The sequence below is a fragment of the Neomonachus schauinslandi genome, chromosome 14 (genome assembly GCF_002201575.2).
Source record: "Neomonachus schauinslandi chromosome 14, ASM220157v2, whole genome shotgun sequence".
Classification (NCBI taxonomy): domain Eukaryota; kingdom Metazoa; phylum Chordata; class Mammalia; order Carnivora; family Phocidae; genus Neomonachus; species Neomonachus schauinslandi.
In genome coordinates, this window is record NC_058416.1 from 69,498,185 (window position 1) to 69,559,132 (window position 60,948).

Below are 60,948 nucleotides of genomic sequence, written 5' to 3' on the forward strand. Positions count from 1 at the left end.
TATTGTGGACATTGCTATAAACATTGAAGTACTGCATAGGATTCTTGGGAGAATCACATGGTCATCACAGAAAAAGAGGAGCTGCCTGGCAGTAAAAAGGTAGCATTTACTAATCATATACAGTGGACAGCAGTTATCCTTCTGCAGGATGAGGAGGCTCAGAGGGGTGAGTGGCTTCCACAGTGATGGAGTGAATGAGCTCACAGCTAACTTGCCTGAGGTTTCAGGCTTTACCCGGCAGGCCATGAATGGGGGCCAAGTGGGGGAAGGGGGGAAGGAGGAGGCCAGAACCAGGTTCCGCTGGGATTGCCAGGGGGCCCCTGAACCTGGGGCCCCAGTGTCTCCCACTGTGAAGGGGATCCCAAGAAGGGCCCAGGCTCTGGAAAAGGGCTCCCTCACTCACCTCTGCAACCCCTGGCGTCAGAAGCCTGACTCAATTCAAAGGACCAGCTCATCCGGTGGGAAGCCTCCTCAGTGGACTTCCCAGAGACAAAGGGAAGACAAAGATATCCCACCAGAAGGCTTGAAGCCATCCACCCACCCAACCTCTACACACCTCTAACCTTCTGACCTGGTATCTGCTCACTGATGCTGAAAGTTGAGAGAAAATGAAGCTATTTGTCCCAAGGCAAGAAAAGAACATGTTTACACCATGATGTCAGTGACCAAGGTAGAGACCAAGTGAGCAGGGAACTGGGTGGCAGTGCCCAGATGTCATAGGGATGCAGGTGTGGGTCGACCCTGGTGGGGAGATGCAGGGAGGTGCAGGACTGGAGAGGGGCCTAGAAGGGGGCTCAGAGCATTGAAGGGAGCCGGAAGGAGCAGTAGGAGCCTGGGCACAGGGCAAGGGGAGCCTGGGAAAGGAACCCAGCTGCTGTGGGATGAGGGCAGCAGAGAAAGGCCCACCATCAGAGAGACTCACCCTGTAGCTACAGACTCTCCCAGAGCATGAGCCACAACCTGAGCCCCCATCCTGTCTCACCAGCAACCCTGCCCAGTCCCTAGGCCCCTGTTAAGTCCCCATCCAGGTGCAGGGGGTCTCTCTGGGGAGGGGGCTAGCCGCCAGGTCTGCACCCAAGCTTCAAGGGCCATGGCCAGGGTCTCGGCTGGTTTGTGGCTTGGGTCAGGGCTGAGCCGACAGCGACCTAGGCCTGCTTCTGCCCCATGCTTCATATCCCAAACCCCACTCCCCATCTCTCTACCCCTCTGAGTTGTTAGCAGCCAAAAAAGGGCCTGGCCCAGAATCAAGGAGGAATGCCCCCTTCAGTGCTCCCAGGGACAGCCTCCTGGGTCGCTCCCTTTTCTCCACGGTTCCTGAGTCTCCTCCTGGGAGTCCCCCGTTGATACTCCTATGGGGATTGTCTTCATCTTGGGCACCTTCAGGCTTCGGTGGTATCCCTTCCAGAGGTGTCGGTGCTTTAGGAGGCTTGCAGAGAGGTCAATGCCCAAAGGAGACTGGCAGCACCAAGGGTGGGATCCCAGGCATCTGCAGGGGAGCGTTGGTGGGTGAGGAGTACCTGACATACTGTGAGCCATGCGTGGCCGGAGAAGTCAGCCCCTACCTGAGGGCCCCCGGGGCCTGCTCCCCACCACCACACCCCTGCTCATCCCCAAAAGAAAAGGAGAAGAGAACTCAACTTCTTGAGGATTTATTGGGCCGGGGGCTGTCCTGCCTTCCAGCCAGGCCGGAGCAGGTCTGGCACCAGGGCTGGGCTAGCTGGACAATCAGTCCTCAGGGTGCCCGCAACTACACTCCTGCATTTCTCCGAGTGTCTGCTGCTTCTCGGCCCAGCCACACTGCCATGGCGCCAAGCCACTGGGGCTCCTGGGGCTCCTGGGGCTCCAGTTTGTGAAGTAATCTTGGCTATATTCCTTGCCCTATCTGGGCTTCTATATTCTCCATGGGAGGATGTTACTTTCTTGTCAAAAGACAGGTCCACTCCCCCTCAGTATCACGGATTCCATGGAAGCAGATGGGGTTCAGGTCTCCCTTTCTGTGAGTCACAGCAGCTGCCACTCTTGGAGGCCTTTGTCTCTCAATTTCCATCTGGCTCAAACATACTCAGATGCCAGGGCCTCAGACAGCAGGGAGCCAGGCATCCACATCCCCTGGCAGGAGGAAGAAGTTGGACCAGAGCAGGGAGTGGGCCAAACCACAGGCCAAGTACCAGGGTAGGGTCAGGAGGAGCTGGGCTTCTCCACTGAGGGGTAGAGCTTGCGCAGGCTGGAGTCCAGGAGGAAGTCCACTGACCTGGGGGTGGTGGACAGTGATGAGCAAGTGACCCCTGGGAGGAAGGGAAAGGGGGGTAGGAGATCAGGGCTAGGAAAGGGACTCCTAGATGCAGGACACAAGTGCCATCCAGGTGGCAGACATCACCCTTTTCTTTATTCAGTTGGGGAAACTGAGGCACAAGGAGGGTAAAAGCCTCACTTTGGGCCTTTGGGTCAGCTGTGTTCCCTTGGGAAAGGACTGCTCCTCCCACTCTCTGTTGGTTTGATTGAGTTGGCCCCATTCTCTGGGTCTAAAAGCAGGCACATGACCCAAGTGTGGCCAATCAGAAAAGAGAAATTGGCTCAGGGGTAGGCACTCAGTCCAGAATTGACCAATGACAACCTTCCTTGGGATTTTTTTGGTCAACTATGAGAAGCTTCCTATGGGGCTTGCTAAGCTGGTGGGAAGGAAGCTAGGAGCTGCTGGAGGCCATCTCAGCTCCTAGGTGGGGAAAGTGAGTGAAGCCAACATGGGGTGGTGTGGGAAAAAGGGCACCAGGATAGGGAGACCAAGACCCCTAATGACACCATTTGGGTGCCTCAATCCAGCCATGCCTGAAAGCAGCAGAACTCTGGACTTTTCAGTTTCATGAAACAATTCATTCTTATTTTACTTAACCCAGTCTCCGTCAGGCTTTTGTCACCAAAATCTCCCCAAATCCAACCCCTCCAATGTACACCTGTTCCTGCCTGCCTCAGGTTGTTCTGTAACACTAGGTTTTCTTTCTAGAATTTATTGGTCCTGTGTCCCATACCCTCAAGGCACCACCCATACCTTTACTGCCAAAGTACTTGCCAGAACACAGGCACAGACTGTCCTTTCTGTCTCAGAGCCCTGACTACCAGCCCTGCCCCCGCTGCTATTGTTCTATGCCAAGTGGGGACACCCCACGTCTCTCGGAGCTTCTCACCACCTACAGAGTGGATGATCCCTGAGGCTGGAAGGGGCACCCACCTGTCAATGGGGTGGACGATGACAGGGATGACCAGAAGCCCCAGTGCAGTGGTGGTCCACTTGCGGATGGACAAAGGCCAGCGTGTGGCCGTGCCCAGGATGTAGAGAGAGGCAGCACACACACGGTTGATAGTGAAGCCTGGGATAGCCACAGAAGCCAGAGCCTGCCACACGAAAGTGTCCACCACAGCCACGGTCACCCTGGTGCTGCGGCCTGCTTCGGAGCTCGGTATCTGGTAGGGACAAGAGATAATTAACCCAGCAGGGGCAGAGGTGGGAAACCCTGTGGACAAGGGGCATGAGGCTGGAGCAGGGGAGGGAAGTGGCCAGTGGGGGGTGGGGGTGGGGGTGGGGACAGAACCACACTACTGTCAGGTTTTGGACTGTACCAGTTCAGGGCTGAGGGTGGACTCATTCACATCCAGAACTGTAGGGTACAGGCTAGGTCACATGCAGGGCTGGGGGCAGGGGGCGCTACCCTACAAACAGGACTGCAACAGGCAAGGTTGTTGGGATTGGACTGTCGCACCAGGGATTTTACCACACGCAGGCTGCGGCTGGAATCACAAAGGGAGTGGACTAGGGTAGGGGGTTAAGGGACAAGCCAACACTCACAGCTCCCGCCTTCTTGCCCTTGTCAATGGCATCGGCCAGCACGTAGGAGCTGGACACACCATAGCTCAGCCACACCACGGCTGCTGGCACCAGGGAGCGGAATGCCTCTCCCACCTCATTGGCATAGCCTGTTGGGGAGGAGACATTTAATTTCGATGGTGGGGGGCAGCTGAGTTGCTCAGTCCATTAAGCATCTGACTCTTGATTTTGGCTTAGGTCATGATCTCAGGGTTATGAGATCGAGCTCCGAGATGGGCTCTGTGCTGTGCGTGGAGCCTGCTTAAGATTCTCTCCTTCTCCCTCAGCCCCTTCTCTCTGTCTCTCTAAAAAAAGAAAAAGAATAATAATAATAATTCCAGTGCTGGGGACGGTTTGCTCCACAAGGGGGCACTAGTCCTAATCCCAGCCTGCTAAATAGTAGCTGGGTGACTTTAGATAAGTGATTTTATTTCTCTGAGCTTCCGTTTCCCAGTCTATAAAAAGGCAAACATGATTTCCACCTCGACTCTAGGGCGACTGTGGGAGAGCCGAGTATCGTCACAATTATTCCCTTGCCTTCCCAGTCTAGGTTCTAGAAGCATGGGCACTAATGCAGAGACTAAGAGCCGGTCGGCTGATGAGGCAGGCACTCACCATGTGCCAGGTCTTTCCTATGCCTTATCTCATTCTACCCTTCCAACTACCACCCCATGAGAGAGACAGTGTTCATCTCTATATGCCAAACAGAAAACCGAGTGTCAAACAGAGCCAGTATGAGGGTCCAGATACCGACTCCATAGCCAGGGCCCAGACATACCCGAGAGGGCAGCCCCGCTCACCCCGTTTCTCCCAGCCCGGTTGGAGCCTACACCTGGGAGACTGACCAGCACAGACCCCGAGGGCAGGGCTGAGCCGACCTGAGCTGTGTGACCTTGGGCAAGTCCCGAGCCCTCGCTGAGCCGTCTCTGGCCCATGCAGAATGAGAACTATGATCCTTCCACCTTCTCCAGGGCCCTGACCGGCGTCTGGCGACCCCTGCCTCTCCAGCCACATGGTGGGGGAGTCGCCGTGCCCCTCGCCCCCCACTCACCTAGGTACCGCACCCACGTGTCCCGGAAAAGGTCGCGCTCCGCATCCCGTGGGGGTGGCTCGGACATGGCGCTTCCGCCTCGGCAGGAGCCACTGCAGCGGGTCCTGCTGCCGTTACCACCTCAGCTTCCACTACCGCTCAAATCGGCCGCGGCGGGACCGGCTGAAAGTCCCGGGCTGAAGGACAGGTCGTGTGGTCCCCGCCAGCAGGGAGCGTCTGCAAATTACCCCGCGCACCGAAGCCCCTCTCCCAGGCTTGGGTTTTACAGATTAATATTCTTCACGTTTTCTCCGGGGTTGAGTGGTTGGAGCAATCCTTTCCCACGACTGACTGTAGTTTTGGAGCCAAAGAGACTGGGGTTCAAATGCGGCATGCTACACTTCCTAGTTACACTTTATAGCTGTGTGACCTCAGGCAAGAGACTGTACTCTGAGCCTCATTTTATTAATCTATTAAATGGGGAACACAGTGTTCATTCCTGGGACAGTTGCAAAGATTAATTATAAGAAATCATTTATTAAGTTTACTGCTGGCCAGACCATTGGCTAAAGACTCTATAGACAGATTACTTCCTTAAAGCCTCCCACCAACCTGGGACCCCTATTTTACAGATGAGAAAATAGAGGCACGCACACACACAAAAAGTCACTTTCCCAGGTCATCCAGCGAAGTGGTGAAGCTGGCATTTGAATCCAGGTCGCGGCTCCAGGTCCCGCGCTCTTAAATTGAGCTGAGTTAATGAGGCTGGGGGGTGAACAGTGAGCACCCTGGTGAGGTGGATATTTGGACTCGAGTGCCTTCCTGCCAGATGCCCTGTTCGTATATATATCAAGCTCTGAGGTCTAACTGGATCGGCATAACCCCTAGACCAAGATTCTTTGGGGGCAGGACCTAGAATGGATGAATGAATGAATGAATGAACGAATGAACGAACGAATGAACGAGGCAAGGGAAACAAGACGTCAGGAAAGTTAGAAAAGAATGAGTGGTCTTGGGTGGTAGTGATTACTAAGAAACTCTTCCCCAGCTGGACCTCAGTTTACTCACGTAAGCTATGAGTGCACTTCGCTAAAGCTGAGAATCCTTTGGATTTTGGAGGTATCGGGCTGCGAAGAGGCAGCCATTAAAGACAGGTGGTTCTGGGTTCAAATCCCAAGTTGTGCCACCTATTAGCTACGTCTGTAAAACCTACTAGTAGCCCATATTTACTGAGCGCTCCCTTGTTAAAGCTCTAAGTGCTTTGCACGTATTATTTCTTTGAACCTCTGCAACAACCCAGGGCCGTAAGCACAGGGTTGTTGCGTGGTACCCAGTAGGCGCTCTTTATTTATTTATTTATTTATTTATTTATTTATTTAGGCGCTCATTTTAAAGAATTAGCTTTTTTATTATCATCAAATAAAGATGGAGGAAATAAAGGCCGTTGGTTCAATATTAAGGACTCCATTTTCAGCCCTGGGCGTCTCTGTCATTCTATGGTCGTGTAGGGCAGCCGGGTCAGCGGTGACCTTTCGGGAAGCTGGGCTCGGGACCAAAAGCGCTCTCCAGCTCCGGAAACACCAGTAGTGCTGGCGCAGAATTAAGAGACGGTCCCTAGCACCACGTGAGCGTCGCTCGTCCGCTTCCCTCCCACTCTGTGCCCACCGCAGGCGTTGCACGTTCTCCCCGGACGCGCACATATCAGCACGCTAGAACCTTCCGGCACGTATCCAGAAACCGAGTGGGGCGGGGCCTCCGCCCAGACCTTGAAGGCGGCCCGGAGGCCCCTTGGTGCCCTTAACAAAGATGGCGGAAGACAGCCCATCGGTTGAGCCAATCGGGAAGCAAGCTGGCCGTTGGGCCCCACGGGAAAGCGCGCTAGAGGGGAGCAGCGGGTGGCTTCTGCGCACGCGCCCCACCTATTGGCGACTAGGTGGTGTTCCTGAGACGTAAATTTTGTCATTCTGAGTGAGGGGCAGCGAGGAGCGAGGCGGTGGGCATTGACTTCCACTCCCTGTGCACTGAACGTTGCTTTATTCATTGGTTAATTTTCCTAACAGAGCGCTGTAAACCAAGGTTGGGATGATCCCTCCTAAGCGGTGTGGCTGGTGCCGGCGCAGCCTCAGGCTGCTCTCGTCAGCGCCAGCCTTGCCCCTTCTCCTTCCTCAGACTCCCCAGACCCTCTCCCCACGCTGGGCCAGGGGGCCTGGCTCTCGGAGGGAAATGAGTTCCTGCGAGGGCCCGGGGGAGGGGCGGGGGGCGCTTTCCAGTGTTCGTTTGCGGGGCGTGGCGTTGGGTTACGGGCCGTGGTTGCCCGCAGGGTCCGTGCCCTGCAGTCCGTGGTCGCTGAGCGCCCCCTTGGCCATCCCTGCTTGTCTCTGTGGACGGCGAGGCTGGGGGCCTGCGAGGCTATTCGTGGCTGCCCCCAGATGCAGGCCCGGCCTTTGGCCTCCTGCCCGGGCAGCCTCCCCGCCAGACACCAGGAACCCAATGCACCAGCCATACGCCTCCCACAGAGATGGGACTGCCAAAGCCTTGCTGAGGTCAGTCAGGAAGCGGGCTGGCCGGCACCGTGGGAGACTCAGACTGGGAAGGCCTTCACTGAGATCTACTGTCTTGATCCCCCACTTGTCATTTTTGTGTGGGGTTCTCAAATGGAGAGTTACTTGATGAGAGGCTGACAGCACTGAAAAGGGGGAGGGGGGGTTGGAAGCCTCAGGATTCACTCCCACCCTTAGCGTCCCGGGCCCATCCTGGAGCTGGGATCCCTGGAGGTAATTTCTCTGTGCTTTGCGTTGGAGGACAGTGGCTGGGTACCAAATCTCTGTCCTAAGAAGCTCTGAGTCACTGACAATCAGTAATTAAAGAGACAGCCAGTGGGTCCCAAGAGTTGCGGAAGTCTTGAGGTGGCCTCCCTGTCTACCCCTGAGTGGGAAGAGCTATACTGACTCAGGCCATCCCTGAAACCTGGTGGGAAAAGCCAAAAGGTCCCAGCCTTGGAGATAGAAAGTTTAGAAGAGACCCTGACCCCCACCATAACTCTAGCAACCTGCTACCTTGCTACTCCTCATAATGATCTAGACTTAACATTTTCATTTGGGAGCAAGTTCCCTACAGCTGGCTTCCCTGAAGTGTTAGGTCTCAATCTCTCCCCGCTTTTCTAATTTCTGCCCTGCTGCCACCTGCATCTTCCCTCCCCGCCCCCATCCCTTCCTATCTCAGCTCTCACTGGACAGGTGAAGTTGGCACAGCTTATAGGATGGTAGATCCTATCATGGTGCCCAGCCCCTGGGGACTCCTGAGTAATTTGAGAGGCAAGGAGACCCTCTCCTGCTGCTCCCCCTCTTCCTAATTCTGAAATGAAAGTTCCCCAAATCCAGCCCAAGTTCTTTCTTGTAGCCCAGCTTTTTTGGGCATCTGGGTACTGGGAAAACGACTGTTACAAGGGACAGAAACCGACAGGGAGACACTGAGGGAGCCACGCCTGCTGTGGGAAGAGGCATTACTTTGGGGTGACTGCCCCCAGCTGTTTCATCTTCTCTTCTGAGGCTTTGTCTGGAAGCAGGACCTCCACGGTGAAACTGACCTTCTTGGCATGAATGAAGCTGTAGGTGTTGTCAAACCGCAGGACATCTGAGGGGAGGCAGAAAAACAGACATTCAGGCAATTCTAACAAAGGACAGCGATTTTTGTTGTCTGAACAAGGCAGTGTGGTAGGTAATGAGGACAAAGGTGGCATAAGGAGTGGTCCCTCACCTTCTGAAACTTAAGCTGGGCTGACACAATATTCACAGAGAGAAAGAAACATAAGACAGAACATGCCGAGTGCCCGATGAGTGAGACAACCACATCTGTCACAGCTTACAAGGAGAGGGTCCTATAGACTGACGTCATGTAAAAGGCTTTTGAGAGGAGTTAGAGCTTGAACTGGCGGGGCAGAATCAGTAGGAGCAGTTGTCACAGTAATAATAGTAATGGTAACAATGGCTACCTAGGTGTCTCAGCCCTGGGTTGGTAATCTATATATACTATTATATTATTGCTCAAAATAACTCTATGAGTTCAGCATTAGTCCTGCTTTATAGCGTATAAAAAGGAGGTCACTGTGTCACATGGTGAGGAAGTGATGGAGCTGGAATTTCCCTCTGACCTGCATTGCTGCCTGACTTGGGCCCTGGGAAGACAAGCCCCGTTCAGTTTCTGGCGAAGGCAAAATATACAGAGTTGTTGAACCAGGAAAGTATCCCATAGAAAGATAAATGGACAAAGATGCGCACTGCACCCCTGTTTGTAATCATAAAAGATTAGGAAAACTCAAAATGGGCATGGAGTTGGCAGAGACGGCTTTGAAGCCTTGGCCAAGGAACAGACTGCTTTTAATCTAACCCCTTTCTTTTTGAGAAGTTGTTCCCTTTCAGTCGAACAGCCCTTCAAGAGAACAGAGTGTGAGAACAAAAACACTGGCTCTGCCCTTTCTCTATCCTGGTCTTCTCTCACTTTTCCCAGGGAGGAAAAAAAAAAAAATTAAAACAAGCCAAAAAAAAAAAACCAAACAAACAAAACAGTGTATTTATTCCTGAGATTTCACCTCTCCCCTTTCCTGCCCCTAGATAAAATGCATAGTTTAGACATTGGGTAGACCCACCACCCACACTTTCTTCAGGGTGGGAAGTACTACTCATCAATTTTCTCTGTACCAGAGGTCATTCAGAACCAATAGTCCCTCTGGAAAGAGGGACACTTCCTCACTGCCCTGCACGACAGAGCCCCAGCAACCAGAATCGGTCATGCTGGAGGAGAGGTCTGAGCTCCTTGGATCAAGCACCACCACCGAGATGGCTCTGCTTTGCATAGTCTGCCCTCAGAAACAAGGAAGGGGCTGTTCAGAGGTCCAGGCCCAAAGGAAGTGGAGTTCATGAATTGCATGGTTCATTTTGACACTAATCATGTACTGACAGACCTGTAGAGCCCCCCTCCCCCCCCCCCCATCCAGAGATCCTCCAGACTAGGGCTCCTCCACTTTTGTTGGGAACTGACTCCCTTGACAATCTGATGAACGCACACAACTTCAGATCTTCTGGAGCCCATCACGGACCCTTGGCGGCACATGGGTGTGATCGTCCCCTCTCATTGATATATGGAAACAAATACATATTCTAAATTAGCTTCCGTCTATTTCTCCTGATGGGAGATTAAGTGCTTTTTAAATTATGTGTTTAGGTGGGTTATATTACCCATGAATTTCATTTCAGAATTGTAAAGGGGATATTAGACACTGTATGTTTTAAAAGAGAGGTGTTTGGTCTTTAAGATTTAGTCACTGCTCTGGGGAGTCCACAAACCCCAGATTAAGCCCTCCTGCTCAAGAAGTGCCTGGCTGGCTCAGTCGGTAGAGCGTGTGACTCTTAATCTCAGGGTTGTGAGTTCAAGCCCCACATTGGGCATGGAGCCTACTTAAATAAGTACATAAAAAGACCTCCTGCTGTAGCCCATTCTCCTCATTTTAAGGAGAAGGAAATCAAAAGGTAGTTATTTAGAGACACTTGCTCAAAATACTTGGGAGAGTTGGTGGCACAGCTGGACTCAGAAACCAGGCCTCCTGGAGCCTGGCTGGGCTCCCGAGCACTGCTTGGCAGTAGTGTGGAGCCTTCATCCAGTGTTTTGGGTCTTCTAGACCACCATATGCACTCCTGGTGGACAAAGTCCAGATCTTTTCTGCTGAATCTTCTTTCCTAATAGAGTATTCTACACTCAGGCCCTCCAGAAATATTAATCGAGAGAAAATGAGTGAAACTAACTCAGACTTTGTCTCTCCTTCTCCCTACTTAAGCACACTTGGGCAAGGACCAGAATGGCCTGGGGAGGATTCATGTGCTCTCGCCATTGGAGGCTGGGATGGAGTTTTAATTTCTCCACTGGGAGATTACGTTCCACTTTGCAGGGAGTCGCGTGGTTCTTCAAGGGCACTGCCCTCCCACAGGTGAGCTTGTAACCTAACACTGGGTTCTCTCTGGGCTCAGGTCTAACCTGAGCCATGGCTCCAGGCAATAGCTGATCCCACCTCATTGTTTTTACCCCTGGGAAGGGGACGTGGGTGCTGTGACCTGCCTCTAATCCTCCTTGGAATGGACAAGAAGCAGCTCCCAAAGCTCCGCAGGCAGATAAGTGTTCCATCTGGGAATGTAACCAAGAAGGGCTAAAATAAATTTGGGGTTTGCAAACCTAAGTCTGGTTATGTTGTAAGGTTCCCAGTCCTTTCTCAGGCTGCGTCCTTCAGATACCGTAGATGGGCAATGCTGGAAAATGGGTTTGGGCACTGCTGCTGGCTACATGATCTCAGGTAAATTACTTCCCTGGTCTCGGACTCCACTCTCGCCTCTGTCACATCGGGGACAGACCTGCTCATCTCTAGGATAGGCAATGGCCTAGAGATCTGGACCAGGACTCTAGGATTCCCTCACGTCTTCTGTCTTTTGGTGTGTACACAAGCTACTTTGTGGGAAAGATACCGTCCCTTCTCCATACCTCAGCTTCCCTGTCCATTAAAAAAAAAAAAAAAAAAATCAAGCTTAGGGGCATCTGGGTGGCTCAGTCAATTAAGCATCTGCCTTCAGCTCAGGTCATGATCCTGGGATCCTGGGATTGAGCCCCGTGTCAGGCTCCCAGCTCGGCGGGGAATTTACTTGTCCCTCTCCCTCTGCCTCTCCCCACACCAACCCCTGCTTGTGCTTTCGCTCCCCGCCCCCTCTCAAATAAATAAAATCTTCAAAAAAAATTCAAGCTTCTATACAAAATATGCTCTGTGGATAATAGTATCTGGGCTGGTGTGCTAGGCCTTGTTCTTACTGAAGCATACATTAATATGCCTTCTCCTCCAAGGACCTGGCTGCTTGCTCACTAACAAGAATACTCCTCCCCAGGGAGCCATATCACAGAGCATCTATGAGGAAGGGGCGGTCGAGACCGAAGGTTGCCTGGCAGGTGGGGAAGTACACAGCACTGGAGGTTGGGGTGATGGTGTAAGACATCTGGGGGCTAGCTCCGATATCTCCTGGTGATGCTGCCCTAGAAATGGGGCACAGGGCTTCTCCCATCTCCAGCACCATCTCCAGGATGGTCCTTCTCCTCGCACAGGTCTTGCCCTAATGACAATGGTGTCTACAGTGTGTTGAGTGCTTGTTGTACACCAGGCATTATGCTAAGTGCTGCCCATTTAATCATCATGTATCCCCATGAGGTAGAGAATTTGATCCCCATTGTAGCAATCAGGAAACTGAAGTGCAGAGAGGCTAAGTCACTCGCCTAAGGACTAGTCAGTAGGCAAATCCAAGTCAGCTCGATGATAAAGCCCTTGCTCTCATTCATTTTCCATGTCTGGCACATTGGCTCTGATAGAAAGGAAACTGGAGATTTGAAGGGCTTTTTGTGTGTGTGTATGTGGTTTTTCTGCTTACAAATGTAGTACATGGTCATTGTAAAATAACCTAGTTGCAGAACTAGTGTAAAAAAATAAAGCCCTCTAGAAGCTTCCTACCATCCCAGAGATAACCACCATCACAGTTAGCATACATTCCTCAGAATTCTTTTCAACGTATATACTTTAAAAAAACAAAAACAAAAACAAAGAGAGAGTATACTGTATGCTATGTTTCATTCTTTGTTTTTTTAACATGTATTAGACACTTTACATGTCAGTTTTTCTCTCGAATGGGTATAATGTATTCCATGTACACATGGACCATAATTCATTTACATAATTCATTAACAAGACCTTTTTAAGGCCATTTGCTTTATCGCCAGTTGCCCAGGCTGCTAGGAACATCCTTGTACCTATATCTTTGTGTCTTTGTGTAAACATTTCTGTAGGATAAATTTCCAGAAGTAGAATTGCTGAAAGGGAATTTTAATCGATACCGCCAAGTTGAGGAATGTAAAACACTTTCAGATGCCTGTTTGCCATTCTTATTCCTGCTGGCTAAACTTCCTGTTCATGTCCTGTACTTGGGTTTTGATCAAGGTGGAGATAAGTGAAGCTCAGAGGGGTCAGGACTGGGCTTTTCAGCATTCTGCTCACCCTGGGATCCCTGCACCCACCCAGGTAGTTCTGCCTCTAGGAGCATTCCCCAGAAATGTCTGGTCATAGTCACAGATCCAGTTAAACTTGGACCAGAGAGCAGGTGTTCTGAACCCTTGTGATCACCTAGCACCATGATTCACCTCAACCTGGAAGTATCAGGTCAGAGTCCCGCCCTGCTGCTAACCAGCTGGGCCCCGTGGTCATTTCACCTCTCCAAGCCTAGGTTCGTTCCCTCATCTGTATAAGGAGAGGGTTGAACACATGGAGGCCCATGTCTAATTCTCGTAGTCTGAGAAAGAGGGACCTCACAGGCAGACAGCCAGGGCAGAGGCGTTAAGCCAGGACAGAGGTACTTACAGATGCCAGGATCAGTGCAGGTGAGGGTCCCATCCTCAGGAACCAGGTGGGCATTGTACCTCTGGTTGGAAAGCACCTCTGTCATCTCCCCTGCCCGCTGCCGCTCCCCCATCTTGGTCTTCAGGAAAATCCCAAAACCGATGTCGGAACCATCTGACATGAACTGCCACCTGCAGGGGACATCCGCCCGTTCAGACCTGATTGTGTCTGTTTGCGTACTCTCTGGGGGTCCTGCCACCAGGGCTTCTCCCACCCCAGCCCGACCACTGGCACCTGTGGCTGAAAGGCAGAGGTGGCCTATCAGGGTCCAGAACACTACCTGAGGACACAGCCAGGGAAGAGGATCTCATACTCCACTTGGTGGGAGGAGCCTCGAGAAATCTGCACACTGTGCTCATACTGCTGTTTCACCTGATCTCGCACATAATACTTCCTGGGAATGTCACCCCCATAGTTGATCTGGAAGCAAAGCACAGAGTGAACTGGAATGTGCATTTGAGCCAGGCTTCCCTGGTGCAATCCCTTGCCCCTCCGGGCCCTGCAGGGGACTACACGGCCCATACCTTGGATTTGCACTTGGGGTTTCCATCAGGATCAGTCATGGTGCCCCCATACTCCACAGGCAGCTGGTCAGGGCTGATATATTTCAGTAAAACCTCCTTCCAGTTTGCTGGCAGCAGAGGGAAGGAAGGAGAAAAAAAAAGATCACCACTAGGCAGGATTGCTTCACTGCCCTGGTGGTCCACACAAAAGGGGCAGGAAAAACCCGTCTGCCCCACAGCCCAGAAAACTCTAGGAGCACATGATGTGCACGCAGCTCGGCAGGGGGTTCAGGAGGAAGCATCACCCAGAGGACTGCCCTTTCGCTGGACTAAGAATTGGAACACCTAGAGTCCTGTGTCCATTGCCTCTGGCCAGTTGAGCAACCTTAAGTAAAGTCACTTCATTTTGAGCCTGGTTCCTCCTGCCCCACACGGCTCCGGTGGGAGTGAGGTCACCTAACTGCTTGAGGGGGTGCTGTAAACTGTTAACTCCGTACACGTATGAGAGTATATGATCACTCCCAGGCAAGTGGTACAAATATCTGGTGTGCAATCAGAGGGAACAGAGAAAAGAGGGAAGGGCATCCCACGCGGAGGGAACAGCATGTGAGGCAAGCAAGAGGGCCTGAGTCAACCTGATCTGTCCTGGTTCAACTGAATTCCAGGAGGGTCCGACCACGTGTCTCATCCCCTGCTTTCACCTACACATAATCGTGCTCAATCGTGACTTACCGACTGCACCACAGTCAAGCAGCCCCTTAAACAGGGCTCCCTTGGCTTTGCCCCAGCCACGACTTCACTTCTGCTCTGTTTTTCAGGCTGTCTAGCTGCTGGTGACTCGGCTCTTTTTTTTTTTCTTTTTTTTTTAAACAACCAAGCCCTTTCCTGACTAGGAGAGTTTGACTCTGGTGCAACCAATGCTGAGAACCACGTCACCACTCCGAATTCCTAAACTAGTATCAGCCAAGCACAATATTTTGATACTGGAAACCTTGCCGTGCCAACTCTATAGCTGAAAATAGGCAGCATCTCCAAGTCATGGGGTACGACCTGGGGTCGTCTGCTGCTGAGGCTGGCTGGAAGCCCACAGGGGCCGTCCAGGGTCTCCCAGCCCTCCGATTTCTAGGGTCCTGAGACCATACAACTCCTGGAACACAGTGTCTGTGCTCTTGGGCGGGGGTATAATCTGTGCTTCCTAAACTCCCCTGACCTGCGCAGAGTGAACGTCTTCCCTCCTCTGTTGAAGACCCGGTAGCTTCTGAGCCTGAGGCGGGTTTGGTTGAAAGGGTTGCAGGTGTGGGCGGGGAGAACAGCCTGCACCTCCTCCATAGTTCTGCTGCCAGGAAACCCAACCGGCTCATGCTCACGGTGGGCGGTAGCAGCAGCAAAGCCAAAAATCATCAGAGCCTTTTGCTCAGATTTTTTATTTCTTCCCCCAGCTCAGCTGGAGGGTTGGAACAAGGCCAGAGGGGCCCTTCCCATCTTACAGAGAGAGTAACTGAGGCAACAGGAAGCCAAACTTGTTGCTGCCAGAGTCAGGACCAGAACCCAGAAGTTCTGAACTTTCCAGAATGCTTCAAGCCACTCCCAGGGCTCACCACTGCACATCGGGAAGATCTCCACTTTCCCTGTGTCGCCTAATGGTGAACATTCAGAAACCTTCAGAATCCCTATTACCTACCCCCAAGCTCAACTCCATAGGTGGCACCAGGCCTGACATGAGGCGGTCCCAGTCTACCTTTCTGGCCTTTTCTTCCCACCGACTCCACTTAATGATCCAGCAAAACTCAGCTCCTCTCTGTCCCTGGTTGGCTTGATTCCTGCGAATCTTCCTTGCTGGCTTCTCCTTGTGCCTTGATGTCCTCCCAGCTCCCCTGCATAACCAATCCCTGTCGAGTGTGGCCCAGCCAAGCTCAACACTTCTTGCTCCGCCTGCCCTTGAACTCAGATAGTCAACCCCAGGGTTTGGCCTCTGCTCTTCCATGGGCAGTGTTTACTCTCAAGATTTTAGCTGCTGCCTATAATTGAGAATTCCCAAATTTCCAAACCGGAGTCCTCTCCTCAGCTTCAGGCCCATGTACCCTTAACATCTGTACATCTCACAGACTCCCCAAACTCAACGTCAAGGTTATGTCCCCCAGCTGAACTAATCGCCTCAGATTCATTGCAATACTCCGTTACTCATGCTAGACACCAGAAAGTCATTCTGGATTTCTCTTCCTCCCTTCCTACGCCCAGTGGATGGCGTTCTGCTGTTTTACTTCCTAAGTAAGTCCCAAATCCCTCCTTTCCTCTCTATCTCTACCGCCATGGCCCCGGCTCGGGCTTGCAACAGCTCTTGCATGGACTGCGGCCACAGTGTACAGACTGGTACCTGTCCTTCGCAAGCTTGCCAGTCAAACGTGTCTCCGTTTAAAGTCTGAGCCGGGTCCTCCCCCCGCTCAGAACTCTTCTTGGGTTCCCAACAGCCCATGGAGCTGTGTCCCAGCTTCTCAGCACAGTGCCCTGGATTCTCCATGCCCTGGCTCCCAGCTGCATCTCCAGCCGCACCTCACCTCTCACCACACCCTGGCCCTGCCGCGCTCTCTCCGACTGCCTGAGCCGCGGTGCCTAAGGCTTCGCTCAGTGCTATTCTTTCTGCCCAGCAGCTTCCTGCCTGGCTTCATCTGGCTGCCTCTTACTCATGCTACAGCACTTGGCTGAGGCGAGCATCCGCTCCCGCATGGGTCGGGAGGGCTGAGTGCCCCCGCTCTGTGTTCCCACCCATTTCTTGATTTCCTTCTTTTACATTTAACATATGGGGCTGCTGCACATCTGTTTGCAGCTCCCCTTCCCCAAGAGGGCCAGGAGCTCCTCAGGGGACTCTGTCTGATGCATCTTTGTCACCTAGTCCAGGGTTGGCCCACGGTAGGTGTGCATCAAAGGAATCCCCTCCTAGTTGCTCCTAACTAGAAGCAACCTCACCACTCCTGTGGCCTCCGTGGTGCTTTGCCTCTGCTCTTTCCCATACCTTTTCTAGCCTGTATCCGTTGCTTTCTCTCTAAAGACCTCTCTCCTATTACACTGTTAGCTCCCTGAGGACAAGACTGGTGTTTCGTTCATCTTTGCATCTACAGTGCTGAGCTCAGTACTTTCTTCTAGAGTGTCTGAGAGGAAGAGTCCTTGTGAAAACAGAGAGGAAGACCTTAGCCCGGCCCCCACTTGCTCTGGGATCCCACTGCTACCAAACCAGCAGAGGAAGCCTTCGCCCTAGACACTTCTAAAGCTATCCCCAATTTGGGCCACAGACCAACCGGTGGTGCTGAGAAGAGTCTGGGCTACTCACCCCCCAGGACCATGATCTTCTTGCGCGTGTCCTCACTCAGGAAGGGTTTGATGAGGTTATAGGCCACAGGAAACAGCTTGGGGGCTGGAACAGAGACCAGGCGATGTGAGACCGGGAGCAAGGCCCACTATGTCCCTGACAGTGTCCTCCCCAGCCCCGTGTCAGGTCACAGGTTCCCCAGTGCTGTGGAGCCCACACAGGCAGCCCAGGGTATGAGGCTTGACATGGGTACCTGTCTGACTTCCAGCTTCCCTGTCTGGACAGCGAGCGAGTCTAGCCTTCCTATGTCACCGGTCTGAGTGGTGCCAAGGAGGCAATAAACCCTAAAAGGTTTGTAAATTGCAAATCGGTCTGCCTATGTCAGAGGTCCTTGGATCCCCTCCTCTGGCTCACCCCGTTCTACTCCCCCGAGTCTGTCCCAGGAACATCGTTGGCCCCTCTTTCCCATCTGACTTCATCGAAGATAGTTCCCAACTTACCTTTAACAATGAAAAGACGCTTCAGCGTTTCAGGGTAGTTTTCCTCAAACATGCAGAGAAACTGTGGAAACAAAATTACTGAGTCCAGTGGGCTCAGACCTCTGTACCAGGGAGGCAGGCCCTGCCTCCTCCAGGCCAGACTCGGCCTCCACTGCCTCACCCACAGGGCCTCCTAGCAGAGGGGCCCACTCCCACTTTCTCTCCTCTTCCCACTCCCCTCCCAGCCCTGCCCCTCACCTCCCCATAGGCCTCCACTGCAGGCTTCCAGAGATGCTTGAGGCCAAGCCCCTCGCAGTCATAAATCAGGGTGACGGTCTCCACCTTCTTCCCCACCTGCAGGGGACAGAGGAGCAGAAAGTCACAGTAGGCTGCCACACCAGAAGCCTACCCCAGTCCAGGGCAAGAAGCTGATGTGCTCATGTGCCCATATGGCGAACAGGTCTGGGCAGGGCCATATCTAGGGTTTTCCAAATTGAGATAAGCACCCCAGGCCAGAATTATGGCCTAGGCTAGTCACTCTTCCTGCCTAGGTGTCCCTGTTCTCATCCAGTAAACAACTGGGTAGATCTAGATTATATCTAAGGTCCCTTCTGTTCTGTAGTCTGACCTCGTGGCCTCCCGATTCCTCTGTGCGCAGTGCCTGGTAGCGTTCCGTCCGTGGGGCCTCGTGGGGCCACTGATCTGGTACATGGGCCCAGAGCCTCCCCGTCCACCCTAAGCCCTGAAGGGTGCCCATCTAATGCTTCTCGGCATCCGCGGCCTATAGGGTCTCTGCACATACTAGGCCCTCAGTGCATGTTCGTGAATAACAGTGTTAAAATGTCCCCAAATTTATGACATCATTTCGCTGGATCCTTACACAGGCTAAAGAGGAAGGCAGGAGAGAAGAGCAGGGTGGCTCCAGCACTCTCCTTAGCCTTTTTCTCAGAGAGGGAATCACCTGTCCTACTCTTTTTTTTTGAATACAGAGCTAGTGAAGCACAGACTCTCAGCTCATCCACACCAGTGGTACCCAAATACTTGCTCAAGGAGAGGCTGGTCCACGACAAAGATCTTACCAGTGCCCAGATGAACGAGAAAAGCAATGATACTGTAGTATGTTACTTACGAAACTAAATTCCGAGACTATGCCGTTCCTATAGTTTTGGGAGTTAATTACGGAATTGTAGCCAGTAAATTTTCTTTTTAAGTCCTTACTCGGAGAAAAATAAAAATCTGTCAACACGGGTCAGTCCCTAAAACTTGGAAATTTCACTCGTCCGTGAAATCCAAACGCCTGGGCCTCAGTCAGCCCTGAAGCTGTGCTTAAATCCCTGTGTGATACGCCTGCTTCTGCTGGAACGCGTCCACGGCGGTGAACTCATTCTCAACCGTGCTAAGCCCACTCGCCTTTTCGGTCTGGCGGGCACACTCCTGCAGGAGCCGCTCACAGTCCCGCATCTTGGTCTTGAGCAAGTCCTGTTTGGTGGCTGAGAGGAGCAGCCCCTTGGCATCCAGAGGTCCAATGACATCGTACCAGATGGGGCAGCCGTCCAGGTCATAGCCACACATGCCCCCTGACAGATACTGCTGGACCACCTGGGCAAAGACACAGAGGGGGCGCCTGGTCAGCAGGCCCGGGGGCGGCCAAGCCTTCCCTGTATCCCGGGGCCTTTCTATGGGTTCATCAGGCTCTCCCTCCACAGCCTTTCCCCCTGGGTGCCAATGGATACCCACTCTGGGAACCATTAGAACTCACTTGGCATCGTCAGACCTTTCCTCTTGAGGGTCCCAGTCTGACAGACTCAGGACACAGACTGTGGGTGCAACAGACCTAACTAACACAGGGGTGGGGCAAGATCATTTGTCCTCACCTCTGGAGGCTGCCAGCTCGTGATGTTGTCGATGTCCTTTTGCTTTCGGAACTCCACATGCTGCAAACATACAGTCAGGGCTTTTAAAAAAAAAGCGGGGGTGGCAGAACCCCTCATAGGCATCTAGCAATAGGCGACACCGTGTCTCAGGTACATCATGAGAAGGCAATTGGCAGGACTGGAAAAGAGGCACTGCCTGTTTTAGAGATCCGGGCAGAACGGACTGTAATTCTTATCTGGCCCAGAACTAAGAAAACTTTGTCTTTCCAGGGAAGGGGATGCACTTTGTCCCAAAGGGATAAGGCATCAACAGTGGCCAGCTAATACTCAGATATGCCACATGAGCCAGAGGCTGTGATTGGGTGGGCAGGGTGGGCAAAGGAAATCCAAGCCCAGTGTGATTCTGATGGGTGGGAACCGAGGCAACAGTGGGATATGGAGCCAAATGGAGCTCACCTTCCGGAGCATGGCCTCAGACTTCTGCAGGTCGAAGTTTCTTGCTGTAACAGGGAAATGTGGTCAGGGTTAGACCAGCGGGCTGGGCGTCCAGGGACAGGGAGATTTCCCTATTCTCATGCTGGGGCTGATTCTTCTCCATCTTCACCCCAGCTGACTCCCAGATCACCCCACATGCAGAAGCTTAACAGGAGGACTTTCTCTGGGGACTTCTGGAACACCATAGCCCCTGAAGAGCAGGTCAAGGACCAGGGCAGGTGGGTGCAGCCTTGTAATATCGCGGTCAAAAGAATTTTACCCTAGTGGATGCAAGAGGTGAAAGATCTTAATCTCCTCTCAGGGAAAGTGAACCCTGGACCCCCTTATCATTCAGCCTTCCCCCTTTACACAAAGTTAATCTCCTTCACGGTCTAACATCCAGTTCTGAGAACTTGACCTACAGTTCAATGATGAACACAGCTGCCCTGTCATCTGCAGTGGATCTGGCAGGAATCCCAGTAGGATAGAGGGGTTGATGAGCCTCCTCCAGTCAACCTTGCCATATTTTCAAAGGACCCACGCATACCCTAATGGGACACAGAGGGACCTCCTCCTGGGGTTCCTGGAAAGCTTCAGAATTAAAGTCCACCTGGGCCACCTCTTCATTTCATGCTCCAACCCCAAGTCATCCTGCTCAAGCTTGAACACAAAGACCTCACTGCCCCCCAAAAGCCACCTGCTTCCAGGTAATCCGAGCAGTCATTTGCACTCAGCACTCATTGCTATGCCGAGCAGAGATCCACTGCCAAGACACTCAGAGAGTACGGTCCCTTCCTCAGCCATGTGACAAGCTTTCCAATACGGGTGAATTCCATGCTGCCACCTGCGTCCCCTCGGCTGTCATGTTGCCCATCCATGGATCCTTCCTCTGACCATTCCTCATGGCCTGGTTTCAAGTCCATCCACAGAACTTCCCTTTGGATGTTTTCCAGTCTGCAAGTGCCCTACTTAAAAAGTGAGCCCTCCAGAACTGAGCACAGCACCAGGTGTTGCCTACTCTTCTCCAATAAAGCCTGAGAACTTTCTTGGCCACAGTCACACCCTTAACTCAGATGGAGCTTACAGTCAACTGAACCTCCCAAATCCTTTTCAGCTGTGCTGCTGCTAAGCCTCCTTTCCATATGTTGTGAGGTGGTTTTCTGGATCCATCCCTATCAGATTTCATCTTGTTACAGTCAGCTCGCCCCATTTCATCCTTTAAAGAGTTTCTGAGATCCAGACTCTGACCAGTTTTGCCAACTGACCTATGAACTGTCCCTCCCAGCCGTATGTCCTCTGTGGATCTGATTGACATTGAGATCTGCTGACGGCCCTGGGACCTGTGCCAGACAGGCTGCCCTCTGGACTGTCACAGGTCCCTTAATCACTGATCTCTGAGAGTGGCCAAGCACATTCCCTGACTCTGCTATCACGAAATCCACTCCACTGTCCTGCACCCAAAGGGTGCATCAAGAGATTTGACCAACGCCGGGCCCATCATTGGTACTGGACACACATTCGTAGAACCGAACGGCCTTTACTCTTAGGAAGTTTCTTCTGATGGAGACCTTTCACACGCCATCATGGCAGCAAGGGGCAGCTTTTAGAGGAACACAATCTGGGTTTGCATCTCAGCCCTTCCCCTTTCTCCCAGTCTGACCTTGGACGAGATATTGCACATCTCCAACTGAATCACCTAATGATCTAGAAACGCATGAAAGATGCAAAGCAACATGCTCTCACGATGGGGGATCCCAGTTGGTCTGTGAAAGTGGGAAAGCTCCATAGGAACAGGAGTGGTGGTGAAGTGTGAGCCCCCTTCTCTCCGAACGGCTCTCCAGCTCACCCGTATCTGCCAGGGTCCAACACCCAGGGTCTTCTTTGAGGGCCCTCCCTGAGTTGCCACTTGGCCCTGGCAGTACCCGGCCTGGTGCCTCCCCATGCCTGCTGAGTCAGGCCCCTCCAGGGCTCCTATGCCCTGGTCAGGGGCAGATCAAAGCTTGGCTTAGGGCACTGCCAGAGAAGATGACCTAGGAGCAGCTGTCCTGGGTTCTGATTTGATCACTTCCGAGTCCTGGAGAAGGAGGAGACTTAAACCTGCTTTGCCCCCTACCTACCCGACATGCACACAGGTTCTACCACCTCCTGTTTTCATCTGGCCATCAGACCCTCCTTGCTGGGAAGCCCAGAGCTCAGCCCCAGGCAGGCGGAAGCAGTAGAGATTTCTGTGCCTGCTCTCAGGGCTGGGGGTCGGGGGCAGCAGAAAACTGAACCCATGTGAGGGGAAGGGCCAAGAGTGTGAGCCCAAGAGAAAGACATTTTGCTAGCACGCACTTTGAAAATGTTTACTTTAGAATCAAAGGTAGAGAGGGAAAAGGTTTCCTTAAAAAAAAAAAAGAAAGAAAAAAGGGCAACAAAAACCCTAATTGAAATTCACAGTAGAGTCTGACCAGGCCTGAGCTCCTGCCCAGGAAATGTGAAGCACAAGTAAAGTACTGAGGGGACACTTCCTCTGTCTGAAGAGGCCGAGCTTGGCTGGGGGCGGGGGGGGGGGGGGGCAGCTGTGGCTTACTGGAGAGAATGTCGGCCTGGGAGTCTGAGGCCCTAGGTTTCCGCCCCGATTCGGCTTCTCATCAGCTGTGTGCCCTCATGTACGTGCCCTCCCCTCTCTGAGCCTCCGCTGTTTCGTCTGGCAAATGAGGATGACGATAACGCTTTGAAATTCTTGCAAAGAGAGGGGTTATCCCAGGACTGGGGTGTCGGGAATGTCTGGGAAACCAACTGCCAGGAGCCTGGGGAGCCTCCTCTCCGATAAAAGAGCTGTGTAATTGTTCGGCTCTCTGAAACCACAGGTCTTTAACTACCAGCAGCTTGGTGGTGTGTTTGATCATCTTGCAGCCGGCTCTTTAAGGCAGCACAGCCTTCCCACGCGGCCTACCCACCCGCTTCTGGCTACAGCCCTTCACCAAATGCTGGACCAAAATATCCTCCAGCCCTGGACTGACTCCACTGCGCCCCCGTACCACCCCTCCACCCAATCTGAGTGGGCGGGTGGGGCGGAGTGTCACAACATTTGGGGGGAAAGGGGCAAGGGACACCTCCAGAGGCGCACAGGGCCCCACGTGGCTTTCCCGGCTGCACCTGCCCTGGGGTGCCTACTAGCAGTCCCTCAGAGTGTGCCAACTCCATTTCTGGGCAGAAGAGAAAAATACATCCCTTCACCTGTCCCAGGACCCCTAGGGGATGTATGTGTGTGTCTGTGTCTATAAATAACCGGACATGATACGTATTTTAATATGTTGGGCTATGATTCTACAACATAACTGAATCTCTGTTAACCTAACGCAGTGGAATTTTCTCTATTATTTCAGTGTCTGGTAATAAAGTTTCTATAAAGAAAAAAAAAGTGTGTCACAGCAACCAGAGAGGGTGGCACATGACTCGAACCACAGGAGAGGAGAAGAGAAAAAAGAAAGGAGAGATTTCAGGAGTCAGGGTATGGGGTTGAGCTGGACTCTGATGCTAGTGGAAAGCCGTACCCCTCATTAGCGCATGCAGAGTTCTGTCATGTTACATCTCGCGATAAGCAGGGCACCCTATCTGGTCCTGTTCTACCGGAGGGGAGCCTAAAGCAGATGTGCACCCGTGGCCCACGTGCCACAGCCAGGCCAGGGCAAGCTGGAACTAGAACGTGGGGCTCTGGAGCCGGGTGGTGGCTTGAGGGCAGTCTTGTCAACTGAGGCCAGGCTGAGTGCCCCCCATGCCCTTTGCCCCTCCTGCAAGCTGCCTAAACTGCTGGTCTGTCACCCCAAAAGGCCACAGAGGGGACCAGCCCCTCCCAGGGGCCTGCACTCTGGTTCTCTTTTTTTTAAAGATTTTTTTAAATTTATTTTTCAACAGAGAGAGAGATAGTGAGAGAGGGAACACAAGCAGGGGGAGTGGGAGAGGGAGAAGCAGGCTTCCCGGCGAGCAGGGAGCCTGATGTGGAGCTCGATCCCAGAACGCTGGGATCATGACCTGAGCAGAAGGCAGACACTTAACAACTGAGCCACCCAGGTGCCCCTGCACTCTGGTTCTAAACTTGGCTCTGCGCTGACTTCCCACGTGGCTGGGTCTTCCTGGGCTTTTCCTCAACCCACTTCCCCAAGCCCATCAGCAGAGTGGATTTATCGAATGGAGGGAAAGTGCACTGGGCTGGGAGTCAGCCCACCAGCTCCAGTCTTCTCTCTGCCTGTGGCTCAGGCGCTGTGTGACCTGGAGCAAGTTACTTCACCTCTCTGAGCCTCAGTGTTGTTATTCCACCCAACAGGAGGGTCAAGGCTATGTAATTGCCCAGGGTCCTTTTGGTTCTAAAGGTTGAATTCTCCAGATTCTCAGATTGCCAGGGGCAGGGTTTCCAAAGGGTGCCATTCTGCTACCCAGAACTAGCCCCTGCCCCAGCCTCCCGCAGCCCCTCTTCCCTCACCTCGGAGCCAGCGCAGGAGAAAATAGTCATCTGGATTCGGCAGGGTGGGCAGCACATCCTGGACATTCTCCCGAAACTGTAGGGAGAGGTAGGAGGGTGAGTGGCAGGTCCCCCCCTGACCACCCCCTGCCTGGGGCTCTCCACAGGGACTCTGCTGGACCCCTCTTCAACATGGGTCAACTCTGTAGACACTGGCTGAGCACGTGGGCTGCGTAGTGCACTCTGTCGCCTCAGTGGACAGCAAGGAGGAGGCAGGAAGGGAGTAACACTTGCACACTCCAGTGTGGCGGGCGGCCATAGGAGATCCCAGCTAACTGTGATAGTGGATACTCGGGGAGCGTGCCACAGCCAAACCTGTCCATTCGCCAAGCACTCTCTGTGTGCCCAGCACTGAACTTGGCACTTATCTTATTCATGCCTCACTCAAGAGTCCCTAGAGGTATTACTCTCCCCATTTCACAGATGAAGAAATTAGAGCTCAGAGAGACTAAGTAACATGCCCAAGGTTGAACAGCTAGTAACCAGTAGGGCTGGGATGCAAACCCCCGTCTGTCCGAGGCCAGAGCAGGCACGCTTTCCACTGGAGTCTTCTGCCCCTTAGTAATGGACGGGTGAGCAATGCGCTGAGGGAGCAGAGGGAAGGAAGAGTTTGATTGTCACAGGCCCAGGAAGACGGTGGTCTCATACGACTTCAAAAAAAACATTTGTGGTGGGCTTGAAGGACTTCAAAGGTAGCAGGAGGAGGGAGGAGGGCAAACCAGGTGGAGGGAACAGTTCCAACAGGAAGCCACAAAGGGGGAAAGTGCAGGGAGTGCGAAACAAGAGATATGGACAGTGACCCCAAGGGGTGGCCACGTCCACCTCCAACTGCTCACTACCCTTTAGGTGCGCACACCCCCACGTGCTCTCCCCATGCCTCCTGCTCCCAGGCCCTCACCTTTCTCTAGTCACTGACCTACAGGGCAGCCACAGAGGGGACCAATGAGGACCTGCCACCTTTGCCCCTTGCCGAGGTCAGCAGGGGACTCAGACGATCCCAGCCCATCCCCCAAACAGCTCCCAGACTCCCAGGGAAACTGCTCCACCAGGGCCCAGGCATGAAGCCACCCCTCACCCAGGACCCTACCCAGCCCCTGGTTTCCAGTTTAATCACCACCTAATCCCTCCTCTGCCTGACTTCCCCTGCAGGTCAGCAGTAAAACCTGAAACCTCCCTATCCAGCCTCCTTGGGATGCGGGAGGCCCAGCCTGGGGCAAAGCCTTCATGGGGCTGGTGTCTCAGCTCCACTGCCATGGCAGGAGACATCTGTCCCCCCAGCAATGGGGACCTGCTTGGCTGTGGAGCCTCCAGACCTTGAGACCAGACCCCATCAATTCTGGGTCAGAGTACAGCCAACCTCCCCTCTCCTAAAGAGTAGATTCAGTTGGTGGACAAGGGGGTCCAGCCTTCAAATTGTTGCCACCTCCTCTGCTCAGGTGCCAAGGCAAAGCCAGGCTTACCTCCTAGCCTTCTGAAGAGCATCTGCCCTAACCGCCAGCCAGGGAGGGATCTGGATTGCAGGATGGGGGGGGGGGGTGTTGGTCTGAGCTCAAACTAACCTCAACCCAGTGAGTCACCCATAGGATCCCAGGCTTCACACACGAGGTGCTCCCTTCAACATCGTGGGGTCCAACCCCTCATTTCATTTCATCGAGAAGCACACTGAGAAGGATGGGTTTGCCCAAGGTCGCAGAGAGACTTGATGCCCCAGCAGGGGCTCTCCAAGTATCCTAAGGACTGTCAGGGCCCAGTTCATGATGCCAGTGCCCCTGCAAGAGGAAAACCTCCCGGAAATGGAAGGAAACCCGGGGCCCTACCCCTGCCCCCAGGGCCCGGCTGCCAGTCTTGAGAATGAATATTGCCTTTGTGCCCTGGGCTGCCTCCGAGAGCTTCCAAGCAACCACTTCTTCCCAGGTGGCCCCGCCAAGGGCTCGCTCGGGGCTGAGGCTGGGGTAGCCAAACTTCCCCCGGGCCTCCCCCTCGGCCCGCCCAGGGAGGGCCGGACGGGCCGCGGGGGCGAGGGGCGCGAGGCGCCAGGTGCAGCCGGCCGCAGCTCCCTCCTCCGCTCGCCGGTCCCGCACCGTCGCCCGCTTCCCCCTCACCGCGCCAGGCCCCTTCCCGGCTCGCTGCCGCGGGAGGGCGAGGCCCCGGCCCCGGAGCGGGGGCCGAGCCAGGGTGACGGCTCACCTTGGCCAGTGCCTCCTTCTGCTTGGGGCTCAGATCGCCGACTCTGCCGCTCATCGTGGTTCCGGCTCGGGGCGCGGCGGTTGCGGCAGCTGATGGAGCACGGACTCGTTCTCTGCCGCCGGAGTAAAGTCCCGGCCTTTTGCCCGGGCCGCGGGGCTGGCGGGCAAGCCCCGCCTCTTAAAGGATCCCGAGGGGTGGAGTGGGGAGGGATGCGCTGGGCGCGGAAGCCTCCGGCGCGTCCCTCTCTGTCCTCCTGAAGGCGGAGACCCTGGCAGGAGGCGAGCAGGAGTGTCCACCCGGGCCGAGGCCAGCGGACATTAGAAAGTCAGGAAATCTGGGTTCTAGTCTCAAATTTATCCTTAACTCGCCTTGTGACCTTGGACGAGACACCTGCGCTCCTGGGGCCTCAGTTGCCCCATCTAGATGCTATCTAATGAGCTCTCCGGAGATGGAGTCCCCTAGTGCAGAACCTCACTCCCCCAGACGGGAGGGAGCTTGCCCCGTGCCACTGTGGGGGGCCAAGTCCTGAAGCCTAGCATCGCCCTGCGATGGACTGCACGCGGTAATGGCCATTTCTCTCTGCGGTCTTTGCCCTTTTCCTGTTTGCCACGGGTTTTTGTCCACTGCTGCCAACCCAGCCTGGGGCCTCTCGGTGTTGACACGCTTTCTCCTCCACCTGTGAGGCAGGCAGGCCTAGGGGACAAGGAAGCACAGACCCCGTCTCCCGGCCTAGGGCCCTGACCTCTGCTTCTGACCTTCCCAGCTCACACCCTCAGTGGGCAGGGAGGAGTGCTTCCAGAGGGAGTCAGAAGACCTGGGTCTGAATCCTACATCCTCCACTTCGCTGTCAGACTTCAGCAGTCGACCTCACCTCTGTGAACCCAAGCTGCTCCGCTCACTACACGGAGGTGATGATCTGATCTCGTCAGCCTGAGAGGATCAAGTGAGCTACGGTACCTAAGTCGCTCAGCGCAGTGGGTACCTAGCCAAGGGTTCGCCTCTGTGACCCCTCCCTAGTCTGCCCTGCACAAGCCTCCCTTTGCCACCTGCCTGGCCAGGCTTTGGCCTCTGGGTGGGGATGTAGGGTGGACATGGAGGAAGCCACAGTAAAGCTACCACAGTGAAAGCAGGCCTGCTAGCAGCTTATCTGCTTCCCCTGCTCCTGCCCAGGGGCCACAGCTGCCAGTTCCTATAACTGCAAGTCTGACTTGTGTGATGGATGCTTCAGTGCCCTCTGACTGTCCTGCCATGCCTCACAGCCCCTTCCTCATCCAGTGAAGCCATTTCCTCCTTTCTGAGTTCGATAGCCTTCCCCCTCTGCCTGGGCCCCCCTACCCCCACCACATACTCTATTCCTACCTCCATGGTAGCAGCTATTCACATGCCCTGGACCATTCTTTCCTCCTACTGTGTGCCAGGTCCTAGGCACTGTTCTGGGGACCCTGAAATGAATCAGACACCATCTTGCCCTCCCAGAGATAAGATACAGGCACCATCATCCAGAACACAAGACCAAGTTAAATGTGCCAAAGAGAGTAAGTACCTGGGAGGTTAAAGGAGGAGAATTTGCTTTGGGTTATAAGAATCTCAGAAGGCTATGTGGAGGGAGTGGCATTGGAGCTGGGCCCTAAAATATGGGGCAGGAAGGAAAGGGAAAGAAAATCCATTCATTCCATGCTGGCACGATGGCATGAGCCAAGTTTGGGTGGTTGATGGGAAGCATGGCCAGAGAGGAGGGGAGAGCAAGAATAGGCAGGGAGGACCCTCAGAGAACCACAGTGTGGCCCTGCTTAGCAACGTCGGCCCTGCTAGACTATGAGGTCTTTGGGCATGGGGACCTGAATCCCCATAAGCCCCCGACCCCCAGCAGAGCAGCCTACACACAGGGGCTGTTCAATAAACTTATGCTGAATGAATGAATGCAAGAAATGCTCCAATAGGCACAGAGCCAGGTGCTGAGGGAGCCCTGGGAAGGAGACACAAGCACAGATCATTCAGGCATCAGGCAGCTCACCTCACCTCACTCACAGCCATGGAAAACGGACCCAGAGAGGGCATGGCCCAAAATCGTTAGTGGTGTGACAGATGTGGAGAGCTTTGCCCGGTGCCGGGCACATGAAAGACCTCCACTTACAGCCTGGAATTCACACAGAGCCCAAGGAATTCATCCCAGGAGCCCAAGGGTATCCCACCTCTCACAGCGGGGCCCCTGCCAACTCTACACTCAGGTCTCCAGGGGAGTAGAAAGCAGGAGGATCCCAGACTCTCTGGGTCTGAAGGCAGAGGCAGACTACAGCAGGCCTGCCAGAGACGCCTGGGAGACTCTGCACCTGACATGGTCTCCACCATGAAGGTCTGCTGCAGGGTGCAGAGAGTTGAGGGTCTCAATTCAGCCCTGTTGCTGAGAGGCCCCCCAACCCCCACCCCTGCGAGGAGTTTTTAGCTATCCCAGCAGTTCCACACTAGTTAAAGAATCATGGGCTTCTGGCTTAGGGCAGAAGGCATGGCTGCCTTCCTTGTTGGACACGTGGCTGAAATCTTTATATAAGATCCTTCCAGGGGCAAGATGTAGGGCCTATTCAAAGGAAAATAGAAAAATAGCCCCTTTACAGCACTTTACAGTTTGCAAGGCACTTTCAGATCTAGCTTTTCATTTAAGCCTGTGGTAACCCTCTAAGTCAGGTGATTTATTGAGGAACCTAGGGAAAGAGGCAGCCCCGTAAGAGTACATGCAGATTTAGGGCTTGCACCCAAGCCTCTGGCTTCTGGGCCAAATGCTTCCAGGAACCCACAGGCTGCAGTGTGGACTAGCCTGGGAGTTGCCTACACAGGCTCCCCAGGAAAGCACAAAGAAAACATTCACCCAGCAGGAAATCATCCTCAGCCCCAAAACAAGCCCCCAGGAATCTGGAGTCACCCACCATAAAGGTCTAAGTGAAGTACCCTTCTTCCAGTCTGCCCTTCCCAGGTCCTGTAGCTGCCTGCTTCTCCTTCCTCTACTGAAACTTACCTTACCTCTGGCCCACTATGGAACAGCTAGTTAATCTGATAATATAAATCCTAGAATAATAATCTGGTCACCTCCTCTGAGCTGGTTACTAAGAGAGAGCCCCTCCTCCACATTCCCACCTTTCCTCTCTCACCCCCTACCCCTGTCCAGTAAGTCTCCCTCCCTGCTAGGTATGTTGTTCCCCTGCTCAAGAATCTGCTGTGACTCCCTAGTTCCTTCAGGAGTCAGCCCAATCTCACTGACTTGCATTTGAGGCCAAGGCCCATCTCGTCCCAGCATCCTCAATGGCCTCAATGGCCACTCTTGCCCTCCACGCACTTTCATTTTATTTTATTGTTTTTTTAAAGATTTTATTTCTTTATTTGAGAGAGAGAGAGAGAAAGAGCAGGAGCAGGGGGAGGGGCAGAGGGAGAGGGAGAAGCAGACTCCCCGCTGAGCAGGGAGCCCGACAGGACCCCGAGATCATGACCAGGGCTGAAGGCAGACGCTTAACCCACTGTCCCCAAAACACTCTTTCATTTTAGTCAGAGAAGCTCCCTGCTGCCCCTCAGACAGAGCTCGGCCCTCCTACCTCTGTCAGAGTTGTTTCCATCTCCTGTTTCCTCCTGCCAGATCCTCCCTGACCTTCAAAGTCCTGATCAAATGCTGTTTCCAGGAACTTCTGCCGGATCTAACTAATCCAACATGAGCCCTCCCAGACAGTAACCCCTCTCTCCTGACCTTGACACTGACTACTCTGTGTTGCCATGGTTGACTATCAGGCAACACCTGGCCCAACGGGAAGAGCCCAGCCTCCTCGGTCAGGCAGGCTGGAGATGAGACCCAAGCCCTGCCACCTGTCAGCTCTGTAACGAGCATGCCGTGCTGAGTATATCTTGCCAGGCAAGGTAGTGTTAACAGCTGAAAGAAGGCTGCAAGGCCTAGGAGATCTAGGAGGAGCGGGGGATAACTAATGGCTCTAGTCTCGCCGGTTAGTGCCCTGGGGCTGAGATTCCTCTGGGAGGTGGCTGTGGGCAGAGGCAGGAGCACTGGACTGGGAGTCCAGAGCCGGGGATTTCACCATGTTCTTGAGTGAATGTGCTCTAGTGATTATTTAGCAATGAGCCCTGGGGAGGGAGGGGGTGCTCCTTTGGGATATCTGCTTTTTCCTCTGGGCCTTGGATGACTCTTCTCTAAAACAAGGGCACTGACCTCCAGATCAAAGGCCCCGGGTGCCTTATCCTGATTCTCTGGTGCCAGTGGGGAAAGGGGTGGTGCTGAGATTGGCACCATGGTTTGAGAGTCGGAGAAAACAGTCTTTTAAGCCCTTCAACAAATATTTGTGGAACACTCTACTTCCATGGGGCCAGGACGGCAGAACTCTCTGGAAAGCCCTTGTGCTTGCAGGCGACCACACAGAAGGACACTGACTCCAGCCTCCTTGCCTCCTCTCCTTATCCCAGCCCTGCCACACGGGGTTTCAGATGCCTTAAGTTTCTTTCCAACAAAGTGGGGAAGGAATGAAGAAATCCACACTCCCTGGGATGACATGGCCCTGACCGCAGAGGTGATAGCAGCAGACTGAGGAAGTGACAGTGATGGATTCACTCCTGTACCTGCCCGCGCTCTCCTCCAGGTGGTCTACGCTTCAGCTCCTGACTGGAGCTGGGAGCCAGAGCACCCCCTTCATTCCTTGGCTCCATGAGTATTTAGGCAGCAGGTATGGTGCCAGGCACAGGGACCCTTGGGAGATCGCGGCTGACCAGGCCTTGCCCTCAGGAGTTCTCGGTCCACAGGGAGATGGCTAAGGCAGCAGGTCATTCCAGCACAGTGCAGCTAGCCATACTGGTGCAGTCAGGAAGCTCCCCACCCAGTCAGGGGGTAGGGCATCTCGGGTTCCCCAGAGACCTGCTGATGACTAAGCAGAGTCGGCCACATTGGAGGGGGCAGGAGGCCTGGAAAACATTCACTCCTTTTGTTCCCTCACATATTTCACTGAGCACTGTGGAAATCCTCGAGTAGGAAAACTGCCCTCAGGGAACTTACAGTATTGGGGTTGGGGGCCTGCCCAGGCTGAGCTTGGTCTGTGGATATGTGAGAGGGGAAGTGGGGGTCAGATAAAGAATCAGAGCTTAGGGGTACATGCCTTGTCCTGATTCTCTGGTGCCAGTGGGGAAAGGGGTGGTGCTGAGATTGGCACCGTGGTTTGAGAGTCGGAGAAAACAGTCTTTTAAACCCTTGCTGCGCGCCCCCCCCCCCCCCAGCCCCCAGTGAGGAGGGCAGGGGTCTTCAGGGACTGCAGTCTAGGAGGTGGCAGCCAGGGCTCCGAATGACTTCCTCGGCAGATCCTTGGCAAGGCCTCTCCCCCTGCAGTAATGCAGCAAGAGCCAAGAAAGCAGTCCTGACCAGGAGCCAGGGGGCCTGGAACAAAACCCCAGCTCCTCAGGGGGCAAAGTCACCTGCCTTCTCCAGGTGCCTGTTACCTGGGGAGAAAAATAATCCCTTGCCTCTCTCCCGGGGCTGCGGTGAGAATTCCAGGTGAAATAATGGCTGGAAGAGTGATGGTGCACAAAGAGGAGGATTACCAGTACTATTGTGTGTTATTTCTGAAGGCACAACAGAACAGGAGAAACCGAGCTCGCCCAGCTCCTCCCAAGGAGCCCACTTCCCCTTCACTTCCGCAGTCCACCCTGGCTTTGTGAAGACACAAATCCCCTCCCCGCCCCACTTTCCACACCCAAACCCCCCTAATTAAGTCCCTTACCTTCCCAGCTATCATTGTCTAATCCCTAAGCCCTTTCTCACCAGTCTCCAGTTGTCTCAGGGAGTCAAATCCCTTTAGAATGAGGTGGCCCAGTTAACTGTGAACCCAGAGGCTGGGGGCAGGGAGCGGCAGGCAGAGGGAGAGGGAGAAGCAGACTCCCCACGGAGCAGGAGCCCGATGCGGGGCACGATCTCAGGACCCTGGGATCATGAGCCAAGCCGAAGGCAGACGCTTAACCGACTGAGCCACCCAGGCACCCCTAGAATCCAGATTCTACCATCCACCTTGTTCAGTGCAGGTCAGTGCCTTTGAGAAACAGAATGATATGGGATGAGCCCCCTTGACTTCAGAGTCAGACTACCTGGGTTCAGGTCCTGATTCCATCACCTACCAAGGTTACTTGACCTCCATGCCTCAATTTCCCTTCCATAGGATGGCAATGATAATCTTACTACCTTATACGGCTGTGATGAGATTGAACAAGTTTATTTGTGCACAGGGTCTTGAACAGTGCCTGGAACATAGTAAATGTATCAGCTGTTGGGTGCCTGGGTGGCTCAGTTGGTTAAGCAACTGCCTTCAGCTCAGGTCATGATCCTGGAGTCCTGGGATCGAGTCCCACATCGGGCTCCCTGCTCAGCAGGGAGTCTGCTTCTCCCTCTGACCCTCCCCCCTCTCATGCTCTCTCTATCTCATTCTCTCTCGCAAATAAATAAATAAAATAAAATAAAATGTATCAGCTGTTTTCACTTGTACTTCTTATTCCCCCCTACCCCAATATTCTTGCCATTCGTACCCCCCACACCACCTCTCAGAGAGGCCTTCTTCCCCCGGTACTGAAGCTGAAGCAGCCCCCAGCAACCCCCCACCCTCATGCTATTTTAGCTCCTTCATGTGGCACTTACCGTGGTCTGAAACTACCTTGCTTGTATATGTGGTTATGGTTTCCTATCTATTCTAAAGGGCAGGAGCCATTGCTGGTCATGGTCGCTGTTCCATGTCCAGTGCCTAGATGACCCAATACTCACTCTGCCCCTTGAGGTCTGGGCCCAGGGAAGGAGCAGGCCCCTGGCCACCCCTCCCCTCAGTAGCCCTTCCTCTCCCCCACACCACAGTTATCTGCTGCTACTCTGCACCTGCCCTGTGTGATCTTCAGCAAGTCACCACCCCTCTCTGGGCATCCGGGTGAGGAAAGGGAGGGAGCGAGCAATGGAGCGAGGCAGCCAAGGGACAGTCTCAGATTTTTCTAAGAAAATTTGTTAGATGTCTTGGGGCTCGTGCCTATTAGGTGGAAGGACCTCAAGGATCTCTGGGGTCTGAAAATACAGCCCCCCAGCCTAGCTCTCTCGTTGCCACTGGTCCTGAAAGCCCCCACAGGGGGAGGGGTGGGGTGCACTCCCGTGAGCTAGGAATCGCCTAGCTGAAGGCCCTTTGTAAAAAGAGCAGAGCCCAACACTGGGCCCCTGCGTGGTCCCATTCCCCAGGGACTAGCTTGCCACCTGGTGGCGGCTTGATTACATTGGCCCTCTTCCATCTGGGAGGGTGCTCGCGGAGTGGGGCAGACCCAGATTCTGGATATGGACTTGCCTTCCTGCCCTTCAGCCTATTTCCAGCATCGCTCACGGAATATTTTGTCCATTTTTATGCACAGCCTGGCATCATATTGAAGAATTCATTTCACAGCAGGGGAAGAACAGCCGTGGGCACAAACTCACGGAATTCACCGGCCTTACCACATACTCTATTCCTGCTGTTGATTCTAAGACATTTCACTGCCCCAACCCCGTTCCACTTCGGCAATGCATCCCAAACCTCACACTTTCATTAACAGCTTCGTTTCTTCCTAGGTCCTCCTGCAACTTTAGGGGGTGAAGGAGACAGGACACTCCTCCATACAGTTCACGGCCCAGCCCAGGGCCAGGAAACCTTGTAATCCAAGACACAAGCCACTTGAAATCACAGCATGTCTGGTGAAAGGACCCCCTGCCCCCAAATTGTTCGGTCCGACTCTTATTTTCCTTTACAGTTGGGGACATGAGCCAAGAAAAAGGAAGTGGCTTGCTTGGAGGGACATGGTAGAAAAAGTAACAGCCCTGTTACTCTTGCCAGCTCCCCACTCAGCCCCAGAAGTGAAGCCAGATGGGATCCGGGGTCTTGGCTCCTCTGGAGGGGCCCAGAGGGCTGAGCATCCTGTCTGCCCAGCCCTGAGAGCAGGGAAGCCCAAGGTTCAGCACCAGGCCTGCCTCTTCTCCCAGCTGGGATCTCGCCCTTCCCTGTGGGGTCCTCTAGTCTCTTCTTCCTCAGATGCTGTGCTCCCAAGCAAGGCCTCTCTTGGTACTCATTCCCTGCTATCAATCTCCTGGCCTTAGCTGTCCTGTCCCTGGGCTAATACCCCCTCCAATGGCAGCTCTGATCTTCACTGTTCCTACACCCGCCCCCACCCCACTCCCCCCCAGCACAACAGCAGAAGGGCCCTGGCTGGCCTGGGCTGGGCTATCTCCTGCCACATTTAGACTATCTCCCCAAGCACTTGTCTCTTCCAGGATAACTAACGGTTCCCCGGTGGGAGGACAGACCACAGAGTAACTTTGGTTACTCACCAAGTTTACAGGGCTGCTCTGGCTCCCACTGATGGAAAGCTAGGATGTGGATATTCGTGGGGAAGCAGAAACTTGTTCCAGGCTGGGGACAGTTTTAGGCAAGGGTCTGTGCCTGGTTGGTGTGTGTGTGTGTGTGTGTGTGTGAAGGGGGCCGTGAGGACCCCTTGCCTAAGTGGGCAGGATGGGGTTAGGGAGCAAGTAGTGGGAATAGGGATAGGCAGACCGTGGAACCAAGAGCCTCACTGATTACAGGGTGTGTCCTTGCAACCCTGTCATTGGAGCTGACAGATGGTCTGGGACATTCATGGAACTGGAGAAGCAAGACTCTCCGTGGACACAAAGGGGCCTGCGTAGTGCATTTTGCAACTAACGAAGAGTGATTTCTTAGGGTACAAAAGAACATTAGTAACCCACACAAAGAATAAAGGATGATATAAGGAACACCCATGTGACTTAAGAAGCAGAACACCCCTGGGTGTCCTTCCCCAATTACATCCCACCTGGTAAACTGAAGTTAGTGCTTCTTGGTCCCTTGATTTTCTTTATAGTTTTGTTACAGATGACTTTATCTCTTAAAAATATAGCTCCATGTTTTTTTTCTTTAATTGAGGTGAAATTCACATAACATAAAATTAATCATTTTAAAGTAAAAAAATCCAGTGGTACTTTGTACATTCACAATGTTAGGCAGCCAGCACCTCTATCTGGTTCCAAAAATTTTTCTTCACCCCAAAAGGAAACCTTGTACCCATTAAGCAGTCACTTATCATTTCCCCTTCCGTCCAGCCACCAATCTGCTTTCTCTCTCTACTGACTTATCTATTCTGGATTTATCATTCGATATCTAGGCCTTTTGTGTGGCTTATTTCACTTTGCATAATGTTTTCAAAGTTCATCCATGTTGTAGCACGGGTCAGTACCTCATTCCTATTTATGGCTAAATAATAGCATATCATATGGACATATTGAATTGTATCCACTCATCCATCAATGGACATTTCAGTTGTTTTCACCTTTCAGCTATTGTGAATAATGCTGTTATGAACATTGGTGTACAAATATCTGTTCAAGTCCCTGCAATTATTTTGGATATATACCCAGAAGTGGAATTGCTGGATGATACAGCAATTTTATGTTTAATTTTTTGAGGAACCACCATACAATTTTCCATAGCTGCTGCACCACTTTAAGTTTTGTATATGGTGTGAGGTAGGAGTCCATCTTCACTCTTTTGAATGTAGCTGTCCAAGTTGGCCCAGCACCATTTGTTAAAGAGACTATTCTTTCCCTTATTGAATAGTCTTGGTGCCCTTGTTGAAAATCAATCGGCCATAGATGTCTGGGTTTATTTCTGGACTATCAATTCTATTCCATTGATCTATAAGTCTCTTTACGCCAGAACCACTGCTTTGGCTATTGTAGCTTTGTAGTACATTTTAAAATCGGGAAGCGTGAGTCCTCTAATTTTGTTCTTCTTTTTGTCAACAGGGGGTATTCAGGGCTCCTTGCAACTCCATGTAGATTTTAGGATGGGTTTTCCATTTCTTCAAAAAAGGTCATTAGAATTTCAATAGGAATGGCATTGAATCTGTACATTGCTTTGGGTAGTATGGCCATCTTAACAATATTAAGTCTACCAATCCATTAACATGGATGTCTTTCCATTTATTTAGGGTCTTTTTTCATTTATTTCTGCAATGTTTTGCAGTTTTCAGTGCACAGGTCTTTCAGCTCCTTGCTTAAGCTTATTTCTAGGTGTTTTATTTATTTATTTTTTTGGCAACTACCATAAATAGAATTGTCTTCATGTCCTTTTAAAATCATTCATTGCTGGCGAGAGATACACAACTGATTTTTGTGTACTGTTCTTTTAAGTCCTGATGTTTTTGAGCTTAAATTGTATGTATCATTTGGAGACTTGCTTTTTGTGCTAAGCGTTCTATTAGAATTATCCATGGTGATACACACAACTAATCCATTTGTTTTTCTCTATTGCACGGTATTTTACATATGAATGTACCGCAAATTTATCTCTTCTTCTAGTGATGAGTAGTGATCTTAACTTGTATTTCCCTAATTAATGATTAGGTTGAGCATCTTTTCATATTTATTGGCCATTACTTCTTTTTTTTTGTCAAATGCCTACTTGCATCTTGGGCCCTTATCTATGCATTTGTATATTCTGCATAGGAATAATTTGGTTGCAAATACCTTCTCCCAGTTTGTTGCTTTCCCTATCACTTTATTACAAGGTTTTGATTAACACAAGTTTTTCATTTTATTGTGGATGCATTTCTTCGATCTTTTCCTTTATAATCTGCTTTTATGGGCGCCTGGGTGGCTCAGTTGGTTAAGCAACTGCCTTCGGCTCAGGTCATGATCCCGGAGTCCCAGGATCGAGCCCCGCATCGGGCTCCCTGCTCAGCAGGGAGTCTGCTTCTCCCTCTGACCCTCCACCCTCTCATGCTCTCTCTCTATCATTCTCTCTCTCTCAATAAATAAATAAAAATCTTTATAATCTGCTTTTATGTAGAAAGAAATCTCTCCTGACCTTGAAGTAAACAGGATAGGCTTTTGTTTCTTTCTAAAAATGCTTAAAGTATTACTTTTCATATTTAGATCTTTAATTCACATGGAATTGATTTTTCCGGTACGATGTGCAGTAGAGGTCCAATTTCATTGCTTTTTCTTATGGTTAACTCATTTTCTTGGCATGATTTGCCAAACAGTCCATCATACTGCCCCTCTCTCCAACTGCAGTGCTCCCTCTGACAAAGCCACAGTTCGGTGTGTAGGCCAGTTTCTGGCTTCTCTGTTTGATGCCCCATTTGTCTGTCTTTGGACTTACATCGGACTCTCTTAGTCTCTCCACCTTATTCCTCAGGAGCATCTTGACAATTCAACGTTAGTGGTTATATGGGTGTTCACTATAAAATTCTTTCCATTTTTTAGTATGTTTGAAATTTTTCATACAAAAAAATATCTCAGGAAAGAGTGTCGTGGCTTATCTGGCCTTTGCCCTTTTATCAGGATACAATTTTTAAAAGGCTCAGGTTTCAGACAAGGCAATTCAGCAGCAGCCACAACCCTTGGAGAAAAAGATGAGTTTTAGGACAGTGTGTGGACTTCTCACATTCCTGTAGGCATCTGAGATTATTTGCTGGAGATGAGGCAGTGTTGCTCTAATATCGTGCCCGTTTCACTACCCAGAAAAGCGACCTGCCTTAAGACCTAGCCTCTGGGCCCCCCTGAGGAGCCGTGTCTGGCCTGCTTGGTTTAGGCAAACGTCCCCAGCCCCTCTTTCTGCCCCTCCGGGACCCTTGCTTCAATCTCCCCCATCGGCTTCCCACGCCAATCTCTGTCTGGTTCTCTGTCTCCTGGAGTTCGGTCTGGTGGAGAGATGGAAGCCCAGGGAAGATGCGGGTGTGACTTGACTAAGGCCACACCGAGTGACCGTAAGGCTGGCGCACAGCAAGGGTCAGCCAGCCGCCAGGCCACCACACGTCCCTTGTTCCTGCCCTTCTGGGGCCCTGATCGTGCCTCCGCCTTCCCATGTCGCCAACTATCTCCCTCGGTCTCCCCTGCTCTGGTCTCCGCCAGTCTGACAACGCCTCAAGCCGTGTGACTACCTCCTCCCGGGCTCCGCCCCACTCCCGCCGCCATGGCCGCTGGCGCCGGAGTTCTCCGCGTCCACCAGGGGGCGCGCGCGGCCCTGTCTGGGCGCCAGAGCCGCCGAGGACTCCCGCCCCCCGCCTCCCGGCGCCCCGCCCCGCCCCGTCCGGCCCCGGCCCCGCCCCTCCCAGCGCCCCGCCCCGTCCGGCCGCGGCCTCGCTCCCTCCGTTCCCCCCCGCGCCGGGGCCCCCGGCGCCCCTGTTTCGTCTGCTCGCCGGGTCCGGCCATGGGCCCCGCCGCTCGCCCCGCGCTGAGGTCGCCTCCACCGCCTCCTCCGCCGCCGCCGTCGCCACTGCTGCTGCTGCTACCCCTGCTGCCGCTCTGGCTGGGCCTGGCGGGACCCGGTGCCGCGGCGGACGGCAACGAGCCTGAGGCCGGGGCGGGGCGGGGCGGGGCCCGCGCCGTACGGGTGGACGTGAGGCTGCCGCGGCAGGACGCTCTGGTCCTGGAGGGCGTCAGGATCGGCCCCGAGGCCGACCCGGCACCCGCGCTGGGCGGCCGCCTGCTGCTGGTGAGCGCAGCCGAGCCATCTGGCCCCGGCCCGCCCCGCCGTAGACCCCGCACCCAGATCCGGCCTTTATCCTGGACCGAGCCGTAGCAGCCGAGCGCCCCCTCCCCGAGCTGCCCAGGCCTCAAACCCCGGCTTCCAAAACCTGAGATCCAGATGCCTTCCCCTTCAAACTCGCTCCCCAACCCTGGCCTTGCATCCCCTGTGTGTCCAGCCCCCCTTCCTCCCCCCTCCTCCCTCTGCCCATGGTCCCTTGCCCCACAGATGGACATCGTGGATGCTGAGCAGGAGGTGCCCGTAGAAGGCTGGATTGCAGTGGCATACGTGGGCAAGGAGCAGGCGGCCCAGTTCCACCAGGAGAGTCAGGGCAGCGGCCCGCAGGCCTATCCCAAGGCCCTGGTCCAGCAGGTGCACGGGGTGTATGTGGGGAAGGGGGTTGAAGGAAGGGGTTTCAAGGCATCTGCCAGAGCCAGACTACCAGGTGGGCCCCTAAGGAGCTTCCAGAGAAATCTTGGGCCTGGATGAGGTGAGGGACCCCAGTTTGGAAAATTGAATCGGTATGGAGTGGAAGCAGGGAGGTGGGAGGAGGCCAGACAGAGTCAGGAAGCTCCACCAGGCTCTGAGAGTTGGTGGGCAGGCCTGTCCTACTAGGGAAGGCACATAATAGTTTGGGTCCCACAGAACATCTGGGGGAATGGCAGGAGGAATAAGTTTCTGCCCTTGACCTCAAGGAGTGTGCAGCCAGTCTGTCCAGAGGAAACACTCACTGCAGAGCCAGGAGCTAAGAACTGTGGTCGTGGGTAGTGAGAGAGGTGTGTGGGCAGGGTGCCAGCTAGCTTCTACCTCTGTCCCTTGCAGATGCGGAGGGCACTCTTCCTGGGAGCCTCTGCCCTGCTCCTCCTCATCTTGAACCACAACGTGGTCCGAGAGGTAAACCGGTTCAGGCAGTGGGGGTGTGCAGGCCAGGGAGGAGGGGACCAAGGCCAGCTGACCTCCTTGTCCATCCATCTACAGCTAGACATATCACAGCTGCTGCTCAGGCCAGTGATTGTCCTGCATTACTCTTCCAATGTCACCAAGCTGTTGGAGGCACTGCTGCAGTGAGTTGGGGTTTAGGCTCCAAAGGACTGGGCCTGGGAGCCTGGGTGCTGAGGGGTCCCTGAATCTGCCATGGTCTCAGGGGTCTTTTCCTGTTAACCTTAAGACCATAGTCTCCTGGTCTGAAAAATGGGTGAGGGGACTGGAGCAAAGAGGCAGCTCTAGGGGCAGAGGGGAATTGGCTCCAGCAAGGAGGGAGCTGGATTCCTGATTGACAGGTTCTTTCTGAGACTTGCAGGCCTCCCTGGCCTGGCTGATGTGAGAATGGAAAAACCAATGACCAGAAAAGGCCTGGGAGCCAAAGCAGAAGGGCTGTGGGATGATACTTGGGAAGATCTTTTTCTTACAAGGCTGAGGTGGGTGGGTCTGGACCTCTCCTCCCAAGAGCCCTTCTCTCTGGCCCCTCTGTGGCTTTCCGTCCCAGGAGGACTCAGGCCACAGCCGAGATCACCAGCGGAGAGTCGCTGTCAGCCAACATCGAGTGGAAGCTGACCCTGTGGACCACCTGTGGCCTCTCCAAGGATGGCTACGGAGGATGGCAGGACTTGGTGTGCCTGGGAGGCAGTCGGGCCCAGGAACAGGTGGGTGCCTGGGGAGAGGGGACTCGGATGGCACTGCACACATGCCTTGTTTCAGATCCTGTGGCCTCTCCTCACCTTGGTGGCCAGGACTGCTGCTTCCACACCCCAGGGCTGTAATGAGCACTCATTGACAGGGTGGGTGCTCAGTGCAGTGCCTGATGGGGCCATGCATAATCAGTGTTAGTTACTATTGTCATGTTATTCTCCCGCTTAGAAGCCCTCCGTGGCTCCCCATTGCCTGCAGAATAAAGTTCAGACTCCTTAGCCTAGCTTTCACAGCTCTCCTGTTTACTCGCCTATCTTTTTTTTTCTAGTCTCTTCCTTATACCCTGTCACCCTATGCCATTTCCTGGCCTTCATACATGCCCTGGCCTCCTGCCACTAGGCCTTGTCCATCCTTGGCTGCAGGCATGGACACTTTCTCTGTCTCCATTTGTCCCCATCTGCTTGCCTGCTTTGGAAGGCTTCCCTCACAACCTCAGCCCACCGTCCCCCTCTCCCTCCTTCTAAATTGCAGCAATGCTTTGTCAGACCCTTCATAGTGTTCTTAGGATAGCCCAAAGTGTCTAAGTGTTGGGGAATGTAACTTTGTCTCCCGATGGCTGGGGCTGTGTCTTACTAGTCTCTGGATTTCTCAATGCTGGGCATCAAGAAGGTTCAAATTTATTCGGTCCACAAGCATCTCGCGAGTCCCTGCTCTGTCAGGGCGGGCATGTCCTTTCTCCCGGTGGGCAGCCTCCAGCAGGAGTCAGTGGGATTGGGCCATGCGAGGCAGCTTCAAAAGTCAGGCAGCCTTGTGGACTTAGCTGAGTGATCTCAGGTTGAGCGTTTAACCTCTCTGGTCTCATGTTCCTTGTTTGTGAACAAGGACAGCACACGGCCACGGGATTGTCAGGGGGTCATGTGTACATAAAGTTCACGGTGGCCATGGCGCAGGTGGGCCGCTGCTGCTACTCTGAATGTGTTTGTTATAAGTGCTTGAATAAATTAGCAGTCACCAGATAACTTTTGAGGTCCTAGGACATGTAGGGCTCAATGAGAAGGGCTGGGAGTGTCCAAGCTACCTGTGAGAACCGGGCACTGTCCTGAAGGGGCTCAAAGACAAGTAGGGAAGGGACTCTCACACAATAAGGCCTTGGCAGTTCAGCCCAGGCGCCATGTGCTCATTCCTATTTGAGCAGCAGGAACTGAACCACAGTTGTGTGAAGGGAGCGGGCACCGGGACTGGGGGGAAGGAAAGGGCTTTCTGGAAGAAGAGGGAGCCCCACCGGCTCTTCCCCTGGAGGGCAGCCCACACAGACATCTGGGCGGCGCAGGCATTTGGTGAGGGGCTGTCAGACGAGCGAGGAAGTGCCTGCAGAAGGGCTGGAGCTAGGGGAAGAGCGGGCTGGGCGAGGGGCCTGAGAGTGGGAACGTATGCAGTCCGCAGGTCAGTCTGGCTGGTACAGAGGGCAATGCTGAGCAGCCGTGCTGCCAGCCAGGGTGGGCCCATGCAAGTGCCGGGTAGCCATGATAGCCAAGGTGGCTTGAGGGTGGTTGGGGCCAGCTCTCAGCCCCAACCCTAGGGCCCAGCCACTGTCCTTCGAGCCTGGGAATCCAGAGCTACAGCACCCATGCATCAGAAAGGTCAGGTGGACCGCTCCGTAACTGCTCTGATGGACAGACCCTGCCCTCCCCCCCTCACCCGGGGGTCCCTAAGATGTGCTGAACCTGAGGAGACCGGGTCTCCAGCCTGCAGCAGGCCTCCAAGCTGGCCATGCCCTTTGCCCACCCAGTGCGCACAGGCTGCTCCAGAGCACGGAGCTCCAGGTTCTGCCCTGGCGAGCTTACACTGCAGTGGCCACTCAGTGAGTCCTGCAACATGTCCGCCTGGCTCGGCAGGGCCCAGGGCACAAAGGCAGGGCAGCTCCAGCCCTGGGCTCCTGGGGCCCCATCTGGGGAGGAGAAAGGCCATGGCCGTCACTCTGCTGGGGTGAGCACCGAGCTGGGGGTAGGCATGGGCCTCCGGAACACAGTGGACACATCTGAACTCAGCCTGGGGGCTTGGGGAGAGCTTCCCGGAGCAGGTGCCACCACCTCCCACTCCCCAGGGAAGACGGGGGCACAGAGACCAGAGGGGAGAGGGGAGGAACGGGCAGCTGGGGCTCACGGACATCTCTTGCTAACGGCTTCTCGGGTGCCTGCACTCTGAGCAAGAGCGGCGTCTTGTGACACCAGCAGCACCCAGCCTCGTCCAGAATGGTGTTCTCTTTTAGCAGCAAGTCACTTCTCGGCCCCTCTCCCCCAATATGATGGTAGTTGAACTTCATCGTTGGCTGGGGAAGGACACGGTGGCAGAAAACTACTAGGAACGCGGACAGCTTTTAAATGAATGCATTTATTAGTCAGGACACATCCAGAGACCCTGTGAGCCGGTGTGCTTGTGTGGGTGAGCCATCTGGGTTTTGCTTACTCTGCCACATCATTTCCTGAGCCAGCTGTTTTGTAGTCAAAGCCCAGCTGCCACACTGCTATGGGGTGGGGGGAGTTAAGTCAAGGTCAGTGTGTGCCCCCCCATCCCCGCCCCAGGAGCTCTGAGGTCCAGAGGGGCCTCTCAGATGTGGATCCTTCCCACCAGCAGGAGCCTGAGGACCACGAGGGCAGTGATGGGGAAACACACAGTAAAGAGTGTGAGGAGGGCTGGGCTGGGCAGGGGGAGGCAAGTGGGGAGCATCTGCCTAGCCCTGGTAGTCAGGGAGAGCTCTGGAGCAAGGGGGATCCGAAGGCATTAGCCAAAGGAAGGGGTGAGGAAGAACTGGGAACACGAGAAAGAGCAAGGAGCATGGGACCCTGAAAGGACAGAGGGGATGGGCAATCTAGGGCCTTGCCATATGGCTGCTAGAGGAGTTCGGAGTCTCTCCTGAGGGCAGGGGCGTCGCAGGGAAGGGTGTCAAGCAGGGGTCCTGCGTGATCAGGTTTGCAGATGAGATCCTTGTCGCTGTGGGAAATGGGCTGGTGAGGCTGGAGTAGGGCCCCCAAAGAGCAGAGGAGTGGGATGGAGGGGAGGGGTGCATGAGCCACCTAAGAGCGAAGCCACGGGACCATGTGAATGCTCGGCCCAGATGGAAGCGGGTAGGGATGGGGGTGGGAAAGTGATAGGGTCCTGGGCTGGGGAGTCTGTGAGGCTGCCAGAGAGAAGTTCCAAGAATGCAAAAAACACTGAGTTTGTTGCCCAGGAGAGGGGCTGGGGACAGATGTGGGTCCCCTCAGCAGCTGGATGAGGAGCTGTATAGACAGCGGGGGCAGACCTTGGGGGCACAGATGGGAGGCACGCAGGCTTCAGAAGAGGCAGCCAGGAGCCTGCAGGGACACATTGCCAATGGACCTTACCTGCCTGGTCCTCGGAGTGGATTCACTAGGGAAGAGCGTAGAGCAGCCCCAGCATCCCTGACACCCTGTTCCCCTGCCCAGAAGCCCCTGCAGCAGCTGTGGAACGCCATCCTGCTGGTGGCCATGCTCCTGTGCACAGGCCTCGTGGTCCAGGCCCAGCGGCAGGCGTCAAGACAGAGCCAGCGGGAACCTGGAGGCCAGGTGAGAGCCAGCCCCTGGGAACCCCCGTGCCCCCAGCCCTCCAGCCTGCCTAACTGTGCCTGCCCTCCCCCACCAGGTGGATCTGCTCAAGCTCCGCGTGGTGCGGAGACTGGCATCCCTCAAGACCCGGCGCTGCCGTCTGGGCAGGGCAACCCAGGGCCCCCCAGAACCCGGTGCTGAGACCTGCGCCGTGTGTTTGGACTACTTCTGCAACAAGCAGGTTAGTGCCGCGGGCAGAGGCCAGCCGTCAGCTGACCTGTGATGTCTCTCACTCTATTCCCGAGAGACCCCAGAACCGTTCCTACCAGGCCCTTATTCTCTCAGCTCCTACTGTAACTAGGAAAGCAGAATGGGGTGTTGGCGGGGGAGGGTGACAGGCCGCAGGGGTTTCAGTTCCCCTGCACAGGTGGGGGGGCCAGGCAGCCCCGCTTGGAGGCCTGACTCTGGCCTGAAGCCTTCCCCCACACCCTGCAGTGGCTCCGGGTGCTGCCCTGTAAGCACGAGTTTCACCGAGACTGCGTGGACCCCTGGCTGATGCTCCAGCAGACTTGCCCGCTATGCAAATTCAACGTCCTGGGTAAGCACCAGGGGTGGGGGCCCTTGGCTGGCTTTACCTGCTCCCCACCTGACACCTCCCTCCCTGTTTTTTCCTCCTCCCCTGCAGGGAACCGCTACTCAGACGATTAGCTGCCCCCGCTGGGTCTCTGCATGTGGGCAAAGGACCCTCCCACCTGCACCCTGGCCCTCGGCCTGGGCTCCTGGAACAGTACAGCGGGATGGACAGGAAGCCCTGCTGGTTGGAGGAAGGATAGGGGCCTCCCCTGCTGAGGGGCAAGGCACCCCATCATATTCATACTGGGAAGGAGGGACCACGGCCCCCAGAGTCTGGACCTGCCAGTCAAGAAAGAGAAGCCACTTTGGGGCCCTTCTCTACCATCCTGGGGTATCTGTGTCTGCCCTCCTCGAAGGCAGCTCCCAGGACCCTGGGCAGTGGCCTGGGGAAGGAGGTTGTGGGGCAGTGCAGCTGTTCCCAGGGCTCTGGCGGCTCTCTGACCTGTCAGGCCATCCCTGGGGACTAAGGCTGCAGTGGCTGGCCGGGTTTTGTGCTTATTTATTGGGGGTTGGGTTGTGGGAGGAGCTGTTTGGCCTTGGGGACATCCTGGCCTGACCATCTTTCAGGACACATCTTGGCCAAGGCTGTGATGTTCAACCCACAGGCCCCTCCACAGATACTGCCCTCAGCCCTTGGACACTAGGAGCTGCAAGTGGCCCTGCCTATTCAGCTGGGCTCCCTTCCCAGGCCTGGCTGGGACCAGAGGCCTCGAAGCCATCCAATCCTGTGCTTCTTGGCCGGGCTATAGGTTGCTGACCAGGATACTTGAAGCTGCAGGATAAATGTGGTGCATCTTTTAGGGACAGCCGGTTTTTTTAGATTTGGGGTAGGGGAGGTTTAATATTGAAGTAAATATGGATATATTTTTAACATAAGAGATCAGATTTGTGTGGATGTCTTAAGACAGAAAAGTCACCTTGGGCTCTGCTGTCTGTGGGAGGGAGGTTCTAAGACAGGTCCCAAGATCCCCCCCGCCCAGCCCTCATGAACACGCCTTGTTGTAAACCTGCAACTGGGAGTCGAATGGATTTTACCCCCATGATTAGGTTATATTATATGGCACAGTTGACCTTAAGATGGGGAAGGTATCCAAGAGGGCCTGACCTAACCACGAGAGCCCATTAGAAGCAGAGTTTTCTCTGGCCTGGTGGAAGAAGAGGAAGTCAGAAAGTTGAAGCAGGAAGGGCATTCAGTGCATGACAAATTCTCTGTTGCTGACTTGAAGATGGAGGGGGCCAGGAGGCAAGGGAGGCAGACAGCCTCTAAGCGCTAAGAGTGGCCCCTGGTGACAGCAGCCACAGCAAGGAGGTGGACCTCAGTCCTACAGCTGCAAGAATCGGAATTCTGCCAGCAATCAGAACGAGTCTGGGAGTGGGTTCTTTCCCAGAGCTGTCAGAAAGGAATGTAACCTGGCAGATACTTTGACGTGAGTCTTCTAAGATCCTGAATGGAGAACTCAGCCACAGGGCCCGAACTTCTGACCTCCAGAACTGTGAGCAGAGGGGAGCTGAGCTGTGATGGGTCCTCCCCCTGGACTTGGGCCCACGCCTCTTGCCTCAGGGACCCCACCCCAAGGGCTGGCTCTCGCCTGTGAAGGGCAGGGCCTGGGCATCCCAGTCTCCCTCAGCAACGCCAGGCTCCACAGAAGCCAGAGTTGGGCAGATAGTGGCCATGGCAGTTCAGCTACACACATGGCCCTTCTCGACCCTTCTCTGTAAACTGAGGCACTCTACCTGTTGGCCTTCTCACCAGGGGAAAATGTCATAGGAAGCTGGAAGTGCCCACCCTGAGAAGTCCTGAGCAAGGCCTTAGAGCTTGTCCTTCACTGACGTGGTGACTCAGGGCAGGCTGGAGGCTTCGTGGAGAAAACTGGACTGTGGGCCTGGCACGGCTGGGTGGCATGAGTGCTGGGGCCCCAAAAGACAGGTCTGGGAAAGCCAGGGCTTGCTGGGTGTCCCACTGTCTGGTTAGGTGAGGCCTTGCCCTGCCTTCTAGGGATCCAACCTCCTGGATTTAGAGAAACCCTTTGTGACTCACATTTCCTGAAGGTGAATAGTTCCTTAGTAAAAGGAGGACTGACTTTCTTGGGTCCTTAATGTCCCCATCCTGGGTTCAGGGCTGGGGCTGGGGAAGGCTTCCCTGGCCTCTGCCTGCCTCTGTGAGCCCAGAGCCGGGACCCCCTCCTCTGACTCCTTCCTCACTGGACCTACCTTGGCAGCTGCTTTCCTTCCCTGACATACCCCCTACCCTGACCCTGCTCTCCATTGGTAGGGGTCGCTGAGTCCATGTCACCGTTTTGCCCTTGCTGTGGGGGTTAGAAGACTGCCTTTGGCCTGGCCCAGGTGCTAACGCTTCTTTCTGTCCTTGGTGTGCTCTCTTCTCCCACTGCCCTGTCAGGACAGAGGCAGGGAGCGCTCACTTACTGAGGCCTCACAGTGTGCCAGGCCTCTGCTGGCAGATGACCGGCAGGGCCTGGGGACTCGGTGGTCCCTGCCCAGAACGGGGAAGGAAGGACTCTGCCTCTGGCTCAGCCACTGCTGTGAGGCCAAGGGAGCTGTGGGCACATGGCTGGGGCTTTATTACATTGAAGGTTGCCAGCTACCTGCCCTCCAGCCCCACCGCCCGGCAGGCTACGTGGGCCGCTCCTGGGGCTGGTATGCAGGGCTGGCCTGGCCCTGGCCTGGTGACAGTCTTCTCCTCAGCCTGGCCAAGGCCCGGATGGGGTTCTGAGCACAGTTGGTTGAGTGGGTCATGTCCTCCAGGGAGGACCCGCCAGGCCGACTGCAGGACGGCTGAGGTGGGGATGCCCGGCGCTGGCATGGTAGGGTCCTGCCCGCGCTGGCTGTCCTGCGGCTAGGCAGCTGCCGCCTGCCCAGGGGCCTGGGGGAGGACCAGATGGCAAGACCCCCTGTGAGTGAGGGGGACCAGCCCACCCGTCTGCCCCACCTCCATCAAAGCCTTACTCACCCTGGGGATGCGTTCTGGGCCTGGGCTGGGGACACTGTTCCCTGGATTCCCTTGCTGGGAGGGGCCCAGAGCTGGTCCTGGGGGATCAGCTGCAATGAAAGGCAAATTGAGAAAGGCCCAGAAAATCTCTCTACACTGTTCAGCGAGGGTGTCCTCGCCATGGAGGAGAAGGGAGGGCCCAAACCCAAACCCACAGCCCCTTCCTCTCAAGGGCAGGGTTTGGGGAGCCCTCCAGGGCCACCCTAGCCACGGTAAGTGTGGGAAGTTTGGCTTTCTGACAAGGTTCCTGGTTGTCCTTGAAATAAAGGCAACAAGAGCTGGAGGGGGAATTTTGGAGCCTGTAGGCACTGTACCACCCGCATGCCTGCTTGAAACGCGGAAACCACATGTGATGAGGCAGGCTTGCAGTAGGTTCCCAGGGTGGGGTCTGAAGACCTGCTGGGTCAGGAGCCTCCTCCAAGTCCCCAGGGGCTAGCCCTCTCAGGTTGAGGAGCCAAGCTGCCCACCTTGAGGCTCCCCTGCTGGGCTACCTCCCGGATTTTGGACAGCATAGACCGGAGCCGCCCATTCTCCTCCTGCAGGACCCGGATGCGGATGTCGTTGGCCTGTACCTGCCTCTCCATGTCATCTGTAACATCGCCGGAGCCTGCAGGGACATACTCTCTGTTACCTCACCCCGCCAGGGCTGCCTCTGGTGCCCAGTGGAACAGGACCTCCAAGGGCACACACGCCAGCTGGGGTATGCCTTGGGTTGGTGGCCTGGCGAGCACAGGGGAGCCGAGCAGGTCCGGGCACCAGGCGCCCCCCCCTATCTTCCTTCTCCTGAGGCCTTGTCCTGGTTTCCCACCCCCTACCTGCTGGGAAGTGACCAGCATTGTAGAATTTGAGAGCTGAGTGGGATCTCAAGCTCACTGAAGACTTTGTAACTAGACAAGAGAGTGAATCTCTTCCAAAGCCTCCTGTTTTCAGAGGGCCAGAGAGACAGGGAGGTGTCTCAAGTCACGCAGCCAGCTCTTGGGTATGAGTCACAGGAATTCAGCAAACACGTTCTTTCCCACCACTTGGGAGATGAATGCTTTCTTTCTGACTCTGAACCTGAGCAAGTTGCTGCCTGCTTTGGTTCTCGGTCTTGTGGTTTGTGAAAGGGCTGTTACCCATCTTATGGGGTGGATCAAAGGACAACGGAAGGGCCTGGCACATAGTGCTCAGGACTGATGACTTATCGTGACCAGCTAAATTGCAGTGGATCTTCCCGACAGCTCCACAAGTGGATTCACCATCCAGGGGTGAGGGCTGGAGGGCCTGAAATGAGAACCTAGGTTGCCTGGCATCTAGTCCTCTGCTGAGACAGGTACCTAGCACTCCTGTACCATGGGGTGCGTGACACTGGACACTGGACAACTGGAGCGGTGCCCCTGAAGCTGACCCCGTGGTGTGGTTTGGGGAGACACCAGGACAGGGGACACCAGGACACTGAGCAAGGACTGGCATGTAACATGGTAAAGAGCACAGGCTACAGAGGCGGTTAGACCTACACACAGACTCAGCCATTCAACAGTGGGCAGTCCCCTCGCCTCTGGGCTTCTGTGTCCCCATCAAACAGAGTGGCTAACACATGAAGCACCTGTGTGTCCTGGGGACTCAGTAGGGACCGTGCTGCAGGCTGGGGAGCTACAGACTCCAGTGTCTTGCCCAGGTGAGCCCTCAGCTGCCTATCCGGGCCACAACATGCCCTGGCCACCACCTCTGGGCCCCTACTTGGGATCTGGGCCTCGATGGGTCTGTGCAGGTCTGGAAAGGCCACCAGCAGCCGCTCCCGCTCCCGCAGCTCCACGAGCTCTCGTTCCAGCTCCGATATGGTCAGCCGCAGATCCGTCGTGGCCTGCTCCAGGCCTTGCTTCTCCCGTTGCAGGCTCTGCAGCAGCTCCTGAAGCAGGGGGAGGCTCAAGCCTTGCCCAAGGAATGGCTCCTGGCTCCCCTGGGGACACCCCCCTCCCATCTAGACACGGGACAGGCCTGCAGGCACTCCGCCTGGAGAAAGGGAAGAGCTGTCCCGCACCCTCACCCTGCTGGCTCCTACCTGCTGGGCCAGGAGCTGGCTCTGCCCCTGCTCCCTCTCACTCTGTACACTCTGCAGCTGCTCCTCCACCTGGGCCCGCCGGGCCTCGGCCTCGTCCAGGCTGCCCCGCAGCTCCTCACGCTCCCGGTCCAGGCTGTCCAGCTGCTGCAGCAGGGCTCGCTGTTTGGACTGCAGGGACTAAGCCAGGGCGGGCAGGCAGGGAAGCCGTGAGGCCCACGGGGCAAGGCCCAGCCATGGGACAGGGGAGGACACGGTATCTCTGACCCTCCTCCTTGTGCCCTGTCTGTGCAGAGAGGAGGCTGTGCACATGTGTGTAGCAGAAGGGGCCGAGGCGAGACAGGTGCACACCCCACTGGACCCCTCCAACCCAGTCAGGGCCAGGCCCCCCAACTTGCAGACCCCTATCCCTTTGGAAAGCAATCGATTGACTATCAGTCTCGTCCCCTCTCTTTCCAGTCACAGTCTCCACTGGGAGAGGAATTCTGGGCATACATTTTCTTCTCCTTAGGTCTCCCGTGTCCCATCAGCCCACCTCACTTGGGACCCACTTTTCCTGACACCCACTGAGTGCAAAGCAGGAAAAACCAGTGCTGGTCTGCTCCAAGTCCTGGCTCTGCCTCTGGCTAGCTGTGCAGCTTTGGGTAATTTCTTTAACCTCCCTGAGCCTCAGTCTCCTCATCCATAAATAGGGATGATGAGAGTATCTACCTCCTATTGTTGTGGTGAGGAAGAACAACAAGAGGGCTACAGAGTCTGAGGCCCTGCACCTTGTTCACAGCACATATCTGATACCTGGTGACCATGACTGTTTGCAGGGCACTGAGAAAAGCACCTGCTTGGCATTGAAAGGCTTTCTCAGCCTGGGCCATGCCTGACGGTGGGGACTTCTACCTGGGGTCTTGCTTTCCCCGCCGAGCCTCTGAGAGTAAGACCAGTCAGGACAGTTCTCAGCCCTATCCCCTGCTCTAGGTGGCAGGTCACTTGCTCCCTCAGCCCTACCCTTAAGGATTCCTACAAGGCCCCAATGCCCAGGGCACAGCTGTATCCTGGGCCTCGGCTCACCCTTTGTCCTCCCTGTCCTTCCTCTGACTGATGGACTAATCATTAGCCCTTGGCATCCAGTTCAAAGGCCACTTCCTCCCAGAAGCCATCCTGGATTCCCACAAACAGATGGGGCTGTCCCTCTGTGGACCCCTGCAGTACTTTCCCCGCACCTCTTAGCCATCTGATGGCAGAGCTATGGTGGCCTAGCTGCTTGTCCTCAAGGGGTGGCAGGGCGTTCCTCCAGAACAAGGCCTCCTTTGGCTGTATCTGTCCCTGGATCACTGTTTCCCCAGGGCCCGGGGTTCAGGGGAGGGCTCAAACTCTTGGTAAAGATCAAACAAAAACCTGGGTGTGTGTTTGGGAGCAAGGTACCCTACCCAGGTAAACCCCCACCCCCCACCAGTGGAGCTCTCTCTTCCTGCAGCCTACATCGCAGACACCCCCAGGTGCTGGGGGCCTCACCTCCTGGTGGCGGACCATGCTGTCAACACGGGCCTTCTCCTTGTCCAGCTCTGTGCTGGCCCAGTGGATCTGCTGGCTGGCCCCATCCAGCCGCCCTGCTAGCAGCTGCACCTGCTCCTCCAGCTGCTGCACCTGCCTCTCGGCCTCTGCCCTGCGCTCGGCCTCCTCTTGAAGCTGCCGGGCCTTTGTCTCTGCAGGATTGAGTGGGCACGGGAAGGGGGAGAGCAGGCGAAGCCTGGGTGCAAGTCCCCGCACTGCCTCTGACCCAGGATGGGACCTGAGGTGGGGTGCGAAGGGTCACAGCCTGTCTCTGGGCCTCAGCGTCCTCAGCACAAAATGCGGCTCTCAACCCTTCCATGGAAACAGAAGGTGCTCTCTGGGTGGGAGGTGGCACCCCAACTCCGGCCATCACCCAGCAGTGTGGCCAGTCAGGCCCCGTCTCGTGGTTCCCAGAAGCCCGGGGGACAGACAGAGGGTGCTCATCCAGCTGCACCACCGAGCACAGCACATGGGGTACAGGGCCACATGATGGGGTTCCTCACCTATGGCCTGCATGGATTCCTGTTGCTGCTTCAGCTCCCCCTCCAGGGTGGCCACCTTCGTCTTGAGGTCACTTGTTTCTACGGCAGTCGAGAGAGAGAGGCCCTTCAGAGGCTCCCTTGGGCCTGGCCGGTGCCTTCACGCCCAGCGCACCCTGCAGCGTCGGGGCAGCCGGTGCTGTGTGGAGTGGCTGCCTGGGCCTGCAGAAGGTGCCAGAAGGCCTGGGCCCCCCTTCCCCCTCCTTCCTATTGGCCGGCTGCCAGGTCTTTACACGGCTCTGGGCCTCCACAGAGGTGACAGGCTCAGGAAAGTGACCTGCCCAAATCCCTCAGGCCTCCCACCACCAGCGGGCACTGGCTGTCTCTCTGCCTCAGCTCCCCCGAGGGTCCCCCTCAGGGACACACAGGAGTGGGCGGATGAACTCCCCGGCTCCCGTGCCCTCGGAGGGGCCAGCCCTGAGGCACGTGTTCTACACCACCAGCTCCAGTGCTCCCCGGTGGGACGAAGCTCCGGTTGCCTGCAGGGTAAGCAGCTTGCTGAGCTGCCTTCCCTCGGTGTCTCTGACCCCACTGCCTAGCCTGCGTTTCTTCACCCCAGCGATGTGTCCCTTCAGCCCCGCGCTAGGGCTGCAGCAGGGCCCGGGGACTACAGGCCCGGCCTCCGGGGCACAGACCTGTGAGCAGCTGCTGCCTGTTACGCCCCCACTCCACCAGCTGCCGTGCGGCCTCGTCCGCCTGTCGCCGCCGCTCCCCCTGCTCCTCCTGCAGGGCTTGCTCCAGCTGGCCCACCTGCTGCTTCAGCCCGTCCTTCTGCCCCTCGGCCTCTTCCAGCTGGGCCCTGAGTGGCCCAACAAGCTGACTGAGGGCCCCCACGTGCTTACTGAGGCGGGTCAGGTCTTTGCTCTGCTCTGCTGCCCAGTGGCCCACGGTGGCGGCCGGCAGCGGCCTGAGGCCCATGCTGTCCTGCACCAGCTGCTGGAACTGGCCTAAGGACGAGGGCAAGTTCTGGCTCTGACACAGGCCTATGAGCACCTTGCCCACCTCCCGCAGGCTGCCCTGGACGCTGGTGCATGCATCACAGGGCACCAGGGCCGTCTCCACCGTCTGGGAGTGAACGCTCCTCCTGTTCTTGGCAGTCCTGGCTGGACACTGCGGGGAGACTCTGACGGGGAGGCTGTCCGGCTCTTGGCAGGTCTGGGGCAAGCCTGGCGTCGGGGAGGGGGGCTTGATGACCTTGGCAGTCACAAATTCAGGGCTCCTGGCTGGCTCGCCCTTGGCTGTGGGCTTGGAGGTGAGGGTCTCCCCTTGGTTTACCCTTTTCTGTGGTCAGGAAAAGAAAGGGAGAGCAGATGAGGGAGATGGGCCTGGGAGGGGACCAGTTTCCTGGGGATTATTCTGTGCAGCCTCTCCTGATGCTCAGACCCTTAGAGGTTATCTGACACCAATGTGAACAAGAGAGAGAACCTTCTTTCTTCGCTGCCTCAACTTACCAAGCAGGCCAACTCTCTGCTGCCCCTGTCCCCCTCCCCAGGCTCCGTGCAGTTCCGTGCGTGGTACGAGAGTGTAACAGTGAAGCCACCAGCTCCGTGCTGGTTATGGGGTTCTTGCCCAGTGGACTTGCTTGTTCTTATGTCACCATAGCAGCTCTCAGTTTTCCTTTCCTCCCTGTTACGGTGATTGTGGTCCTCACGGGGATTTGTGAAGATTACAGGACAAGCCATAACAAATGGTGCGAACGTTTAACAGTATCACCCAACAACGCCCCGAGACGTAGAGACTGTTATTATTCCCACTGTACAGATGAACAAAGTGAGGAGCAGGGTAGGCTCAGCATAAACAGCAGAGCCAGGGAGCCCAGACATGACCCCCGAGGCCTGCATTGCTAACTGCACGCTGCAGGGGCCTTGACTGGGAGGCTCCAGAGTTGACACTGTACCCCTTCAGACAGCGTGAGGCCAGTGAAGGTGTGCACGTGTGGTGTGCAAGAAAGCTGGGACTGGGGCAGGGCGGACAGGTGTGAGGGTGACTAACCCACCTGGGGAGCTGCCTGCTGGTAGATCACGCCCAGCCTCAGCAGGCTGTTCCAGAAGCGCCGCACCGTGAGCCCCACAGACATGCAGGGCCCCACAGCCCGGGTAGGGGGCACTGTCTGCTCCGAACCGAGGTCCTCCAAGAAGCTCGTGCAGCTCTGAAGCAGCAGCAGCAGCCTGCAGGCAGGACGGCAGGGTCAGCTAGGGTAGAGCCTGGCACCAGCGTGCTGCACACCACACAACTAGCAGCCTCTGCTCTGTGGACCCGGGGGGCCTTAGAACATGCTCTGCTGGACTGGCTTCAAATCCAAGAGCCACTTCCTCCAGGAAGCCCTCCCTGAGGGCTGAACTTGGGGGCGTCTTCTGGGCCTCCTGGCTGACAGCACTTCCGCCTGGCTGTTCCCCACCACACTGGGATGCTCTGGCCAACTGGGTCTCGCTTCAGTTGTCCTACGCGTGCTCCGAAAGTGCTGGGTGGGTGGCGCCATTACATCACGTGGCTCAAGCCTTCACCTTACAGAGGACAGAGCTGAGCCCCTGGGAGCGGAGGGCCTGCCCACAGCCTCAGGGTGAGCATGCTAGGGGTCTATCCTGACTTCAGTGTTCAAAATTAGAGTCGGGCTACTTTTAAGGAAGAGAGGCATTAGAAGGACAAGTTTGTATGTGCATGGGAACCGAACTATTTTAAAGGAAGAGGTATTGTATTTACAAAACATACTGGGCAGGTAAGTGACCTTGTCTTGTTCCAGGTGCAGAGGGGTCATCCTAAACTCACTAGGGTCTTGGGCAGAAAAGGCCTGGGGGAGGAGACACCAACTGCCTCCAGGCCCTGCCCCTCGCTGAGCTGAGGTGTCTTCCTCTGTGAATGGGGACAACTGTGCCGGTTGCAGTGCTGTGGGCAGCACGGTGTGGGGCGGGGGGGGGGGGCGGGCGCCTGGAAAGAAGACAGAGCATGGTCTTGACAGAGGGGGTGGGAAGACATGTGAGCAACAGCTTCACAGGGGCATAGGGAGACTGGGCCTTGATGGATGAGTGGGGCTTGGCCAGACCAGGAAGGATGGGCAGGGCGTTCCTAGTAGAGGGCGGCAGGGAAAAAGCAGGTGTGTTCGGGGCGCCTGGGTGGCTCAGTCGGTTAAGTATCTGCCTTTGGCTCAGGTCATGATCCCAGGGATCATGGGATTGAGCCCCGCATCGGGCTCCCTGCTCAAGGTGGAGCCTGCTTCTCCCTCTCCCTCTGTTCCTCCCCGCCCCCCACTCATCTGCTCTCTCTCTCTCTCTCAAATAAATAAATAAAATCTTAAACAAACAAACAAGAAGGAAGGTGTGTTCTGTGCTTATATGTGTTTAGCCTCTCACGGGTTCCAAATACTTTCATACTGAGGGTGCCTCCATGCCTCTAGGTGGTTACCCTGGCTTCTTTGTCCCCAGGCAGGTCATGCCCAAACTGTCCTTGCCTGTCAGGTCTCCATGATTTCTGTGTATGGTTTTGGTCACAGGGAACCTGGGTGGTGGTCCCCAGGAAGTGGAAGGCTGATGGCCATGTTAAGTTTAATGAGAGTGTAGAACTAGAGGGGCTGCGGGGCAATCTTCCCAACAGGGCCAGAATCTGGAAAAACACATCCCATGTCTGACCTTGTGACACACACTGGGAATGGCACAGCCCACAAGACACCAGGAAAAAGGGCCTGGGACGGAAACTCTGAGCAGCAGCTGTGGTGTCCCCAACGCACGGAAGGCCTAAGGAGGCGGCCGACAGAAGCTGGAGAGGTGGCCCTCAGAGCTGCAGTGCTGCAGAGACCAACAGGTCTCCCTGAGGGCAGACAGGAGGGGAAAGCACAGCACGCCACACAAGCTGAGATGGCGATGAAGGCCTTGAGGTGGCAGGCCTCTTGATCCCTGCTGCGGGGAGACGGGAATTCCCGAGGCTGGTCTACCGGTTTAAGGGGCAGATGCCAGCATCCCGAGATCACCAGGTTCAGTCAAGGCCCTCACCTGTCGATGACCAGCTCCAGCAGAACAGCATGGGACAGCTGCGTGAACTCGGGGTCACCCGGCACATGGTCATAGTGCTCTAGCAGGGCCACCATGTCCAGGTCGCAGGCCACGCGGTCAGGGAACTTCCAGGAGGGAAAGCGCACAGGCCCGGCTCGAGAGAACACATCCACGATGGCGCCCTGCAGGTCAGTAAGGTCCTTGCGCAGACTGTCCATGCAGGACTGGCTGCCCAGCAGGTACGCCATCCTCGGGGCTCCTGGGGTGAGCAGAGAGGGTCCCCGTTAGCCAGAGCCATGTGGCTGCTGCTGGAGGAAACTTCCTAAAATCCCGCTCTGCCCAGTCGGTCCTAGGCCAAAAGTCCAACCTAGACCCTGGGGAGAAGTCTTTCCCGGGCCCAGGCCATGGGCCCATACCTGGTACTGGAGAGACCTCACCATAATCCCGCTCGTCCACCCTGCCCCACGTCTACACTGCCAGTTCCCTCCGAGGGCCTGTGTGTGCCAGACCCCTGCTAAAGGCTGGGCAGATACAGCTATGAATAAGAAGCACCCCCAGTCCTTTTCTCCCTGCGCAAACCATTGACTAGGCAACTGACGACTAAGAGAAAGTTGTAGCTACAGCATGACAGGACAGTGCTGGATCCTGCTGGGCCACTGTCATCTCCCACCTGGACCACCGCAGCTGTCTCTTGGCAGGGCCACAGGGCTGCCCCCTCCAAATGACACACTTCAGCTCTAGAGATCTGGCTCAAACCGGATCTGATCAGGTCACGCTGGCCAACGCCCCTCACGACTCCTAAGGGAGAAAGGCCACCTCTGGCCGCAGTCTCCCCGCAGCCCTCTCTGGTCCCCACGCCACCACCCCACACTCTGCATTCCAACCCCCGTCAGCTCCAAGCAGCAGCTCAGGTGCAGGCACTCATTTCTGAACCTGGGCCCATCTGTCCATTCTGTCTGAAACACGCTTTCCTCATCCAATTCCCATCAACCGCCTAATTCCTCCCATCCTTCGGGCTTCCTGGATATCACCTCCTCCAGGAAGCCTTCCCTGAGCACCCTCCAGGCTAGGTGAGATCATCTCTCTGGGCTTCCCCCCATCTGGGCCCTGATCCCTCTCTGCTGGAATGGCCTCCACGCTCCAGGCCAGGTCCCCAGTCCACCTTAGCCACTGTGGTATCCCCAGTATGGCCAGCCTAAGGCCTGGCCCATGCTAGAGGCTCACTGGCAAGTGAATGACTGAGTAATTGAATAGAGAAACTGAAAAGAATCCACAAAGAAAAATTTAAATACATTGATTTTGGAGGGGGGAAACAAGTCTTAAGGTGTAAGAGAGGAAAACCTGAAAATTTGTATCCATACCCAACCTAATCACTCTGGTGATAGGGGGCCCATTATATGTGAATGCAGAGTCCCAGTCCTGCCTTTTCCTGGCTGTGTGGCCTCAGGCAAGTCACTGTACCCCTATGAGCCCTAGCTGTCTCAGTTGTAAGATGGGGACACGATCCCCAACCAGGCCGGGTAGTTGTGAGGTCATTAAAGGCATCCAAGAGTAAAGTGCTTGGCGCAGGGCAAAGACACCAGTAAAAGTGCTCAGGCAGTAGGGACCATTAGTCTAGTGATTACTACTCTTAGCAGTAGCAACAGCAAAGACCATCCTTGTCTGTAGCCACTGCCTGCCTTCTGTATGTCCCCTTTTCCCCCTGCAGCCCACACAGAATGCTTCTCGTCCATCTCTGGAGTCTGTGGACATCTGAAGCCAATGATTTGGATGAATGGCCCCTGGTCCTTGACTCAGAAGGTGGAGAAGCATGACACTGTCCTGGCCCCTCCAGTGGCTCATCACAGGCCTTGCCAGTGTCACCCTCTTCTCTCTGTTCAGAGCTGGGCAGCCCTGGTCTCTCCCCACCCTGCAGCAGGGTCTCGTGTCCTTTGTGGATTTCTCAGCAGCAGAAAGTGCTTCCTTGTACCACAGCTCCTCCCTGCAGTGTGGGGGCTGCGTGGGCAGTATTTAGGCCATGGTCGGTCTCTCTGATCCCCAGCAAGTCCAGGCCCGGTGGAGGAGTCTCTCTTCCTCCGACCTACTTCCAGCTCAACCTCACTCATCCCAGAAAATGGCACCCCGACTATGTGCAACGGGGCACTTCCTCGGATTCCCTTCCTTTACCCCCATCCAAGCACCTAGGGCTGCCAATCCCATGTCCAGACCACACTGAGAACCCACCACTGTGTTCGCCGTGCTGTTGCCTACTCCATCTTCTCCCCAGACTACTGCCACAGCCTTCTGAGGGGTCACCCTCATCCTTCTGCCCAGCACCACCTCGTCTGTCTGTATATGGCCAGAGTGATCATTTAAAAGGCAACTCACCCCCCTGCTTAGAGCCCTTGAATGGCTTTCTATAGAATAAACACTGGAACACTTCCCTGGGTTCTGGCCCTGGGTGGTCTGTTCCCACCTCAGCATCTTACCACCCAGAATGTGCCTTCTCCTCCCCACACTTCCTCCAAATAACACACCTCCCACAGGTCCCCAGGCCAGGTGAGTTCACCTGTTACATATTCTCAGAGCATTCTGTTCTTTTCCCTCCCAGCATACGCCACACTGGCACTGAATTATTATTTGAGTAATTATTTGCAGTTGGCAATCTGTCTCCCTACAAGTGCATGGACTGTCTTTTGAGTTCATTGTGGTATGACCTGGCCACGTGGGCCAAAGGACTTGAGGGCCAGCTGCTGCCCACAGGTCCTGGACACTCAAAGGCACCCAGGGGTGATTCCTGAAGACTGAGCCGGCCTCTCAGGCCTCCCAGAGGACTGGGCCCTGGCCTCACCTCTGCGCAGGTGCCTGCCTGTGAAGCTGGATGTCTGGCTCTCAGGCTAGCCTGTGGGCTCTGGGGCTCAGGTCAGAGGCTCATCCAGGTGCCTGGTTTTCTGTCTCCAGTGCAGGGCTGGCCCCGAGTAGCTCTTCAATCCCTGAGAATGGATGAAGGCAAGAGTGAGTGAGTGGGCAATTAGGGAGGCTTCCTGGCGGGGCAGGGAGGAGGCTGTCCCAGAAGAAGGAGAGGGTGTCCCGGGCTGGAGGAATGGAGCAAGGGAAAGCTCATGTGGGGTCATCTGTCTTGAGCCTGAGCACAGAGGTTGTGCTTTAACAGTGCTAGGCTCTGACCACAGAACCTACTGTGTGCTACTTCCTGAATCTACCTCCTTTATACAGACGAGGAAACTGAGGCTCTGGAAATTAGGGGATTAACTCAGGGTCACTCAGAGTGCTAGGATTCTTGAATCCAACATCTCTGCTCTGTCTTCAGGCCATGATGCTTCTAGGGCAGCACTGTCCAAAAGGAATATAATGCTAGCCACACGTGGGATTTTAAATTTTCTACTAGCCACAAAAAAAATAAAAAGAAATGGGTAAATTAAATATTTTATTTAACCTAATAAACCCCAAATACCATCACTTCAACATGAAATCAATATAACACCATTAAGGAGATTATTTTACAGTGTTTCCTCCATTCAGTCTCAAAATCCAGTGTCTCTCTGATACTTAACAGAACATCTCAGTTCGGACCAGTCACCATTTTCAAGTGCACCACCACATGGAGGGGTGGCCACCGTACTGAACAGTGCAGGTATAGAGGGTCAGATCCTCTGTGTTCAGTAAGCAAATGATTACTGCGTACCTTTGACATCCTGGGCACCGTGTCAAGAAAAGCGTCAGAGAAGGCCATGCAGAGCCCTGTCCCTAGGAGCCACTGTCTACCTCTGAGGATCTCTACAGGGGGCAAGTCTTTGGTATGTCAGCTCTGTCAGTTTCACCCACAGGGCCAAGAGTATCTACCCTACAACACTCACAAACACACACAGGCCCACATCCCTGTACACATATGTCGGTGTCAGACTCTTGTGAGATATTGCCACTTGTGAGATTTTATATCCCCAAGGAATGAGGCAGAAACAAACGGAAAAAACAGACTGAAACATTCTGGGTTTCCTTCCTGGAATGGGAGGGAGGAAAGCAAGCAAGCAAGCAGGCAAGCAGTCCCGCCCTGGGAGGAGGCATATTCAGGTGGCAAAGCACCTAGGACTCGGGAGCTTGTCTGTGAAGACATCGAGAAACACGGACCTGTTCACCCTCAAATAACTACAGCTGCCATCTGGGGCCATCCGAGATACCAACTCCTGTTAGATTCTGGTTCTGATAAGCAACCACAAATGCCAAAGCATCAATAATATGTAAGAGGAAAACACAACCTTGAAAAACATCCAAGGTTACCTCATGTCATTTCTTCTGAACGTTGGGATTTGCCGTTATAAACATGGCTTGAGAACCACTTCAGTGTGTGGCAAGTGAAGGAACATTTGTAATTCTTTTCTCTGTAATTCCTGGGTCTTGAGTGGAACCCTCAGCCTAAAGCTGCTAACCCTGCACTGACTATTCCTGAGATCGTATGGCTGATGGCACTAATTGGGCCACCACTGCCCTGAGGAAGGAGCAGCCCCTAACTCTGCCCTCTCCTCAGTTCCCTCATGCTCAAGATGGACTTTTGACTTGCAGAATAGGGAAGGAGTCTTTCCTCCACTCCCATTCAACATGGAAGCCCCTTCTTTCTCTGAGTCATAGGACTCTACCCCTCTGGTAATGATTAGGCCTACCTCCTGGCCAGTGTCCCTGCTGAGATTCAAGGTCACCACCATGAAAACATTTTGGAAACTCTGAAACCATCTATAAATCCCAGCTGTCAGCCTCTGA

General features: G+C 54.9%; 4 protein-coding genes and 1 non-coding gene across 6 annotated transcripts; 2 read left to right on the forward strand and 3 right to left on the reverse strand.

The window, feature by feature from the left end:
* Nucleotides 1–1,658: 1,658 nt before the first annotated feature.
* MTFP1 (mitochondrial fission process 1) lies at nt 1,659–4,977 on the reverse strand. The gene is made up of 4 exons (XM_021703553.1): nt 4,911–4,977; nt 3,842–3,969; nt 3,227–3,459; nt 1,659–2,251 (listed from the first exon to the last, which is right to left on the reverse strand). The coding sequence occupies exons 1-4, from the start codon at nt 4,975–4,977 to the stop codon at nt 2,179–2,181; spliced, it is 501 nt and encodes a 166-aa protein (XP_021559228.1). The 3' UTR covers nt 1,659–2,178.
* A 1,755-nt stretch (nt 4,978–6,732) lies between these two features.
* SEC14L2 (SEC14 like lipid binding 2) lies at nt 6,733–26,876 on the reverse strand. Of its 2 annotated transcripts, XM_021703622.1 has the most exons (12): nt 26,688–26,876; nt 24,462–24,537; nt 19,979–20,022; nt 19,523–19,582; nt 19,059–19,247; nt 17,907–18,002; nt 17,670–17,730; nt 17,191–17,274; nt 13,887–13,993; nt 13,643–13,782; nt 13,324–13,493; nt 6,733–8,522 (listed from the first exon to the last, which is right to left on the reverse strand). In XM_021703622.1, exons 1-12 carry the CDS (start codon nt 26,739–26,741, stop codon nt 8,392–8,394), a joined length of 1,212 nt encoding a protein of 403 aa, XP_021559297.1. In that variant the 5' UTR covers nt 26,742–26,876; the 3' UTR covers nt 6,733–8,391. The 2 variants fall into 2 exon arrangements, with proteins under 2 accessions (XP_021559297.1, XP_044777097.1); XM_044921162.1 differs by lacking the exons at nt 19,059–19,247; nt 19,523–19,582 and having other exon boundaries at nt 26,688–26,817.
* TRNAK-CUU lies at nt 10,261–10,333 on the forward strand. The gene has a single exon. It is a non-coding gene; the product is annotated as a tRNA-Lys (tRNA).
* An 11,975-nt stretch (nt 26,877–38,851) lies between the features above and the next one.
* RNF215 (ring finger protein 215) lies at nt 38,852–46,233 on the forward strand. Its single transcript, XM_021703446.1, has 9 exons — nt 38,852–39,223; nt 39,485–39,628; nt 40,079–40,150; nt 40,235–40,320; nt 40,743–40,899; nt 44,350–44,469; nt 44,546–44,689; nt 44,944–45,046; nt 45,134–46,233. The coding sequence occupies exons 1-9, from the start codon at nt 38,939–38,941 to the stop codon at nt 45,154–45,156; spliced, it is 1,134 nt and encodes a 377-aa protein (XP_021559121.1). The 5' UTR covers nt 38,852–38,938; the 3' UTR covers nt 45,157–46,233.
* A 1,300-nt stretch (nt 46,234–47,533) lies between these two features.
* On the reverse strand, nt 47,534–59,138 carry CCDC157 (coiled-coil domain containing 157). The gene is made up of 11 exons (XM_021703546.1): nt 59,027–59,138; nt 56,197–56,455; nt 54,210–54,381; nt 52,849–53,494; nt 52,178–52,255; nt 51,636–51,826; nt 50,130–50,306; nt 49,775–49,976; nt 48,556–48,719; nt 48,050–48,138; nt 47,534–47,962 (listed from the first exon to the last, which is right to left on the reverse strand). The coding sequence occupies exons 2-11, from the start codon at nt 56,442–56,444 to the stop codon at nt 47,713–47,715; spliced, it is 2,217 nt and encodes a 738-aa protein (XP_021559221.1). The 5' UTR covers nt 56,445–56,455; nt 59,027–59,138; the 3' UTR covers nt 47,534–47,712.
* Between the last annotated feature and the right edge of the window lie 1,810 nt (nt 59,139–60,948).

Bases quoted from the DNA above. Each gene is read 5' to 3' on its own strand.
- MTFP1 (XM_021703553.1), bottom strand. From the start codon at position 4,977: ATGTCCGAGCCACCCCCACGGGATGCGGAGCGCGACCTTTTCCGGGAC. The intron at 3,460-3,841 runs GTGAGTGTTGGC...TGTCCCTACCAG, and splicing joins AGGGCAAGAAGGCGGGAGCT to ATACCGAGCTCCGAAGCAGG. The intron at 2,252-3,226 runs GTGGGTGCCCCT...CACCACCCCCAG, and splicing joins ATCGTCCACCCCATTGACAG to GTCAGTGGACTTCCTCCTGG.
- SEC14L2 (XM_021703622.1), bottom strand. From the start codon at position 26,741: ATGAGCGGCAGAGTCGGCGATCTGAGCCCCAAGCAGAAGGAGGCACTG. The intron at 17,275-17,669 runs GTAAGTTGGGAA...TCTCTGTTCCAG, and splicing joins GCGTCTTTTCATTGTTAAAG to CCCCCAAGCTGTTTCCTGTG. The intron at 13,494-13,642 runs GTAGTGTTCTGG...TGTCCCCTGCAG, and splicing joins TTCCCTGGCTGTGTCCTCAG to GTGGCAGTTCATGTCAGATG.
- RNF215 (XM_021703446.1), top strand. From the start codon at position 38,939: ATGGGCCCCGCCGCTCGCCCCGCGCTGAGGTCGCCTCCACCGCCTCCT. The intron at 40,321-40,742 runs GTGAGTTGGGGT...TTTCCGTCCCAG, and splicing joins CTGTTGGAGGCACTGCTGCA to GAGGACTCAGGCCACAGCCG. The intron at 44,470-44,545 runs GTGAGAGCCAGC...CTCCCCCACCAG, and splicing joins AGCGGGAACCTGGAGGCCAG to GTGGATCTGCTCAAGCTCCG.
- CCDC157 (XM_021703546.1), bottom strand. From the start codon at position 56,444: ATGGCGTACCTGCTGGGCAGCCAGTCCTGCATGGACAGTCTGCGCAAG. The intron at 54,382-56,196 runs GTGAGGGCCTTG...TCCTGCCTGCAG, and splicing joins CTGGAGCTGGTCATCGACAG to GCTGCTGCTGCTGCTTCAGA. The intron at 53,495-54,209 runs GTGGGTTAGTCA...TCCTGACCACAG, and splicing joins ACCAGCAGGCAGCTCCCCAG to AAAAGGGTAAACCAAGGGGA.